Source organism: Lolium rigidum, chromosome 7 (genome assembly GCF_022539505.1).
Source record: "Lolium rigidum isolate FL_2022 chromosome 7, APGP_CSIRO_Lrig_0.1, whole genome shotgun sequence".
Lineage (NCBI taxonomy): Eukaryota > Viridiplantae > Streptophyta > Magnoliopsida > Poales > Poaceae > Lolium > Lolium rigidum.
The window spans coordinates 88,479,640-88,550,253 of record NC_061514.1 but is presented as its reverse complement, the minus strand read 5'-3'; the positions used below and the strand labels follow the sequence as shown (position 1 = coordinate 88,550,253).

The following is a 70,614-nucleotide window of genomic DNA, read 5'->3' as shown; positions in this document are numbered from 1 at the left end:
CGGCCTCATCGCTCGTCGCCACCACGCCTGTAACAAAATGTTTCTGTAACACGCGTAGCTACCAGCATACAACGCCTTGGAACCTGGTTAAGCTAGGAAGCTGAAAACAAAAAATGGAAGCAGTGCAGGCATACCTCTGAGCAGCGGCAGCGCAGCGTCGATCAGCTCCATCCTGACGCCGTTGAGGGCGTCGGCGGCGCGCGGGAGGTCGAGCATGTGGAGGACCACCGGCTGGTCGGGTCCTAGCATCAGGCCCCTCGCGATCATCCCGACGATGGCATACCCGATCTGCCCTGCGAGGCAACAATGCACGCACTTGTGTTAGCTCTTTTCCTTCTGATCAGTAAGAGATTATTGCCTGATTCAGTGTATGACAGTATGAGCTTCTGAACTTGGGGTGTTTACCTGCGGCTCCCGTGACAAGAACTTTGACGGCTTGCTTCGGATCGTCTCTCGACACCCACGGGCGCCATCTCACGAGGCGCTGGAGGAGAGAAATAGAAGACATCACTATCGACAAGAGTTTTTTTCGGTGAAATCTGTATGCGAGTGATTAAACGGTCTCTAACAATGTCTTCCTTGTGTTCGGCTTATGTGGGATCAATCAATTAGCAGAGTTCAAATAGCATCAAGTAGGCCATCGCATGATACCTTGCCTTTGCTAGGCTATGCGGAAAGACTCGGATGCCATGCTGCTTGCCGCAAGAAATCGAGCTCCCTGACTTAAAGTTTGGCATAATGGCTGGAAGCTGAATGTGTACTTCAACAGTTTTTTTATTCTCAAATAACCACAAAAAATAACTATTTATAAGTCATAAAAGTCTAATAAGGTTTCAGGATTTGTGCAAGTGAACCTCATATAGCATTAGAGGCTCTCATATATCAAGATTTCCTAGACAAACTCTACCAGAACTAGACATGGGTCATCGGGAGGGCACAACTATTTAAAATAGATTAAATAGTGTATTAGCCAACGGAAAGGGGTAGGCTATATATTTTATGGCAAAACTAAATGCAAACTCTACCAGAATTGGATTTAAATCCATTTGAATAAATCATTATATTATTGGTAACCAACAAGGTGTTAAATCATTTTTGACACTTTTGCGCCTGTGGCGCTGAGCTACTAGGACCATATGCATAGGTGCTAAGCACTTCGAAAAATATGGGTTTTAAATTATGAAGATGCAACATTATTGCATAGATATTCCACTCAGCAAGAAATATTTATATAGTTGATTAGTATGAAGTACAAAAAATTATTGCACTTCTCACAGAAGGTTGAAGTTGCATTCGTTAATTATGATGCAATTTTAGGGAAGCCCTTCAGTGTTTGATCCCAATTAACCTTAGCCTTACTGAAGTTAGCTGAACAACACCTAAAAACAGTTAGCTATACAAAATGTTGAAGTGAAATCCCAGGAAAAGCTGTAAAAATTGCCGAGCTGTGCAACCAGAAGGGACACATTCCTTCGCACAAAATTCACAATGGGCAGTATAATGAAGATAGGCTGTTTCGGTCTCACCATCTTATGAAGTCATTGCCACTCATTGCAGCGCACTAGTACTGTATAATATTGCTCAATTTGCAATTTTCAATTGCTGTACCAGTCAGAAGCTTATTTATTTTAATTTTGTATGCTTCACCTGCTCTAAATGGAGTGTCGATATTCACTGGATCACTTCCACCGAACCTCTCTAAATTTCTCTATGTTATTTGTATTACATTATTTACATGTATGAATAATGATGTATTCACTGCATAATACAATATCTATTGTGACTTGCCGATGTACTCTTGCATTGCAGGGAACTGGAGAACCAGCTCCTGTTTGTAATATATTTATGATGCAGTACTTCAATAACAATGATCCAACCAATCAATTCCCATATAGTAGGATAGTGTTGTTTAGGTATGATGACATCAGGGAAAGTGATAATCCTGAACTAGCATTCATAAGATTGAATGAATTCACCTAATTTCAATACATGCAAAACGAGAAGTAAAGGGAGCATATATACAACAGTCCGGCCGTTCGAATGCACCGCCAAAGATTTGTTTAAGCAGGAGCTTCTTTCTCCTCGTTGTCTTGTGGTGTATCATAACGCGGCTGCTGTCTAAATAATTGCAACAAACACAAAGTTCAGCAAACCAGGGTTGTTGGTCGGCCAAAATCAACCACAAAATACAATTAATGCTTATCTCATGAACATTGTGGTGATCATTTAGCACCGCCCATGATATTGTAATGCATTTTCTTGGCAGGGCATCGGGCCATTAGAGCCATCTCACTTGTATAAATGGAGGCTAATTAGAAGGAACCCCCAGCATCAGTAAGCAGTCAGGCTTTTAACTCTTAGCCTGAAGGCACTTTTCCATTCATACAGAGAGAGAAAAAAGCGAGTAAAAGATGGTGAAGCTGGCAACTGGAAGCTTCGGCGACTCGTTCAGCGCCACGTCCATCAGATCCTATGTCGCCGAGTTCATCGCCACCCTCCTCTTCGTGTTCGCCGGCGTCGGGTCCGCCATTTCCTACGGTGAGCTCCTCCTGCTGGCTGTTCTAAATATCTGTCAGGGAAATCTTATCTCCATTGATAACTGAAAATTCTTTTTGTATACGCAGGGAAACTGACGGACGGTGGCGCGCTGGACCCTGCTGGCCTGGTGGCGATCGCGATCGCCCATGCGTTCGCCCTCTTCGTTGGTGTGGCCATGGCCGCCAACATCTCCGGCGGCCACCTGAACCCCGCCGTCACGTTCGGCCTCGCGGTCGGCGGCCACATCACCATCCTCACCGGGCTCTTCTACTGGGTCGCCCAGCTGCTCGGCGCCTCCGTGGCATGCCTGCTCCTGCAGTTTGTCACTCACGGCGAGGTTGGCATAAGCTATCTTTTTAAGCTCGTGCAAGAACTCTTGCCATGTTACTCTGAACTCTGAAGCAGTACCACACTGTAAAATGTACTCCCTGCTTTTCCTTTCGCAGCCTATCCCGACACACGCCGTCGGCGGGATCAGCGAGATCGAGGGCGTCGTGATGGAGATCGTGATCACCTTCGCGCTCGTGTACACGGTGTACGCCACGGCGGCCGACCCCAAGAAGGGCTCCCTCGGCACCATAGCGCCCATCGCCATCGGCTTCATCGTCGGCGCCAACATCCTGGCCGCGGGCCCATTCAGCGGCGGCTCCATGAACCCGGCACGCTCCTTCGGTCCCGCCGCCGTAGCCGGCAACTTCTCCGGCCACTGGGTGTACTGGGTCGGGCCACTCATCGGAGGCGGCCTCGCCGGGCTTGTCTACGGCGACGTGTTCATCGCCTCCTACCAGCCGGTCGGCCACCAGGAGTACGTCTGAAGAGCGTCGATCGGTCCGAACCTTGCCTCGTCGCCGTTGAATTTCATCATCACCACGACTTCCTGTTTGAATTTCGTCTTTGCTTTCGGTTGTAATCCACCATGCATAGCAAACCAATTGTAATCGACAACACCGCTCGACCTTACATCTGGATCAATCAAGTGGAGAATGAATCCAACACTTTCATAGAGCATCTCCACTCGTCACCAGGAGTTCTTTTGTTTCGCCAAATGAAGCATTTTTTTCCAGTCTTCCGCCGGATTGGGCAGAAATTTAATCCGACGAAGCCAGGCCAAACCCCAAGGCGTTGGAGGTGATTGGGGACGCCGGATGAAGCGAAAAGGGGAGTGTGCCAGAGCGAGACACCATGTATTCCCCACCAAGATTTGCCGGCTCGTGCGACACAGCCCCTCTCCCCCCTCGCCGCCATGTTGCCACCGGCACCGCCCTATCCCATCCGCGCCGCCCATGCCCGCTACAAAGGCCAATCGCTGCCGCACCAACCTTCATCCTCCCTACTGATCATATTTTCTCGGTCGTTCGGCATCGCGGGCAGCTCCGTGGTCAACTACGTGCCCACCACGCCCGCTAGGTGCTCCGCGTTTTGTTTGCTCGACCCTGGACTTCAACGATGACGAGGATGAGAAGATGTCCACTGAGCTGATGGAAGAGGAAACCATCGTAGCCGCCGATGATGAATAGCACATGATGATCCTTGCCTGCCTGGCCGGCCTGTACGCGGGGAATGCTAAGCCGCGGCGCGGAGGTTCGGCGCCAGGACGTTGGAGATGCAAGCCAAGGCAGCGGATGAAGAGTTACTGCATGTTGTATGCCGACTACTTTGTCGAGGATCCGTTGCACCAGGAGTCGTTGTTTCAACGCCGTTTTAGGATGGCTGGAAGCTCTTCCTCATGATTGTTTATGCCATCCAAAACTTCGACACCTACTTCAGGTTGGAGTGTGATACTTGAGGCACTAGCTACACATGATCTTTGAATTCGGTGCTCCTTCTTTGGTATGTCACAATCTAACAATGACATCAGCATCCTGCAGTGCTCGCTCATCTTCGCCAAGCTTGCTGAGGGTTATGCTCGCCCGGTGGAATATGTGATCAATGGGAACCACTACAACAAGGGATACTACCTTGCAGATGGCATCTATCCAACTTGGTCAACACTTGTGAAGACTATCTCAAGCCCTCTTCTCGGCAAGATCAGATGTGGGAAGTGATGAATGTGTGTGTGATGTTGCACAATATGATCATTGAGAGTAAGCGGACGGATCCATGTCTTGAGAGAGAGGGGCGGAACCATATTTCAGACAGGTTCCTCTTCAAGATCATGATCAAGAGGTTCCAGCATCGTGGGCTGCCTTTTTTTCCTTGCTATATGTCAAGAGATCCTAGATTCACATGTGCATCAATAGCTGCAAAACAATCTGGTGGAGCACCAATGGAGGACAAAGGCAACACCTAATTTGATGTGTTCTAATTTGTGTTTCAAAGCTTGTTAAATTATGAGCTTTCTTTGTTGAACAATTTGCTTTGTATTGATTTATCTGTCGGACTATGTGATCAAAATGATTAGTGTTAATTATTTCGAAACTCGCTGAACTATGTGAAAATCACCGTCTTGTGGGGGGGAGGGGCGCCCCCTCCCCCCACGCCTAAAATTTCCTCGTACAACGCTATTTAGCATCATAAAACGGCTTGGGGTGTCACCAAGTGGAGATGCTTTTGTCCCATCAATGATCTCAGTTTACATACATGGGCAAGGGACGCGAGCGGAGAATAACTGCTGCTCATGCGGGAGCGGGCATGAGGGAACTGCCGCGACGTTTGTTATAGGATCAACCACAATTAGTTTTACAAGTAGAAAATTATCCCTAACAAAATAAATCCTAACACCCCCCACCCCCCAATCCTTGCTTGTCTTTACGACCGATCATCATTGGAATCATTTCCTGCAAGTGGGAAAATTCATGAGAAATGTACTATATGCCATGAAAAACTCCTTCTAAAAACCCCATGGAAAAATAAGGATAAAATGATATATGTCGTCCATGTTTGTACTGATTGCCTCATTAAAACCTTACACGAGAAACCGTTATGAAAAAATCACAAAGGGAAAGAGTGCAATACCTAAGATCTGATAATCTTCAATAGATTATAACCGAAGTTTCCTCGTATCAATTCCATATACATATTTATGAAATAAAGAACTTGGTAAACAAATCAACGAGGTTATCACATGACTTAGTTTGCAAAATCTTTATTTTCCCTTCCTTTTATAGCTCATGGGGATAAAATAGCTTAGGAGCAATATGATTTGTAATATTACTCTTAATATAACCTGTTTGCATATGCACAATACAAGCAACATTATCTTCATAGATAATGATGGGCTATCCTAGTGAACCAATCCCACTTAAAACTTAAACAAAGTTCATCATTCTGCCAAGTCATACACATTCATGTGATGCTTCGTACGAAGCAATTATCTTAGAATGATTCGTGGATGTAGCCACCAAGATTTTTTTTGTTAACTTTCAAGATAAGGACAACCTTCATGTAAGAAGACAAAACCAGTCTGCGATTTGGCATTGTGGGGATCTAATAAGTATCCAACATTGCAAATAGCCCACCAAGGTTCTCCCTTGGTTTTTCTGATAGAACAAAGCAAGATCTTTGATGCTCTGAAGATATCTTAGAATATTCTTTACACCAACCCAATGTCTTTTCATTGGTGATGCGTTGTATGTAGCCAATATATTAACTGCAAACGATATATCAAGTCCCGTGATGTTTGCTAGATACATCAGGTGCATCAATTCCACTAAGATATGGGAACACTGGTCCCAATATCTCCTCATCGTCATCCTTAGATCTAAAAGGGTCTTTGTATTTATCAACAGACCTAATAACCATAGGTGTTTGGGATGGATATGATTTATTCATATTGAATTTCTGCAATATCTTTTAGATATAAGTTGACTGATAAACCAATATTTTAGAAGAAATATATTTAATTTGCAAACCGAGACAAAACTTGGTTTTACCTAAATCTTTCATCTCAAATTCCACCTTCGGATGATTACTAACCTCATGTATCTCTTGTGTATTACCAATGATATTAAAATCATCCACATACACAAAAATTATACAAAATCCATCAGTAGATTTCTTAACGAACACACATGGAAAATCATTGTTGTTCAAGTATTCTTTGTGCAAAAGGAAATCACTTAGTCTGTTGTACCACATTCCACCTGACTGTTTCAAGCCGTATAATGACTCTTGTAGGTTCACGCAATACATTGTGTGATCATCCTTTGGTTCCGGAATCTTCATTCCCTTGGGGACTTTCATGTAGATATCCATATCGAGTGATCCACATAAATGTGCAGTCACCACATCCATCAGTTGGATATAAATTTCATTTGCACTGCCAGCGATACCAAGTATCGAACATGATTCTACTCATCACAAAATAATATGTTTCGCCGGAATCGATGCCAAGATTATGTGTAAACCCTTGTGCTACGAGCCTTGGTTTATGTCTCACCACCTCATTGTTTTCGTTGCTCTTTCGAACAAAAACCTATTAAGCACCAACGGGGTAAACATGCGAGGAGTAGGTATTACTGTGGTAAATAACCCTCTCATGGTGAGAGAGCACAATTCATCCTCAATTTTAACCATTTATTTTGACGAGTCTAAGCGTTTCATACACTCTGGCACGGTCTTACGTTCACGGTCCAATGCCATGTCGCTTGCGATCTTTGAGGAGAAAATATGTCAAAATATGTATACCTTTTGTTGAATGATTCAGACTAATCGGGATTTCCCTCAATGATCTAATTAAGGTGTTTCTATGTCCTAGCACCTATATATGTGTGGATGATGAACATCCTTCATGTATCTTTCTTTTGAACGTCAACCCGTGGTTGACCTACATTTATTGTTTGAGGGGTCCCCATTTCCCGCGTACGTTTCTGAGAATTCTTGCTCTTTTGTCAAGATTTCCCCCTCTTGGCCAATTGAGTGGTCTTAGTTATCTTAGCTCTTTTTCTAGGACATTCATAGCGGAACATGGGATTTAGTGACACATTTATAGTCAGTAAATGCATATAGCAAATTATTTGCAATATTTTGCTAATTTATGATCATTTGAACCTCTAGTTCAGATTCATCCGTACGTGGATCTAGAGATTGAATGTCTGCAACATTCCATTCTACTTCCTGGCATTTGTTCTTGTTCTTTTCTCCCCCAATGTTGGAAAATTGTCATCATTGAAGATACAATCATCATAACGGCATGTAAATGGATCATTTGCTAGGGACTCGGGGTACTTTATGATCAACGAGGAACTATACCCCACATTGATACCCATCGTTCTATGTGGACCCATCAATTTACGCTAAGGGGGTGATATCCGTATGTAAACAACACAAACTAATCTTCAAAGGCAGGAAATATTTAGTTGATTTTCACGTACTAACTGCAATGAGGAGGCCATATGGTATGCAGTTGGCCAAATTTGTATCAACTCCATGACATGTAACGCCGCATGTCCCCAAAACGGAGTTGGGAGATTACAATTATGTAGGAGTGGTCTTGCTATCAACTTGATTCTGTTGATAAGTGATTCCATAAGATCATTTTGTGTGTGTACAAGTTATGCTCAAATCTAGGAAGTAATCATTGAATGATCATGAACTAAATTGAGCAACATTATCCATTATGATGGATTTTATCATGTGTTCGGGATGGTTAACTCTCTGTTTTATGATTTGAGTGATCATCTTTGGAAAAGCATGGTTCCTTGTCGATATGAGACACACATTGTACCATCTCGTAGATGCATAAACGAGCACCATAAAATATCTGAATGGCCCCGATAACGGTTTAATTGGACCACATATATCTCCCAGAATTCATTCAAGAAAAAATAGTGGTTCACTCTCTATCTTCAGGTATGAAGGTCTAGTGATTAATTTTCTAGTAGCACATGCCCTGCATACAAAATCCGAGGATCTAAGAAAATTAGCAATCATTATGTTGCGTCCAGTTGAACGGTCAATAATTTTCCTCACCATCCCTACACCAGGATGACCAAGGCGATGGTGCCATGCATGTCTTGAATTTTTCAAGATTTAATACAATCCAAAAGATATAGCAGAGAGTTTCTCAAGGGTCCTCCTTTCGGAATCCCTTTTTTTTAGTTATGAGTAAGCTTTCAACCTCATCCTCTTCCTGCGTTTCGATGTGGTATTCATTACTCTGGATATACTTAAAACTCAGCAATGTACGAGTTGAATCCGTATACAATAATGCCTCATGGATCATAAGCTTTGTACCATTTGAGAGTATTGAAATGTGGCCTGACAATAACCGGCAATGACGGTGTGGCACCCACTAGTTGTAATGACACTCCCGTTACTCTTTTTTTAGAGTTTGGAAGTATTTAACCTCTCGTAGTATTCTGTTAGAGGCACCACTTTCCGCTAAAAAATTCCTCCTCCATTGAATTTTTTAGAAGATATCTCGTCTTCTTCTCGGTTACTTCATGCTCCGGTGATCGCCGGAGTCCGGCTTTTTTTTGCTATCTTTAGGCAGAGCGTGTGCTGATAACTTATGATGAATCAAGTGTAGAATGAATCCAACAAGTGTTTTCTTCCATCGATGTTCTAAGTTCATATACAGGGGCAAGGGACACAAGCGGAGAGTCACGTCTATTTGTGCGGGAGCGGGCGTGAAGGAACAGTGATGGTTGTTGTAGGATCAACTGCAAGTGGTTTTACAAGTAGAGGATTATTCCTAATTAAACAATAAAATAAATGGATTTGCTGGAAATCAGGCGTCTGATACTTAATAAGTTTAAGTTAAACGCTTGGAGATTCGTATTTTGTGCTTGTAGATTCGTGCCTGACTTTTAGGTTGTTTGTGGGCCTCGCAGAGTGGGCTCGCGGAGTGAGCTCGTGCTGACGGTTCCTATCACAAGGTGTCTTTCTCTCTCCCATGGAACCGTTTAAGCCGCACATTCTAGTTGCGCGTGTGTTGCAAACGACATATTTTCAGTTCCATGTGGGTTGCAACTGAGAATTTTTCGGTTACATGTGGGTTGCATTTAACTTTTTTTTCCAATTACATAAGCGTTGTGTTGCCTGCCAAAACCCACCGGCGAGCAGTGGTTAAGCAACACGAAGAGCCGGGAGGCTTCCAAGGCTGCAGTGGGCCCTGGTCCCTCGACGTCGTCCCGCAAATGCTCCGGCACACGTCCTAGCGGTTGCAAGGGCGTGCCACCTGACCTATACCTGGCCAGGAAGGTGTTGGATTGCTTCGATTAGTTTCCTGCATGGCAGACACGTAAACATTAAATACGAGCCCGATCGGCTCTCAGGTTGCCCTGTGGATCGGCTCACAAAGCCGATCGCCCCATGGTTAACGTTGGGTTAACGCTGACATGGGGCTCCTGCTTGATCAGTATAAAGCTAAACCAATCTACGACAGTTTAGGGCTTTCACCGTATGATCGGAACATCCTACGCGTAGTTGAGCCTAATAGACACGAAAGATAATGGAAAACTAACCCTAAAAGAGGCCTAAAAACCAACATTAAGTTAATTCCCGGAACATCCCTCTTAGGACTAACAAACCATACCTAACGCACTACCGGATCGTTCAACCCGTTTGCAAGGCCTAACCATACGGATATTAAACCAATCCTTGAAGAACCAAGGAGCAACTATAACGGATCGGATCTACTAAACAATGAACAAGCAAGACGCTGCCCTTACACCTGGACAGGTGTAAGGGCAGCTTAGATATCGAGGGACGGCACAGCTAAGCAGATATGCGTAATAAAAGCATCTATGCAAGCCCCAAAACATCTACGATAAGTAGTGCTACTCGCCATCAACAACGCTTCAGCACGAGCAGCACAAGGTAAACGAATAAACGTTGTGCTGCCTAGATCGCAAGATGCGATCTAGGCAGCATGATGCTTACCCGGGAGAAACCCTCGAAAGAAGGGGTGGCGATGCGTCTGATTTGTGTTTGTTGTGAACGTGATTGTCCTCCTTTTCCGATAACCCTAGATACATATTTATAGTCCAAGGGACTTTCTAATTTGGACGTGCACCTAACCGTGCACGGGTTAAACTCTATCTTTTAATCTAAACTAAAATACGATCTACTATATTTACAGATACATGGGCAATCCAGCCCAAACTCTTCGCGCAAGGCCGCTTCAAAGATGCTCCACGCGTGTATCTTTCAAGCCCATCTTCACTTACGACCCCTCTCCTGATTTGGCCAAAATCTGGTGATAACACATGCCCCCTGGTTTTGGTAATGATAATTTCAAAACCACTCTGTTTCTCTTCGAGGGGTCATGTCGTGGCAGAGCAGAACCGTCGCAGTATTCTTCATCATGACACCTTGCCTTCTCAACTTCTCTGCACGATTTGACAGTTTTGGCACCACATTCTCGGAAACTGTTCGAGCATTGAATCTCCAATATATCTCCTTTTATTTAACCGCATCGAACAGTTCACCTCTTTATCCCCTTGCTCCAAACCAGCCGTCAGCCAAAAACCCTCTCCCACCAGAACCATGTCTTCCTCTTCCTCCTCTTCCACTTCTCTCCAATCTTCTTCCTCAAGCGAGTTGATCCCAGAGCACAACCAGATGGAAGCGTACAATAGGCGCGCTCCCGAGCATTGGGATGAGCAGGAGTTTGACTTCGACTTCGTGCCAGAGGGCCGACCCGAGGACCTCGTCTGGTCAGATGGCGACATGCCCCTGACTGACGGGGAAGATGACCTCCGGTTCCTGATTGACGGAGAACTGGAGGCGGAGAGCGACAGCAACGACCCCCCCCCCTTCCGGGGCAAATTCACCTCCTCCACCAAAGAAGAAGAAGAGGACGATGAAGACGAAGACGTCTCCTCCGACACGAAGAAAGAACAGGAGGACGACACCTCCTTCGACGAACCGCCGCCAAAGCGCATCCGTGGCTAGGCTTGGTCAGATGAGGACGATGATGACGAAGAGGAAGAAGCCTCCGCTGAAGGTTACAGTAGCAGCGACGAGGAAATCGTCGGCAGCAGCAATGACGGCAGCTACCCCAGCGACGGCGAAGACGGCAACAGCCCTTAGAGTAGGGACTTACTAGTATAAAATTAGTAGTAGCAATCTGTCCCCTTTTGTTGAACAATCGGCTTCTCTTTGTAAGAAATCACCTTTTTTAATCAATGAAGATGAAGATGTTCTTCCAATTCAATTTCCAATCATCTGATTTCACCTCTTGCCATTTTCTGATTGTCAAAGGCGGTCAACGCCTTAATGAGACAATGGCAACGCACCAGTCCTTCTGGATAAACTGCGAGATAGGTTAATTCAGTTATCCCTCAAATAATAACCTGCAACCCTTGTCCCAATTCCGATCTTCAAACGGTAATCCTTAACCACTCCAAATCACCAGGGCAACCTTGCACAATCTTCCGAACCAAGGAAGTATCAGGATAGTTCAGAACTTTCCATATCAGGAGCCTGAAAATTTAGAAATATGGTCTCCTTCAGATTAGACCACCTTGCCGATGATGACAGCACTTGGCAGTTTTACTCATGATCCGTCCCTGCTTCCTCCCAGTTGGTATGACTGCCTCAGACCGGATCATGAAACCTGGTCACGGATCTTTAAGGCCAGTGCCTCCCGAGCCTCAGTCAAGGCGAGAACATCAGGGAAACAGGTGGCCACCAGGAACTTTGAAGGGCAACAACCCTGTGCCGGCACAAAAAGGGATACTGAAGATAATATCAGCGAGAACATGCAATCCAGCCGACGAAGCTCCAGCTTGGGCACCTCTGGGGACGCCACCACATAAAACTAGCCAGATGTGTCACCATCGGCTTCCAAGAAAAGGTCAGCCCTCAACTCCCATCAAAACAAGATAGGAAAGCTTACGCACAAGGAGTCGATGCACCACGAGGGCTCGGCAGGACCAGCAAATCCCTTCTTTGAACCAAGAAACTTCACATGCAATGGCTCTCTAATTCCTCCTGGCTCAATTCTTGTGCTTTGCTGCTCAGATCGGCTCACCATTCTTGACGAAATCCAGCCCCACATCCCAATGACGCTGCAGTTGAAGCCCTGGCCAATCGTGACGTTGCCTGTCTTCAGGTCAAGGATACAGAAGTGGGTTACGCCCGTACTGGTGTACTCTGTGCCTTAGACATTTTCCTTCAATGAGGCCTGATCAAGTGGCAGCTTAAACTCTGTAATTCTAAAGTCGATGACCGAGCATCGGCTGTGCTTAAAATTTTTGTATTTTCGATTTTTTATTAGCCGATCGATCTCATGAATCGGCTTCCCCTGGGTACATACTTCGTGGCCTTGAACCTTCTCTGTCTGTATGCCCCCCGAGCCGAATCCTTCAAGTGATTGAAGATATCGGCTTTTCAGCCAATTCAAGTTTGCCTCACCACTCACCATGCCAAATAGCACATTAGTGAACACGTGTGGTGAGAATAATTTTAGCCGATTGCTGGAATCGGCTTCCCTTGCAGTTGTCGATCCGACTATTTGCTGATAAATGTTGGTCGTGGCTTATCCCCAGAACCAATGTCAATCTCTTCTAATCCATCAGCTGTTGTAAACCCCCACCCCAGCTTTCCATCGCCTGCTAAATCAATGATGAACACAGGCAGAAGGCATGTTGAGACTATTTGTGGCCGATTGCTAGAATCGGCCTCCTTTTCCATTGCAATGTTTACTGAGGGTTTACAACTTCTTGATTCTCTGCTATAGCTACGTGGCCTGCTTGAAGTGAGATCCTTGTTTCTTATTTTTTGGGGCCGATCGCAGGGATCGGCCTTGCCACGTACGTCCATAGACTTGGATCTTGCTACTCTGTCAGGCCAGTGGATAAGACCAGCCTCACCCCATTTTTTGTAGCTTCGATGCGCTCACAGCCGTCCAGATTGATTCCAGAGAGCGGCTCTTGGTCATTTGCTTCCCAGATGTTCATGGCAGCCAAAGAAATGTCGATCGAGTCATCTGCATGAACAACCTCCACTTCATCTCCATCCCATTGTATGATGCACTGATGCATTGTGGACGGAATGCAACAGTTAGCATGGATCCAATCCCTTCCTAGCAGGACAGCGTAAGTGCTCTTGCTGTCGACGATGAAGAAGGACGTAGGGATGGTCTTTCGGCCGACAGTTAAGTCCACGTTCAGCACACCCTTGGCTTCTGACGGTTGGCCGTTGAAATCGCTTAGCGTGACGTTGGTCTTGATCAGATCTTCAGTGGAACGTCCCAAACGTCGTAACATGGAGTACGGCATTATGTTGACTGCTTGCTCCCGTGTCAACCAGCATCTTGCCGATAGGCTGTCCATTGATATAACCTTTCGGGTATAGGGCTTTCAGATGCTCGTAGCTCTTCTCTCGTGGCTTTTCAAAGATAACCGGTCGTGGCCCGCAATCAAAGCTGTGCCACCGATACTTCCTCATCTCTTGGAGCACAAAACTCGACGGGAGAACGAACACCATGTTTGTATCGGCCGATGTCCCTGCATCGGCTTTTGTTCTGCTTGGGTCGCCACACTTTCTTTGGTGGGCGAGCTTCGTCTCCAGTGTTTGCTGAATTTTCACGGCCAGATCGGGCCGTGCTTTCCTCAACGTGTACAGGTACTGCGCCTCGGCTTCCTCCAAGTTTCGTAGCCATTGCACTCTGCGCTTTTGGGAGTGGCTGAGTCCATCAGGACACCACCTTGGTCGGTGATATCTATCTTCTTCCTCTGACTCCTCGAAGTCTTCATCTTGGGATGACTCAGCTCGTTTGTTCTGAGGTGGGAGAGGTCCTAGACGCTTGAACACTGAAACTTCATTCGTTCCCTTCCTCTTCTGTTTACATTCTGGGCAGTTCTCGATTGTAGGCAACAATCGGCTCATTCCTGAGTCCCAGCAGTGTTTGAAGAAAGGACAGTTCCAATGCCTATCCATGTCCTCTTGCTCCCTTGACCTCCCTCTGGTGTGACGCTCATACCCTTCATATCGATGGTTGATACGTCCAATTTGCATCACTATTTTGTATCATAATTTGCTGTTATTCATTGATATATTTCATATTGGGACACAATACTTATGTTATTTCATCTATTTTGCATGTTTAATCATTATTGGAGGATCAAGCACCGGAGCCAGGATTCTGCTGGAAAAAGCACCGTCAGAACGCAATATTTCGGAAGATCAAATGTGGAAGGAAATTTCATGTAAATTCTTATTTTTCCAGATGACGGAGGGAGCCAGAAGGGGGAGAAGAGGGGAGCCAAGGTGGGCCCAGACCACAGGCCGGCGCGGCCCATGGCCTGGCCGCGCCACCCTGTGGTGTGGGGGCCCCACAGCCCCTCTCGCCTCCTTTTCTTCGCGTACTCCTTCGTCCCGAAAACCTAAGCCAGAGAGAGGACCTAACGAAGGGTTACAGCCGCCTCTGCGGGGCGGAGAACACCAGAGAGAAAAGAGCTCTCCGGCGGGCAGGAATCCGCCGGGGAAATTCCCTCCCGAAGGGGGAAATCGACGCCATCGCCATCATCATCGAGCTGGACATCATCTCCATCATCATCATCATCATCATCTCCACCATCTACGCCGCCATCACCACCGCTGCACCTCGTCACCGCTGTAACAATTTGGGTTGGATCTTGATTGTTTGATAGGGGAAACTCTCCCGGAATTATTCTCTACTTGTTATTGATGCTATTGAGTGAAACCATTGAACCAAGGTTTATGTTCAGATTGTTATTCATCATCATATCACCTCTGATTGTATTCCATATGATGTCTCGTGAGTAGTTCGTTTAGTTCTTGAGGACATGGGTGAAGTCTAAATGCTAGTAGTGAATTATGGTTGAGTAATATTCAATGTTATGATATTTAAGTTGTGGTGTTATTCTTCTAGTGGTGTCGTGTGAACGTCGACTACACGACACTTCACCATTTATGGGCCTAGGGGAGTGCATCTTGTATTCGGTTGCTAATTGCGGGGTTGCCGGAGTGACGAAACCTGAGCCCCCGTTAGTATATCGATGCAAGAGGGATCGCGAGGATCTCGAGTTTAAGGCTGTGGTTAGATTTATCTTAATTACTTTCTTGTAGTTGCGGATGCTTGCAAGGGGTATAATCACAAGTATGTATTAGTCCTAGGAAGGGCGGTGCATTAGCATAGGTTCACCCACACAACACTTATTAAAACAATGAAGATTATTTAGCTACATGAAGCGAAAGCACTAGACTAAAATCCCCGTGTGTCCTCAAGAACGTTTGGTCATTATAAGTAAACAAACCGGCTTGTCCTTTGTGCTAAAAAGGATTGGGCCACTCGCTGCAATTATTTCTCTCGCATTTTACTTACTCGTACTTTATTCATCTGTTACATCAAAACCCCTTGAATACTTGTCTGTGAGCATTTACAGTGAATCCTTCATCGAAACTACTTGCCAACACCTTCTGCTCCTCGTTGGGATCGACATTCTTACTTATCGAAGATACTACGATACACCCCCTATACTTGTGGGTCATCAAGACTATTTTCTGGCGCCGTTGCCGGGGAGTGAAGCGCTATTGGTAAGTGGAATTGGTAAGGAAAACCTTTCTTGTTTGTGCTGATTTTATTTCACTCGCTGCTATAAGTCATTATGGAGAGATCTTCTCTTCAATTTCTATTTGGGAAATCTACTACTACTGCAACGGTAGTGGATGAAGCGCAAGGTGAGGAAGTAGTACCATATAAAATACCTATGAAAATTATTGAACGTGTTATGGATAACCGCTATGAAGGGGATGGAGCTTGTCCATCCTGGTGATCATTTATTGTTTTTGCATGAATTATGCGGGTTATTCAAATGTGCGAGGTATTTCTATGAATGAAGTTAGAAAGAAACTATTCACTATATCGCTGTGCGGTAAGCGGCGCACTTGGTATAAATTGTCTGAAGAATGGTGATTCTATTGATTGGGAGGACATTGTGCCTTTATTTTATTCCAAATTTTATCCTCCAAGTCAAATTCACAAAGATCGGAACCGCATATATAATTTACGGCCTCATGATGGAGAGAGTATTGCCCAAGCTTGGGGAGATTGAAGTCTTTAATGCTCAAATGCCCCATTCATGAGCTTCCTGGTAATGTTATTATTGATAATTTCTATGCAAGACTTTCTTTTCAAGACAAGACCTTGCTTGGATACTTCTTGTTACGGATCATTTACACGCAATAAAGAAGATTTTAAAAGGGACCTTCTTGATCGGATCCAAGAAAATGTCGAAGGATGGGAGAACGACAAAGATAGAGAATCGGGTATAATTTATGATTATAAATGCATTGAAGCTTTTATGGATGCTGATAAATTTCGTAATATGAGTGCTACATATGGTCTTGATTCCCAAGTTGTTGCAAATCTTTATAAAGCTTTTGCCTCTCATTATGAATTGCCTAAGAAGAATTTTGATAAGTATCATGAACCGTATAAAGATAACGTAGATTCATCCGTAAACAAATGTGTAGTGATTGAAGCTGTTGATAATGTTATTCCTGAAGCTTATATTGAAAAAACTCCTTTCCCTGCTAAAATGAAGGAGTACTCTGTCATATCTAGTGCGGTTAATAAAAGTGAAAAGAAACCTAAAGAACCCGAAGAACAAATTAAAATTGAACTTCGTTGTTGCAATAGTTAAAGATCTTGTGACTGAAAATGTGGAGGATGGTCATATTATTTTCTGTGAAGATGCTTCTAATATTGTTTCACATCCTAATAAACCCAAACAAGTTAGTGTTCCTATGCTATATGTTAGAATTGGTGATCATTGCTATTATGGTTTATGTGATATTGGTGCAAGTGTTAGTGCTATTCCTTATGAGCTTTACACGGAGATTATGCACGAAATTGGTTCTTGTGAACTTGAAGATATTGATGTGATTATTCATCTGGCTAATAGAGAAACTATTTCTCCAATTGGTATTGTTCGAGATGTGGAAGTTCTATGTGGTAAGATTAAATATCCTGCTGACTTTTTGGTACTTGGTTCTGCTGCTAGTGATCATTGTCCTATCATTTTTGGTAGACCTTTTCTAAATACTTGTGGAGCTATTATAGATTGTAGGAAAGAGAAAATTTTGACTAGATTTCTTTGGTGAACCTTATGAATTTAACTTTTCTAAATTTACCAAAACTCCTTATAAAGCTGACTTGCCTAGTAATGATTTTAAAATGGAGCGAGTGTGCATCTATTGTTCTTGTTCCTAATAATCCTTTGCGGCAACATTTGGAGAATAGTGAAAGTGAAGCTTTTAGGAAAGAAAGAGATGAGCTTGAGGAAATTTTTCTTCGCCAACCTATTCTCAAGCATGATTTACCGGTGGAAGATTTGGGTACAACACCGCCACCAAAGGAAGATCCTGTTTTTGATTTAAAGCCTTTACACGATAATCTTAAATATGCTCATATTGATGATAAGAAAATATATCCTGTTATTTTTAGTTCTAAGCTTTCAGAGATTGAGGAAGAAAGGTTATTGGAAATATTGAAGAAACACCGAGGAGCTATTGGCTATACTCTTGATGATTTGAAAGGGATTTCTCCTTCTATTTGCCAACATGCTATTAATATGGAAGACGATGCAAAGCCTGTTGTTGAACATCATCGTCGTCTAATTCCAAAGATGAAAGAGGTGGTAAGGAATGAGGTATTAAAACTTCTTGAAGCTGGTATTATATATCCTATTGCTGATAGTAGATGGGTTAGTCATGTGCATTGTGTTCCTAAGAAAGGAGGAATGACTGTTGTGCCTAATGATAATGATGAGCTTATTCCTCAAAGAATAGTTGTAGGTATAGAATGTGCATTGATTTTCGAAAAGTTAATAAAGTTACTAAGAAAGATCATTACCCTTTACCCTTTATTGATCAAATGCTAGAAAGGTTATCTAAAAATACTCATTTTTGCTTTCTTGATGGTTATTACGGGTTTTCACAAATTGCTTGTTAAAGCTAAAGATCAAGAGAAAACCACGTTTACTTGTCCTTATGGAACTTATGCTTATAGGCGTATGCCTTTTGGTTTATGTAATGCTCCTGCTACTTTTCAAAGATGCATGTCTGCTATTTTTCATGGTTTTTGCGAAAGTATTGTAGAGGTGTTCATGGATGATTTTTCTGTCTATGGGAATTCTTTTGATAATTGCTTGCGAAACCTCGATAAAGTTTTGCAGAGATGTGAAGAAACTAACCTTGTTCTTAATTGGGAGAAATGCCACTTTATGGTTAATGAAGGAATTGTATTGGGACATAAAATTTCCGAGAGAGGTATTGAAGTTGATAGAGCCAAAGTTGAAGCAATTGAGAAGATGCCCTATCCGAGGGATGTTAAAGGTATTCGTAGTGCTCTTGGTCATGCTGGGTTCTATAGGAGATTTATTAAAGATTTCTCTAAAATTTCAAAGCCTCTTACTAATCTTCTTCAAAAAGATGTACCTTTTGTTTTTGATGATGATTGTAAGGAAGCTTTTGAAACTCTAAAGAAAGCCTTAACAAGCTGCTCCCGTAGTCGAGCCTCTGATTGGAATTTGCCTTTTGAAATTATGTGTGATGCTAGTGGTTTTGCTGTAGGCGCTGTTCTTGGACAGCGGGTAGATAAAAAATTAAATGTTATTCATTATGCAAGTAAGACTCTTGATGCTGCTCAAAGAAATTATGCTACAACTGAAAAGGAATTGTTAGCTGTGGTCTTTGCTTGTGACAAGTTTAGACCCTATATTGTTGATTCGAAAGTTACAATTCATACTGATCATGCTGCAATTATATACCTTATGACAAAGAAAGATGCTAAGCCAAGGCTTATTAGATGGGTACTACATTTGCAAGAATTTGATTTACATATTATAGATAGGAAAGGTGCTGATAATCCTGTTGCTGATAATTTGTCTAGATTGGAAAATATTGCTTATGATCATGTTCCTGTTAATGACAGTTTTCCAAATGAACAATTGGCTGTAATAAAGGTGAGCTCGCGAGAGAGCCCTTGGTATGCAGATTATGCTAACTTTATTGTTTCGAAGTATTTGCCTCCAACCTTTTCAGCTCGGCAAAGGAGGAAATTCTTTTATGACTTGAGGCATTATTTTTGGGATGACCCACACTTATATAAAGAAGGAGTGGATGGTATTATGCGAGGATGTGTTCCTGAATATGAACAACGAGGAGATATTGAGTAAATGTCATGGTAGTGTTTATGGAGGACATCACGCTGGAGATAGAACCGCGCAAAAGGTTCTACAATCAGATTTTTATTGGCCAACTCTCTTCAAAGATGCAAGGAAATTTATTTTATCTTGTGATGAATGTCAAAGAGTTGGTAATATCTCTAGACGCAATGAAATGCCTATGAATTATACTCTTGTTATTGAACCATTCGATTGTTGGGGATTCGACTTCATGGGTCCTTTCCCTTCTTCGGAAGGTAACACTCATATACTTGTCGTCGTTGATTATGTTACTAAATGGGTAGAAGCTATACCTACAAAAAGTGCTGATGGTGAGACCTCTATAAAAATGCTTGTAGATGTTATATTTCCTAGATTTGGAATACCTAGATATATTATGACTGATGGAGGTTCTCATTTTATTCATGGAGGTTTTAGAAAAACTCTTGCTAAGTATGGTATTAATCATAGAATTGCTTCCGCTTATCACCCTCAAACTAGTGGTCAAGTAGAATTATCAAATAGAGAGATTAAATCTATTTTGGGAAAGACTGTTAATAAATCTAGAAAGAATTGGGCTAGCAAATTGAAAGAAGCACTATGGGCTTACAGAACTGCTTATAAAAACCCCATGGGAATGTCACCTTATAAAATGGTTTATGGAAAAGCTTGTCATTTACCTTTAGAACTAGAGCACAAAGCTTATTGGGCTGTTAGAGAACTAAATAAAGATCCGAAACTGGCCGGTAATAAGAGGTTGTTGCAATTAAGTTCTCTAGATGAATGGAGAAGTGAAGCTTATGAAAATGCTAAACTCTTTAAAGAAAAAGTTAAGAAATGGCATGATAGAAGGATTATCAAAAGAGAGTTTAATATTGGGGATAAAGTCCTATTGTATCGGTCTCGTCTCAGATTCTTTGCAGGAAAATTACTCTCGAAGTGGGAAGGACCATATGTTGTTGAGGAGGTGTATCGTTCGGGAGCAATTAAAATTAGCTCTCTCCAAGGCAATGCCACACAAGTGGTGAATGGACAAAGACTCAAGCATTATATCTCGGGTGATTCTTATAATGTTGATGTTGATATTATTCAAGTGGAAACACCGGAGGCTTTCATCAAAGGACAAATTGACGATCCGCCGAACTGGACTTTGAATAGGTAACAGTACAGGTAATAAAAGTCCGCGTTTACCTTTCCGAACATTATTTCTGCTGTTTTTGGAAAATATGAAAAATTACGGAATCGAATCGGAGTGGAAAAGACGCGCGAGGGCCCGTCACCATAGGCCGGCGCGGGCCCCACCCTGGCCGCGCCGACCTATGGTGACAGCCCCTCGACGTCCCGTTTCCACTCGTTTTCGGCCTGGAACCTTCCTTTTGTCGTAAAAATATTTGCTATATAATCCCCCGGACCCCTGGAGGTCCGTATATCGTTTTCTCGTCGTGTTTTGTTTCGAGCTGTTTTCTGCGATTTGTTTTGATCTAGAAGCACCATGGTCTCCAACAACAAGGACAAGGGACCTTTGAAGGAAGATATTCAAGACCGGAACTGAAGGAAGAAGACGCAAGTGAGGATGAGGAAGAAGTGGAGGAAGCTCCGCGAGTACACCAGCGTGCCACCGTTGCAAGTATTGGCGTGATATCAAATCCATCCAATACCAAGAGGAGTGCACGAATCACTACAGGAGGAGCGGTTCCACGTCATTACTTGGCTCCAAGGACATCTTCTCCAAGCAATTACAACCCTTACCGCAATCTAATCTACGATCGTCAAACTGAAAGAACCCCCAAGGTAGTGTTGCCAAGTGGTTGGGATATAGATCGTTCTAACATTGCGGGAGAGATGAAATACGAAGGCTGAAGGATGGGGAAACAACTCTAGGAGTTGGGATTCACCACCGACATGATTATGAGCCGCGTTGAGCACAACTCGGAACTGATTCGCAACCTCACCTATGAGATTGAAGATTTAAAGGAGCTTGTTAAGAAGCTTGTCGAGAGGAATCCATCACCATCATCACCGAAGGAGTAATTCATCATCGGTATTGGCATCCCCTTGGTTTGTTCCAAGCTTGGGGGAGTGCCGCGGTATCACATCATCACCACCTTTATCTTTTACTATCAAGTAGTGTCATATCATGAGTAGGGAAGTTATCATATGGAATAGTATGCAATGTGGAAGTATCTCTCTTAGTTGGTTATCTATGTATCCGTTGGTGTGAGTTATCGTTATGGAATATTAATGAGAAGTCTTACCATTTACTTTTTGCACACCTTATTTTAGTTTGCAATCTCCATTATATGATTACTCTTGACATGAGTATTGATATCACTTTGGGAGCATCAAGTAAATCTATTTGGTTTTGGCAAACCTAGCATTGGTCAATAGCAACAACATCTTGATGTTTAAATAGAAGAGAGAAATACACTTAGATACATTACTCTATTATCTCTATGCTAATGAGTTTAGTATTCTGAAGTTAAAATTGCTTGTGCTTATGGGAAAGATGCATGATTGTTCTATCATATGTATATTTGTTTGTTTCCCTCAACCTTTATGCTTGCTATCAAACCTTGCTAGCCAAAGACCTGTATCGAGAGGAGATGCTTCTCATACATCCATAACCTTAGACCAAACCTATGCCATTTGTGTCCACCATACCTACCTACTACATGGTATTTTCTGCCATTCCAAGTAAATACTTCATGTGCTACCTTTAAATAATTCAAACTATTACTCCTTATTCGTGTCAATGTTTTATAGCTCATGATGAAGTATGTGGTGTTTTATCTTTCAATCTTGTTGGGCGGACTTTCACCAATGGACTAGTGGCACATCCGCTTATCCAATAATTTTGCAATAAGAGGCGGCAACGGGGTTCCCGGCCCCAATTAATAACTTTCATTAATAATTCTCTTCACATGTTTTGCTCCGATTTATCGGTAAGCAACTTAATTTTGCAATAGACACTCCTCCATGGTATGTGAATGTTGGAAGGCACCCGAGGATTCGGTTAGCCATGGATTGAGAAAGCCAAGGTTGGGGGAGTGTCATCCTTAATAAAACTAAAATACATGTGTAAACAAAAGAGAAGGGGGATGATCTACCTTGCTGGTAGAGATGTCGTCCCTCATGGGAGCCGCTCTTGGAAGGTTCGTTTGGCAAGGGAGTTAGAGTGCCCGCTACCATTCGTTGACAACAACAAGCACCGCTCAAAATCTTACTTTTATGCTCTTTATATGATTTCAAAACTTGAAAAGCTCTAGCACATGATTTAATCCCTGCTTCCCTCTGCGAAGGGCCTATCTTTTACTTTTATGTTGAGTCAGTAAACCTATTTCCCTCTACCTCAAGAAAGCAATTGAGTTGTTGTCAACCAATCATTTATGCTATGATTCAGTTAATCATGTCTTTTATACTTTCTTGTTTAGTACCAATTTTATCTGAATGAATATGACTTTGAAGTTATCAATGATTATGAGGAGATTGTCATGCTTGAATATGAAAGCCCAGCTATAAAATTCTTATATAAAAGCTTTGCTTAGGAGTACAATCCGTTAGTAGTTCTCTGACCAAGAACAAAGTTTGCCATCACCAACTATGATTTCTCATGCACCTTTACTTGTGATTTCTCTTTACTTATTTCAAGATGAGTTATATGAGGAAGTTGTTTACTAGAATGTCTTGTGTGAATGAATATGATGCTTCTTGTCCGTATTTTATTTATCGACTCTTCACTCCATAAACATGTGGTCTTGTTTATCGAGCTCGGTTTCGCTTGGGGACAAGCGAGGTCTAAGCTTGGGGGAGTTGATACGTCCAATTTGCATCACTATTTTGTATCATAATTTGTTGTTATTCATTGATATATCTCATATTGGGACACAATACTTATGTTATTTCATCTATTTTGCATGTTTAATCATTATTGGAGGATCAAGCACCGGAGCCAGGATTCTGCTGGAAAAAGCACCGTCAGAACGCAATATTTCGCAAGATCAACTGTGGAAGGAAATTTCATGTAAATTCCTATTTTTCCAGATGACGGAGGGAGCCAGAAGGGTGAGAAGAGGGGAGCCAAGGTGGGCCCAGACCACAGGCCGGCGCGGCCCATGGCCTGGCCGCGCCACCCTGTGGTGTGGGGGCCCCACAGCCCCTCTCGCCTCCTTTTCTTCGCGTACTCCTTCGTCCCGAAAACCTAAGCCGAGAGAGAGGACCTCACGAAGGGTTACGGCCGCCTCGCGGGGCGGAGAACACCGAGAGAGAAAAGAGCTCTCCGGCGGGCTGGAATCCGCCGGGGAAATTCCCTCCCGGAGGGGGAAATCGACGCCATCGCCATCGTCATCGAGCTGGACATCATCTCCATCATCATCATCATCATCATATCCACCATCTACGCCGCCATCACCACCGCTGCACCTCGTCACCGCTGTAACAATTTGGGTTGGATCTTGATTGTTTGATAGGGGAAACTCTCCCAGAATTATTCTCTACTTGTTATTGATGTTATTGAGTGAAACCATTGAACCAAGGTTTATGTTCAGATTGTTATTCATCATCATATCACCTCTGATTGTATTCCATATGATGTCTCGTGAGTAGTTCGTTTAGTTCTTGAGGACATGGGTGAAGTCTAAATGCTAGTAGTGAATTATGGTTGAGTAATAGTCAATGTTATGATATTTAAGTTGTGGTGTTATTCTTCTAGTGGTGTCGTGTGAACGTCGACTACACGACACTTCACCATTTATGGGCCTAGGGGAGTGCATCTTGTATTCGGTTGCTAATTGCGGGGTTGCCGGAGTGACGAAACCTGAGCCCCCGTTAGTATATCGATGCAAGAGGGATCGCGAGGATCCAGAGTTTAAGGCTGTGGTTAGATTTATCTTAATTACTTTCTTGTAGTTGCGGATGCTTGCAAGGGGTATAATCACAAGTATGTATTAGTCCTAGGAAGGGCGGTGCATTAGCATAGGTTCACCCACACAACACTTATTAAAACAATGAAGATTATTTAGCTACATGAAGCGAAAGCACTAGACTAAAATCCCCGTGTGTCCTCAAGAACGTTTGGTCATTATAAGTAAACAAACCGGCTTGTCCTTTGTGCTAAAAAGGATTGGGCCACTCGCTGCAATTATTTCTCTCGCATTTTACTTACTCGTACTTTATTCATCTATTACATCAAAACCCCTTGAATACTTGTTTGTGAGCATTTACAGTGAATCCTTCATCGAAACTGCTGCCAACACCTTCTGCTCCTCGTTGGGATCGACATTCTTACTTATCGAAGATACTACGATACACCCCCTATACTTGTGGGTCATCAATGGTATTTCCTGTTGTCTGCATCAGAACGACGATATCTATCATCATCTGCGTCGTAGCGTCGACGTCGGTCGTACTGCTGTTCATATTTGTTAAGGAGGTGCGCGGAAAGTGGTCGTTGATACCGCACGCTTATCACCTCTTCCTCGGTCAAATACCGTCTGTCATCATGCTGGGGCCGGTCGCCTGGATCGGCCTCCTCTTTATCTTTGCCACGGGAGCGACTGCTCTCGGGCTTATCCTTACCATGGCGATTTGCAAGCCCTGCCGTGTTGATATCAAAAGAGAAACCTGGCTCGCGTCTTATGCCATGGCTGAGACCCACCATGTTGACGTCCGGAAACGGCTGCGTGTCAACTCTCATGGAAAACTGACCGAAGAGTAATCGGCCTTGTTCTATCGCCATCTGAATCTGTCCGCGCAAGACTTTGCAGTCGTTGGTGGCATGGGTGAACGTGTGATGCCATTTGCAGTATGGCCTGCCGTTCATCTCTTGTGGCGTGGGGATTTTGTGGCCTTCGGGTAACTTCAGTTGTTTCTCCTTCAGCAGCAAATAAAAAATTTGCTCCGTTTTGCTCAAATCAAAGTCAAACCCTTTTGCAGGCCCTGGTTGTTTCACCCACTTGCAGGACACGGGCTTTGCCCCCCGAGTCCATTCAGCTACAGCGACCTCCTGATCTCCTGCAGAATCTTCATCTTCGTCCGTCTCGATCAGGGCGACGCGCTTGTACTTGTCCTGGTACAATTCTGGATGGCGATGTTCATACAATGTCAATTTCTGAACCATATGCGCCAGTGAATTGTACTCTGCTTGGAAGGTCACATCTTTGAGCGGCGCTGACAGGTCTGCTATCGCCAGCTCGCATGCTTCCTTCTCAGATAGACGAACCGAATAACATCGGTTCCTGACGGTCCTGAAGCGCTGAATGTATTCAGACACCGTCTCTCCTCGCCTCTGCCGAACCTGGGTCAGATCGGCAATGCCAGCTTCAGTAGCTTCTGAATGATATTGTACGTGAAACTGCTCTTACAGCTGCTTCCACGTCCGAACCGAGTCTGGTAGCAACGAGGTGTACCACCCAAAGGCTGGACCCGTGAGAGACTGCGAGAAGAACCTCACACATAGCTCGTCTGAAGCTGAGACCATGCCCAACTGTGCCAAATATCGGCTCACGTGCTCGATTGAGCTGGTTCCTTCTGATCCACTGAATTTTGTGAAGTCGGGTGATGCGCGTAGATGTACACGTCCGTTGGGAACCCCAAGAGGAAGGTATGATGCGCACAGTGGCAAGTTTTCCCTCAGAAAGAAACCAAGGTTTATCGAACCGAGGAGGAGCCAAGAAGCACGTTGAAGGTTGATGGTGGCGAAATGTGATGCGGCGCAACAACACGGATTCCGGCGCCAACGTGGAACCTGCACAACAAAACCAAAGTACTTTGCCCCAACGAAACAGTGAGGTTGTCAATCTCACCGGCTTGCTGTAACAAAGGATTAACCGTATTGTGTGGAAGATGATTGTTTGCAAGAAAACGAGTAAAACAAGTATTGCAGTAGATTGTATGCGATGTAAAGAATAGGACCGGGGTCCACGAGTTCACTAGAGGTGTCTCTCCCATAAGATAAAAGCATGTTGGGTGAACAAATTACAGTCGGGCAATTGACAAATAGAAAAGGGCATAATAATGCATGTACATGATATGATAAATATAGTGAGATTTAATCCGGGCATTACGACAAAGTACATAGTTCGCCATCCAACTCGCATCTATGCCTAAAAAGTCCACCTTCGGGTTATCATCCGAACCCCATTCGGTATTAAGTTGCAAAGCAACGGACAATTGCATTAAGTATGGTGCGTAATGTAATCGACAACTACATCCTTAGACATAGAATCAATGTTTTATCCCTAGTGGCAACGAGCACATCACAACCTTAGAACTTTACGTCACTCGTCCCGGGTGTCAATGAAGGCATGAACCCACTATCGAGCATAAATACTCCCTCTTGGAGTTAAGAGCAAAAACTTGGCCGAGCCTCTACTAATAACGGAGAGCATGCAAGATCATAAACAACACATAAACAATAGATTGATAATCACCATAACATAGTATTCTCTATCCATCGGATCCCGACAAACACAACATATAGTATTACGGATAGATGATCTTGATCATGTTAGGCAGCTCACAAGATCCAACAATGAAGCACAATTAGGAGAAGACGACCATCTAGCTACTGCTATGGACCCATAGTCCAGGGGTGAACTACTCACTCATCACTCCGGAGGCGATCATGGCGATGAAGAGTCCTCCGGGAGATGAATCCCTCTCCGGCAGGGTGCCGGAGGCGATCTCTGAATCCCCCGAGATGGGATTCGCGGCGGCGGCGTCTCGGAAGGTTTTCCGTATCGTGGCTCTCGGTGCTCGGGGGTTTCGCGACGGAGGCTATAAGTAGGCGAAAGGGCAGGTCAAGAGGCGGCACGAGGGGCCCGAGGGACAGGCGGCGCGGCCGGGGCCTGGGCCGCGCCGCCTCTGTCACCCGGCCACCTCGTGGCCCCACTTCGACTCCCCTTCGGTCTTCCGGAAGCTTCGTGCAAAAATAGGACCCCGGGCGGTGATTTCGTCCAATTCCGAGAATATTTCCTTACTAGGATTTCGAAACCAAAAACGAGCAGAAAACAAGAATCGGCTCTTCGGCATCTTGTTAATAGGTTAGTTCCGGAAAATGCGTAAATATGACATATAATGTGCATAAAACATGTAGGTATCATCAATAAAGTAGCATGGAACATAAGAAATTATCGATACGTTGGAGACGTATCGGCATCCCCAAGCTTAGTTACGCTCGTCCCGAGCAGGTAAAACGATAACAAAGATAATTTCTGAAGTGACATGCCATCATAATCTTGATCATACTATTTGTAAACATATGTAATGAATGCAGCGATCAAAACAATGGTAATGACATGAGTAAACAAGTGAATCATAAAGCAAAGACTTTTCATGAATAGTACTTCAAGACAAGCATCAATAAGTCTTGCATAAGAGTTAACTCATAAAGCAATAAATCAAAGTAAAGGTGTTGAAGCAACACAAAGGAAGATTAAGTTTCAGCGGTTGCTTTCAACTTATAACATGTATATCTCATGGATATTGTCAACATAAAGTAATATAACAAATGCAATATGCAAGTATGTAGGAATCAATGCACAGTTCACACAAGTGTTTGCTTCTTAAGGTGGAGGGAGATAGGTAAACTGACTCAACAATAAAAGTAAAAGAATGGTCCTTCAAAGAGGAAAGCATCGATTGTTGTATTTGTGCTAGAGCTTTTATTTTGAAAACATGAAACAATTTTGTCAACGGTAGTAATAAAGCATATGAGTTATGTAAATTATATCTTACAAGTTGCAAGCCTCGTGCATAGTATACTAATAGTGCCCGCACCTTGTCCTACTTAGCTTGGACTACCGGATCTTCGCAATGCCATGTTTCAACCAAGTGTCACAAAGGGGTACCTCCATGCCGCCCTGTACAAAGGTCTAAGGAGAAAGCTCGCATTTTGGATTTCTCGCTTTTGATTATTCTCAACTTAGACATCCATACCGGGACAACATGGACAACGAGATAATGGACTCCTCTTAAATGCATAAGCATGTAGCAATAATTATTATTCTCATATGAGATTGAGGATATATGTCCAAAACTGAAACTTCAACCATGATTCATGGCTTTAGTTAGCGGCCCAATGTTCTTCTCTAACAATATGCATGCTCCAATCATTAAGGTGATAGATCCTTCGTGACAAGACGGACATGCATAGCAACTCACGTGATATTCAACAAAGAATAGTTGATGGCGTTCCCCAGAAGCATGGTTATCGCACAACAAGCAACTTAATAAGAGATAAAGTGCATAAGTACATATTCAATACTACGATAGTTTTTAAGGCTATTTTGTCCCATGAGCTATATATTGCAAAGGTAAATAATGGAATTTTAAAGGTAGCACTCAAGCAATTTACTTTGGAATGGCGGAGAAATACCATGTAGTAGGTAGGTATGGTGGACACAAATGGCATAGTGGTTGGCTCAAGGATTTTGGATGCATGAGAAGTATTCCCTCTCGATACAAGGTTTAGGCTAGCAAGGTTATTTGAAGCAAACTCAAGGATGAACCGGTGCAGCAAAACTCACATAAAAGACATATTGTAAACATTATAAGACTCTACACCGTCTTCCTTGTTGTTCAAAACTCAATACTAGATATTATCTAGACCTTAGAGAGACCAATTATGCAAATCAAATTTTAGCAAGCTCTATGTATTTATTCATTAATGGGTGCAAAGCATATGATGCAAGAGCTTAAACATGAGCACAACAATTGCCAAATATCACATTATCCAAGACATTTTAGAATTACTACATGTAGCATTTTCCAATTCCAACCATATAACAATTTAACGAAGAAGAAACTTCGCCTTGAACATTATGAGTAAAGCCTAAGGACATATTTGTCCATATGCAACAGCGGAGCGTGTCTCTCTCCCACAAAGTGAATGCTAAGATCCATTTTATTCAAACAAAAACAAAAACAAAAACAAACCGACGCTCCAAGTAAAGAACACAAGATGTGACTGAATAAAAATATAGTTTCAGGGGAGGAACCTGATGATGTTGTCGACGAAGAAGGGGATGCCTTGGGCATCCCCAAGCTTAGATGCTTGAGTCTTCTTAGAATATGCAGGGGTGAACCACGGGGGCATCCCCAAGCTTAGAGCTTTCACTCCTCTTGATCATAGTATATCATACTCCTCTCTTGACCCTTGAAAACTTCCTTCACACCAAACTTCAAGCAAACTCATTAGAGGGTTAGTGCACAATTAATAATTCACACATTCAGAGGTGACACAAACATTCTTTACACTTCTGGACATTGCACAAAGCTACTGGACATTAATGGATCAAAGAAATTCATCCAATATAGCAAATATGGCAATGCGAAATAAAAGGCAGAATCTGTCAAAAACAGAACAGTTCGTAAAGACGAATTTTAAAATGGCACCAGACTTGCTCAAATGGAAAAACTCAAAACTAATGAAAGTTGCGTACATATCTGAGGATCACGCTCGTAAATTGGCAGATTTTTTCGAATTTTCTACAGATACTTGTGCCAGAATTCGTGACAGACAGCAATGCTGTTTCTGCGCAGCAATCCCAAATATAACATCAACTTTAACATAGAAACTTTACTTGGCACAAAAACATGATAAGGAGAGGTTGCTACAGTAGTAAACAACTTCAAGACTCAAATATAAAACAAAGTACTGTAGTAAAAACATGGGTTGTCTCCCATAAGCGCTTTTCTTTAACGCCTTTCAGCTAGGCGCAGAAAGTACAAATCAAGTATTATCAAGAGATGAAGCATCTTCAGCGGGGTTTGGAATTTTCTCAACCAAGCATAGTATATTGGATACATAAGTTTTAGCGTCTCCCTTTTCATTAGTCTTGGGCTTGCTATTCTCATCGAACAAATTTTCAGGAACAAGCCAAGCATAGTTATTTTCTAGTGCATCATTCATAGCTAGGAGTTTACATGGTATTGGTGCTTTGATCTCCCCACCATCATTAATATTGTTAGTGTACCTTATTCTATCCATGTCCATTTTTTCAAGGAGACCAACAAAATTAGTATGAAAACCTAGCATATTAAATTTAGCAAAAACCTTTCTAGCCTCTCTTGCTAGACCACCAAATTCTCTAAGAAGAGTTTCTAAAACAAAATCTTTCTTTTCCCCTTCTTCCATATCACCAAGTGTAAGAAACATGTGTTGGATTGTAGGATTGAGATTAACAAATTTAGTTTCCAACATGCGAACTAAAGCAGCAGCAGCAATTTCATAGGTAGGTGCAAGTTCTACCAAGTGTTTATCTTCAAAATTTTCAGTAATACTAACAAGATTGAAAAATTCTTCTATATTATTTCTCCCAACTATGGACCCACGTCCTACCGGTATGTATTTTGTGGTAAAATTAAAAGGAAACATGATGAATCAAGTAAAGTAAATGCAAGTAACTAATTTTTTTGTGTTTTTGATATAGAGAGCAAGACAATAAATAAAGTAAAACTAGCAACTAATTTTTGTGTGTTTTGTTTAGGTGCAGCAAACAAAGTAGTAAATAAAATAAAGCAAGACAAAAACAAAGTAAAGAGATTGAGAAGTGGAGACTCCCCTTGCAGCATGTCTTGATCTCCCCGGCAACGGCGCCAGAAAACAGGCTTGATGCGCGTAGATGTACACGTCCGTTGGGAACCCCAAGAGGAAGGTATGATGCGCACGATGGCAAGTTTTCCCTCGGAAAGAAACCAAGGTTTATCGAACCAGGAGGAGCCAAGAAGCACGTTGAAGGTTGATGGTGGCGAAATGTGATGCGGCGCAACAACGAGGATTCCGGCGCCAACGTGGAACCTGCACAACAAAACCAAAGTACTTTGCCCCAACGAAACAGTGAGGTTGTCAATCTCACCGGCTTGCTGTAACAAAGGATTAACCGTATTGTGTGGAAGATGATTGTTTGCAAGAAAAAAGTAAAACAAGTATTGCAGTAGATTGTATGCGATGTAAAGAATAGGACCGGGGTCCACAGTTCACTAGAGGTGTCTCTCCCATAAGATAAAAGCATGTTGGGTGAACAAATTACAGTCGGGCAATTGACAAATAGAAAAGGGCATAATAATGCATGTACATGATATGATAAATATAGTGAGATTTAATCCGGGCATTACGACAAAGTACATAGTTCGCCATCCAACTGCATCTATGCCTAAAAAGTCCACCTTCAGGTTATCATCCGAACCCCATTCAGTATTAAGTTGCAAAGCAACAGACAATTGCATTAAGTATGGTGCGTAATGTAATCGACAACTACATCCTTAGACATAGAATCAATGTTTTATCCCTAGTGGCAACAAGACATCACAACCTTAGAACTTTCCGTCACTTGTCCCAGGTGTCAATGAAGGCATGAACCCACTATCGAGCATAAATACTCCCTCTTGGAGTTAAGAGCAAAAACTTGGCCGAGCCTCTACTAATAACGGAGAGCATGCAAGATCATAAACAACACATAAACAATAGATTGATAATCACCATAACATAGTATTCTCTATCCATCGGATCCCGACAAACACAACATATAGTATTACGGATAGATGATCTTGATCATGTTAGGCAGCTCACAAGATCCAACAATGAAGCACAATTAGGAGAAGACGACCATCTAGCTACTGCTATGGACCCATAGTCCAGGGGTGAACTACTCACTCATCACTCCGGAGGCGATCATGGCGATCTCCTGAATCCCCCGAGATGGGATTCGCGGCGGCGGCGTCTCTGGAAGGTTTTCCGTATCATGGCTCTCGGTACTGGGGGTTTCGCGACGGAGGCTATAAGTAGGCGAAAGGGCAGGTCAAGAGGCGGCACGAGGGGCCCAGGGGATAGGCCGGCGCGGCCAGGGCCTGGGCCGCGCCGCCCTGTCACCTGGCCACCTCGTGGCCCCACTTCGACTCCCCTTCGGTCTTCTGGAAGCTTCGTGCAAAAATAGGACCCTGGGCGGTGATTTTGTCCGATTCCGAGAATATTTCCTTACTAGGATTTCTGAAACCAAAAACAGCAGAAAACAGCAACTGGCTCTTCGGCATCTTGTTAATAGGTTAGTTCCAGAAAATGCGTAAATATGACATATAATGTGCATAAAACATGTAGGTATCATCAATAAAGTAGCATGGAACATAAGAAATTATCGATACGTTGGAGACGTATCATCAGGGAGCCGATACTTAGGCGGTAGTGGGATTAGGTCATAGTCGTTGGGATACGGCTTGGAATAGCCGATCATTCTCTTCTTCGGCAGGATGCCGAACTGGTCTCTCATGATTGCGGTGATCTCATCCACCGTAGGAGCTGCAGAAGTTGAGCGTTCATGACTTGTACCGGTGGCATATTTAGCTAGCCACGCCTGTTTCTCAGCCTCTGCTCCAGAACTGCTTCCTGCTCCAGCAACTGCTCCTGTTCCGGCGATCCCTCCTGCCGTGCCAGTCCTTCCTGCTGTAACCTGGGTCATCCAGTTGTTGCAGTCCGGCACGTATGTGCACACGTATCCATGTGGAATCTCCTTGGGCGGCTCATACAGGAATTGGTAATCGCCAGGATCACCTCCAACCTTGTAGACAACGTACGCCGGTGAACCTTGTTGTTGTGGAGCTGCCATCGTGTACGGCAGTGGTGGCCTGGTATAGAGCGGTATCTCTCCTTGATGAGTTCCTAAAGCAGGTCCTGACGGAGAGTACTTGTGCTTCATGATTTCTTGCACCACATTGAGCGCGACACGCTCCAGAGTGTTCACCAGGCTCTCAGAATGCCGATGAAGAGAGTGAGCAACGGCATAGTTGACTTCCTGTCGCAGGGCTGCGAGTACGTTCGTCCGAAGGGAGAGATAGATCTAGTCCCTCTAGCGCGCATTCGGGTTGGAACCCTTTGAACTTGATCCCGTGCGAACGGGTTTTCTCAAAAGCGCCGATGAGATCGGCTTCCAAGATGGCCTTGAGATCATCGTATTTCTTCTTATGCTCAGGAGGCAGATCTTCATACTTGACCGGTTCTTCCGCCATCTCGGATGTTGACGTGGTTGTTGCAGAAGATTAGTCCCACTGGGCGTGCCAGAATGTGTTGCCTGCCAAAACCCACCGGCGAGCAGTGGTTAAGCAACACGAAGAGCCGGGAGGCTTCCAAGGCTGCAGTGGGCCCTGGTCCCTCGATGTCGTCCCGCAAATGCTCCAGCACACGTCCTAGCGGTTGCAAGGGCGTGCCACCTGACCTATACCTGGTCAGGAAGGTGTTGGATTGCTTCGATTAGTTTCCTGCATGGCAGACACGTAAACATTAAATACGAGCCCGATCGGCTCTCAGGTTGCCCTGTGGATCGGCTCACAAAGCCGATCGCCCCATGGTTAACGTTGGGTTAACGCTGACATGGGGCTCCTGCTTGATCAGTATAAAGCTAAACCAATCTACGACAGTTTAGGGCTTTCACCGTATGATCGGAACATCCTACGCGTAGTTGAGCCTAATAGACACGAAAGATAATGAAAAACTAACCTTAAAAGAGGCCTAAAAACCAACATTAAGTTAATTCCCGGAACATCCCTCTTAGGACTAACAAACCATACCTAACGCACTACCGGATCGTTCAACCCGTTTGCAAGGCCTAACCATACGGATATTAAACCAATCCTTGAAGAACCAAGGAGCAACTATAACGGATCGGATCTACTAAACAATGAACAAGCAAGACGCTGCCCTTACACCTGGACAGGTGTAAGGGCAGCTTAGATATCGAGGGACGGCACAGCTAAGCAGATATGCGTAAGAAAAGCATCTATGCAAGCCCCAAAACATCTACGATAAGTAGTGCTACTCGCCATCAACAACGCTTCAGCACGAGCAGCACAAGGTAAACGAATAAACGTGTGCTGCCTAGATCGCAAGATGCGATCTAGGCAGCATGATGCTTACCCGGGAGAAACCCTCGAAAGAAGGGGTGGCGATGCGCCTGATTTGTGTTTGTTGTGAACGTGATTGTCCTCCTTTTCCGATAACCCTAGATACATATTTATAGTCCAAGGGACTTTCTAATTTGGACGTGCACCTAACCGTGCACGGGTTAAACTCTATCTTTTAATCTAAACTAAAATACGATCTACTATATTTACAGATACATGAGCAATCTAGCCCAAACTCTTCGCGCAAGGCCGCTTCAAAGATGATCCACGCGTGTATCTTTCAAGCCCATCTTCACTTACGGCCCCTCTCCTGATTTGGCCAAAATTTGGTGATAACACGTTGTGAATGAGATTTTTCGAGTTACGCATATGTTGCAACTAAGAATTTCCACATGCATATGGGTTGTAACTGAGATTTTTCCAGTTACGCATGCGTCACAACTAAAAATTTCCACTTACATGTGGGTTGCAACTGATTTTTTTTTCAATTGCATGAGCGTTGCAACTGAGATTTTTCCAGTGCGCATATGTTGCAACTAAGAATTTCCACATACATGTGGGTTGCAACAGAGATTTTCCAGTTACATATGTGTCGCAACTAAGAATTTCCACTTACATGTGGGCTGCAACTGAATCTTTTCCAATTACACATAAATTTCTACTAAGATTTTTCTTATGTCTTAAATGGTTACACAGATTATTTTTCCTAGTGAAAAATACGAACGCAAAACTGGATGTCAAAACTAAAATAATACACGGCTTAATAAGCTACTGATGTCAGCGACTAAGTCTCAGGCGACTGATCTCTAGGCGCTCCCTAAAATAAATCCTAACAATACCTACGGTTCATCATCAAAAAACGAGACCAGCCAGGACTAGCCCATGGCGGCATTATATTAAGTTTTCAGGACACAGAAGTGCAACGGTGCTTACACGCCCGCGAGTGAGTAGAGTACCGGGACTCGAACTCGAGCGGGGAGCTTCACAGGTATCATCACCCTGGTAGCCATCCGAGCTAGGCCTCGGTTGCATTCATCATCGTTTCCAAAATCCTGCACGATGTACATGTTCTCTGTGACAAAAAAAATTGTGGAGGCCTGTCACGTAATTTGCTACGCCACACGTGTGCTTGCGCCTCAGACGGACGGTTGTCAAGTTGGAGCCGATCGATTGCAACGGGCGGCGCGGCAACCGCTGGGAACTACCCTGGCGCGGGGCGCCGGTTCGCTGCACGGTCGCGTCCCTCCCCCTCCTCATAAGCACCCTGGAACTACTCCTCTGCGTTTCATCCGTGCAAACTAGCCCGTGTTCACTTCACTGCGCTGAGAGAATCGATCGTGTGCAAGCAATGGCGTCCAACCTCCGTCTGCAGATGAAGCACTGCTTCTCGCCGCCGTCCCTCCGCTCCTACCTCGCCGAGTTCATCTCCACCTTCCTCTTCGTCTTCACCGCCGTCGGCTCCGCCGTCTCCGCCCGTACGTCGAACAACTTTCACTCCGTCGCACAGCCATGCATGTGAGTTCATCCTCTCGATTCTACGTACTCACATTCCACTAACCGCGCTCTTGTTTGGCAATGCCGAACGCCAGGGATGCTCACGCCCGACGTCACGTCCAACGCCGCGTCTCTGGTGGCCACCGCCGTGGCACAATCGTTCGGGCTCTTTGCGGCGATCTTCATCTCCGCCGACGTCTCCGGTGGCCACGTCAACCCAGCCGTCACGTTCGCATTCGCCATCGGCGGCCACATCGGTGTCCCTAGCGCCATCTTCTACTGGACGTGCCAACTGCTCGGCTCCACGCTCGCCTGCCTCGTCCTCCACTACTTCTCCGCCGGCCAGGCACGAACGCGACCACCCTATCACTTCATCAACCCTTTCAAATGCTAACATCACAATGCACGTGTGTGTGTTTGTGTGCAGGCCGTGCCGACGACGAGGATCGCGGTGGAGATGACCGGCTTCGGCGCGTCGCTGCTGGAGGGGGTGATGACGTTCATGCTCGTGTACACGGTGCACGTCGCCGGCGACCCTCGCGTCGCGCGCGGCAGGAAGGGTCTCGCGACGACGGCGCTGGGCGCGCTGGTGGTCGGGCTCGTGCTCGGCGCGTGCGTGCTGGCGGCGGGCTCGCTCACGGGCGCCTCCATGAACCCGGCGCGGTCGTTCGGGCCGGCGATCGTCAGCGGAGACTTCAAGAACCAGGCCGTCTACTGGGTCGGCCCCATGATCGGCGCTGCCGTCGCGGCGCTGGTGCATCAGAACCTGGTCTTCCCGTCCGCGCCCGAGCAGTCGCTGCCGCACGAGCCGCGCCATGGGAGCGTGGAAACGGTTGTTGTGTGATTTCGTCAGTCCAGTACTCCAGTGTTTGTTTACGCTTGTTGTAGTCAACCTTTTCTATTGCTGCGAGTTTGGAGTTAATTTGTTCAAGGACCAATGTGGCTTTGTAATTATCTTGTGTAATGTTTGTGCAATGAAACGAAATCGTGTTTGTAGATTAAGATCTACGTCCTGTTCTACAATAATAAATTCTGCAAGTCTTGTCGTATTACAGAAAGTTATTGCTAGCAAAATTCCTATCATGTGGGTTTGCAATTGTCATGTGTAATGTTTGCGCAATGAACTGAAATCATTCTGTAGATTATACTGTCTACGTCCTGTTCTGCAATAATTTTTAAGCAGAACTTAAAGTTCTATTGCTGATTAGTATATATTTTCTTAATGGCCTAATACATATTTAGGCCCAACAAACTACCAGCCGGTACAGAAAAACATCTTCGAGGCATCATTTTTTTCCATGTAAATTTAGTTATCGGTAAACGGTATTAATATCAACATCAATATGATATTAAATGATTGCACGAGCTAATCTCGACCCACCGGTAAAAAATACAACCAAATTCTGAAAAGAAATGAAAAAAGACATGAGCTTAAAATTCATGTTGTACCGATCATCCTCCTTCAGTTGGCAACATCAGATCATCGGAAAGGCTCTCTTCAAAAGAAGCGTTCAAGAAGGATACGATGCACAAGCGCCATTGTCGGTTGATCCAACCACCAAGGAAGAAAATTTTATTTCCACTCGAAGAGAAGTTTGAACAATCATAGGGCAATGCCAGCAACAAGGGAACAACTTGTCCCCCACTAGTATTGTGGATACCAAGTTCCATATGCATGGAGTATTATCTATTATTCAACGATGAAAGAAATCGGTGCCAAATAAATTGGCTAAAGAAAGAAAAGAAAACAACGTCATCTCCCTACAAGAAACCATGTGACCAGTATATCCACAAACATGTAACTTAAACAAACAAAAAGTACACAACTCATGCACCGATGATGAATAGTCCAATTGAAAATCGATTATGGTTTTTTTATCCCCAAAGTCAATCATGGTGCCACCACCTTCAGCAAAGACACAACAAATTTGAGATCTAGTTTTTTTTTACCAAGTAGCATGTAGCAACTTATGCTACCACACTTCTGTTCCTTGTCTCACCACCTGTGATAGTGACAAAGTGATGTTTTCTCATTGTTGACAATAGCTGGTCTGGTGTGACGACTTTTGAATGAGACCCCACGCGGAGCATCGACCGAGTAAGATCGAGCCTTATATGTGAATACCTTCAGCTTCGCTTGTGCACCTTGATTAGGAGACGACCAATGTCGGCACCACACACGAGGTGATACGGCATGGCTCCCTATCGAGAAACCAAAGTTGTCACACGAGAAGAACCTCCATGTTGCACCAGACACCACCACCGAGACGATTCGCCTCCATGGAAACTTGCATGTCAAGGCCCAATCAGGGGGGCTATTTCACGTACAACATCATTTCTAGATGCATTTGTCGCAGCACAAGGGACAACCTCTTCCGCGATGAACGCTCCTACCACCGCCTATGCGGTGGATCACAGCCGAGAACACATTTCAGTTGTGTATGCACCTGTTTTTTTTCATATCCCAATACGACCACAAGGGCTTTTCCCGAAGGCTTGTGATTGCATTGGCGAGAGGTGGAGGGAGGGAGTGGTGTCTTCCGACTTGGGGCGCCACCCGTGTCACCTGACTTGGAAAAAAGGGGTGTGAGTTTTTCCATCCAAAACAATATTTGCCTCTTAAAGACAATGAAACCACACAATTGTGTTAGAAAGCTCATAGGGGGTTTATTTTGACAGAAGCTTTGTCTATTGTGTTAAAAAGAAACATGACTACAAAATATTATTACAATAGGGTGAAATAAGAACAACCACAACAATCAAAATCACAAGGATGACCAAAAGTTGTGAGGGTAGAAATTTGCACTGAAACATAATTGAGAATGAAAGTATGTCTTGCTATTCTTTTTCTTCCAAATATGTAAAATGCTAATTCCACCAAAAGTGATACAATATTTTTTTTACTTTGGATTTACATGATCTTTAGAGGGCTTGAGTGGACCCTCTAGCTACACATTCTCCTAGTATACACCCCTAAGATTTTTTTTCTTTATTTCATAATAAAGCAATGAGGTTAATCGATAATTTTGATATTTCTCACGCGGCTAAAGATAACCCTTTTTAAGTCGATGCTCAGAATCATATGGTCTAATCTGCGAGGTGTGTTCAATTGTAAGAAGATAAGAATGTATTTATTGGAAGACTATAAACCATGGGAGATGTGTACTGGACATGGTGTTCACGTCCACCGATTGGGAAACTATGGTATCTCTCCACTCACTCGTGGCAAAAACTATTATTGGTTCTTATTCAAAAGGTTCGGGGCACTCACTAAGCCATTAACCATGAACACTGCCAATTGTTTCGCTCATGGGAGAGTGGATATTGCATGGTTGAATTCTAGGGTTCCTACTCTCATGCCTAAGTTCTGGGTGATTTCTAAGTTTGTCATGAAGACTTATGCTATCTACGCCTCACCTATCACACATTGTAACATTAGTAGGACCCAATCAGCGTTTATCAAGGGTTGCCACATCCATGAGGGGATGCTATCGTTGCAAGAGATTGTACATGAAACCAAGTCCAAGAAAATAACTTCTTTTGTAATAGTTGCAGTGTTTACTAGGGTGGCCCGCTTTCCCCATCCTCTTTGATCCTGTAGTCGAGGATTTGGCCACAATTTCGGAGTCGGGCAAAAAGGCGGGTCACATAGAGGGTGTGATTCCACACTTGATACCCGGGGGTATCTGATACGTCTCCAACGTATCTATAATTTCTGATGTTCCATGCTTGTTTTATGACAATACCTACATGTTTTGCTCACACTTTATAATGTTTTTATGCGTTTTCCGGAACTAACCTATTAACAAGATGCCACAGTGCCAGTTCCTGTTTTCTGTTGTTTTTGGTTCCAGAAAGGCTGTTCGGATAATATTCTCGGAATTCGACGAAACGAAGACCAAACATCATAATTCCCCGAGACGGACCAGGACACCGAAGGGGAGTCAGAGGGGAGGCCTGGGCCCCCCACACCATAGGGCCGCGCGGGCTCAGGCCTGGCCGCGCCGGCCTATGGGGAGGGCGCCCTGGTGCCCCTCCTGCGCCGCCTCTTCGCCTATAAGACCCCTTTCGACCTAAAAACGTGATACGAATTGACGAAACTCCAGAAAGACTCCAGGGGCGCCGCCGCCATCGCGAAACTCCAATTCGGGGGACAGAATCTCTGTTCCGGCACGCCGCCGGGACGGGGAAGTGCCCCGGAAGCCATCTCCATCGACGCCACCGCCTCCATCATGCTCCGTGAGTAGTTCCCCCATGGACTACGGGTTCTAGCTGTAGCTAGTTGGTATTCTATCCCCCATGTACTTCAATACAATGATCTCATGAGCTGCCTTACATGATTGAGATTCATCTGATGTAATCGGTGTTGTGTTTGTTGGGATCCGATGGATTGTTACATTATGATTAGGCTATCTATAAAGTTTGTGAAGTTATTGTTGCTGCAATCTTGTTGTGTTTAATGCTTGTCACTAGGGCCCGAGTGGCATGATCTTAGATTTAAGCTCTATAATTATTGCTTAGATTGTATCTACAAGTTGTTTGCACATGTCTATGTCCGGAACCCGAGGCCCCAAAGTGACAGAAATTGGGACAACCGGAGGGGAAGGCGTAGGTATGAGGATCACATGTTTTCACGGAGTGTTAATGCTTTGCTCCGGTGCTCTATTAAAAGGAGTGCCTTAATTTCCAGTAGATTCCCTAGAGGCCCGGCTGCCACCGAGTCGGTAGGACAAAAGATGTTGTACAAGTTTCTCATTGCGAGCACGTATGACTATATATGGAAAACATGCCTACATGATTAATAATCTTGATGTTCTGTCTTAATGCTATTTCAATCCTATCAATTGCCCAACTGTAATTTGTTCACCCAACACTTGTTATTGGAGAGTTACCACTAGTGTAGATAGCTGGGAACCCCGGTCCATTTCTCATCATCATATACTCGTTCTATATGACATTGGAAGTAGTATCAACTATTTTCTGGTGCCATTGCTCTCATATTACTATTAGTGCTGCTGTGTTACTGTTACTACTGCTCTCATATTACTGCTACTTTCACATCACCCCTGTTACTAGTGCTTTTCCAGGTGCAACTGAATTGACAACTCAGTTGTTAAGGCTTATAAGTATTCTTTACCTCCCCTTGTGTCGAATCAATAAATTTGGGTTTTACTTCCCTCGAAGACTGTTGCGATCCCCTATACTTGTGGGTTATCAGTATCACATCAATAGTATGCAGATGACACGATTATCTGATCCACCCTGAGGATTTGGCTACTGCCAACCTCAAATTCACCATGCTTTGCTTTGAGTGCATGTTGGTCCTTATGATAAATTTATATAAATGTGAGGTCATGGTTATGGAAAATAGTGAATTGGAAATTCAATGCTAATATGCTTAACTGCAAGCAAGGTTCCTTCCCTTTTACCTACAAAGGGCTTCCAATTTGCAATCAAGCCCTAACAACACTGGATTGGGGTCCTTTATATGTCCTCCGGGTGGATGTGTTGCTTCCACCCTACGGTTCCAAATTTCCTACCTACTCTGACTCGTAGGTCACACGATGGACCTCGCTACACTGGTACGAGTTCGAGGATGCCGGGGAGGCGACCCCAAAGGTGGACTGCACAACAAGCTTGAAGATGGGAGATTTGGCGGTGGTGATGGCCATCTCTTGGGGACACGAGGGAGGAGTCAGCGTCGGGAGCTCTTGGTGTTGGCGGCGCCTCAGCTTGGTCAATGCCTAGATGTCGGGATTCGTAGCATAGAAAACAAAAAATTTCCTACCGCAAGAACGAATAACAAGCCAAGATCTAATTTAGTAGATGGTAGCAACGAGGTGAAGATCAACATATCCTCGAAGATCGCTAAGAGTTAACGAGATAAATCTCGTGGTGGATGTATTCGATCACTTGCCGCTTTCAAAAGCGCGTAGAAGATCTTGATGGTGCCACAATCGGGCATCACCTCCGCACTCGGTCACACGTACGGTGTTGATGAAGATGTCCTTCTCCCTGTTCCAGCGGGCAGCGGATGTAGTAGATCCTCCTCGGAATCCTGCCAGCATGACGGCGTGGTGACGGTGGTGGTGGAGATCTCCGGCAGGGCTTCGCTGTAAGCGCTGCGGGAGAAGAAGGAGGAGGGAGTAGCTAGGGTTTGGGAGAGGGGGGTTGCTTGGGCGCCGGCCTGGGAGCCCTTTGTTGGTGCGGCCAAGATGTGTTCAACCCCCTCCCTATTGTTAAAGAATCAAGAAATGATTAAGTCCTATAGCAAACTTTTGGTAATCCTCAAATTGCTGATTCGAAAAGCAATGGTAATCCTCAAATTGCTGATTCGAAAATTATCTTGTCTCCGTAAAACTTGATGTTCAAATCCGTTTGAAAAGTAAGGAGCTGAAAAGTTTGTTTTAAGAAATAAGCAAGGTGTGAGATATATGTGATATCTAAGAACTTATTACAAGATAATAGAATATAATTTAGTGAGACTACATAAACTCATAAGTTTTATGGGAATGTACGAAGGTTGAAGACGCCAGGCGTCCCGATCCTCCAACTAGTTGGGCACTAACATTATTCGCGTATCCATGTAATCCATAGTAGCTTCATCATGAAGTTGTCAAGATTTGATGGGTAAAATTATGAGTGAAATTTTTCATCACATTAAAAAGTTACTAATAGTGAAATCTGGAACACTTGTCATGTGATGATCAACTTCAAAGTGCGAATCTCAAGGTTATTGGTATTTGACCAACAAGCCTAGAAGTTATTGATGTTGAAGTGTTTTCTGAAATATGAGGAAAGTCGAAAGAGAAACTACAAAAAGGATTTTGGCCGGAAAAAAAAAAAGAAAAGACTAGAAAGTCTAGCTCAGGTGTATATAGATGATATACATGTTATGAATGTATTCTTTGATTGGTCAAACAATGAAGTTCTTGGGTATTTGTACCATGTTGTTTGGTATTAGATGTCATACAACACAACGCAATACAAGAATACAATGGCCTAAGTGACTGATAAGAAATGTGGTAATAATGCACGTCTGGAACGAAATAAAGTGTTATTATGTTCGTCGTTGGCATTATACCTAGCCCTTGAGATTTATAATAAAGAACTTAATAGTTGTTATTTTTCTCTGGTCAAATGAAAACAATTAGTTGTTCAAATTATGACCTTACTCCATGTACGATGGATAATTTATTATAAATCTTAATGGTGAAACACACATGCATAACACTGACACTAAAATGCCATAAGACAAATGATTTGAATTCCACTTATAAGTGGAACCGCCATTTAGGTCATGTTAGAAAGGAACACATGAAGAAACTCCATGCTAATGGGTTTTTGGAGTCATTTGATTTTTGAATCATTTGGCACTTGCAAATATTTTCTAAAGAAAATGACTAAAATACCGTTCATAGGCCAAGAGTTGAACGGGCAACTAACTTAGTGGAAACATACATGATGATGTATGTGGTTTATTGGGCATAGTTGTGAGCGGAAGATTCTTCTACTTCATGAAAACTTCCAACAATGAATTGATTGTATATATAAGGATATATTTATTTGATGAGGAAGAAGTTTGAAACATTTGAATAGATTTAAATAAATTTCAGCATGAAGTGGAAATCATCGTAATAGAAATTGCGATTTTTTAGCGAACATATAAGAGAGTTACAAAATTATTCCACAACTCATGTTTCTCGGAACACCATAGTTATGATGGAGTATTCGATATACGTATCCAAACCTTGTTGGATTAATGATGATATAAAATAAAGTGATGCCATTATATTTTTGTAGATTATGCTTTAGAGACTACCGCTTTTACACTAAATAGAGCACCATCATAATCCGTTGAAATGACACCATATTAGTTATGGCATGGGTATAAACCCTAATAGTCCTTTCTTAAATTTTGGTATGCATAGCATAAGTAAATGAGTTTACAACCAAAATCGGATGAATGTTTTTGTTGGTTATCCCAGAGAACAAATTGAGAATTATTTCCACTATGAAGTCAAAGACAAAAGTGTTTGTCGATGTGTCTTGCTTATTTCTAAGAAATTGTTTCTAGCGAAGTATTTGAGTGGAAGGACAATGGAACTTGATAAGGTTGATGAACCTGAGCATGATGATCAGAGTAGCGCAGCATCGGAAATGGTTCTAGAAGCAGCCACGACGATTATGGCTCCCATGTCTACAAAGTGTTATAGTCATGGAGATCAAAGTACCTATTGAACCTTGTAGGTATGGTTTACTTTGTGATCAAATAAATGATTTATGGACAAATGATTGATTTTGAACAATGATAAACCAACTACATACAAAGAAGCTATGATGGGCCCTGACTCCATTAAAATCGCTAAGAGCCATGAAATCCAAGATAGTATCTATAATCAAGCTTGGAGCTTGGTAAAACTTTTGAAGGAATAAATACTTTTTGCAAGTAAATAGATCTATAAAATTAATAGACTTGGATATAATATCCTTAAACAAGCTCGACTTGTCAAAATCTTGTTTACGACAAAGTTTAAAGAGTTGACTGCTATAAGATTAGATCTTTCGCAGCGATGCTTGAAGTCTATACAGATTGTTGTAGTAATCGCTACATATTTCTTTTATGAGATATGTTAGTAGGATGGCAGAAATATATTCCTTATCAGAAGTATGTATTAAAGGTGTATACAAGATACAAATGAGAGTTTTGCTAGTCCGTAGAATGCTAGAAAGGTATACAAACTTCACTGGATGAAGTGAGTATCATGGAGTTGGGATCTTCACCGGATGAAATAATCAAAGTGTTATAATTTCATCAGAAACGATGAAGAAGCTTGCATTTGCAAGAAATTAAGTGGGAGCGCTGAGACATATTTATAATACTTTATGTAGATGACATATCGTTGATTATAAATAATGTAATCATGTACTTGATATGATTAGAAGGTTTCATTGAAAATCAACTTCAATGAAAGGATATGGACTAAAAACATATTTAGCGTCAAGATCTATGAAGATAGATTGAAACGCATAATAAGTTTAAGTCAAAGTACATAGAATGAATATTGAAGTAGTTCAATATGAAAACGTTAAGAAGGTGTTCTTTTCCATCTGGATGTTTAAACAAGACTTGAGTATATTTGACACTCAATGAGTAAAAACACATGAGTGATTTTAGATCACGAATAATATGTACAAAATCAGATGTCCTATGCTCTAAGGTGTTACGAGCATATATCAGAATGATTCATATGATGATTATTGGACAACAGTAAGAATATCCCTGAGTGCTTTGTCAGAGCCGAGGATATAAATATGTAGTTTTATATGGGGTAATGACAAATGAATCGCTGTAAAGTGTTACACCGATATTAGTTTGATCACATATAAAAATTAAATTTCAATCTCAATTAAGCTAATGTGTTCATTAAAAGGTAGCATAATGGGCTAGTCTATGCTAGATTTAGATAAGTTCTAAATATTGTGACGGAGTCTACAAATGAAGGCTGAGTATCTCATTGTTTTGACAATGATCAAAGGTGTTTGAGTTCAAGAGTTCTTTGAGAACTTGGTGTAGTTCCGCTAGTGTCAGAACTATGAAAGTATATTGTGTGACAATATTGGTAACGTATTTCAGACCGCGGAATGAAGGTTCCACCAGAAGACCAAACATATACGTTTAATGCCGACTCATTTGAAAAACTAAGTAATGCGTAGAGACGCAAATGAATTGTAAAATACATATGTTTCTGAGTATGTCAGATTTGTTGACTGAAACCTCTCCCATAAGCAAACATGATAAGCACCAGAAGGCCGAGGTGTTATATCTTTACAAATGTAAACTACACTATTGACTCTAGTGCAAGTGGGAGACTGCTGGAGATATGTCCAAGAGGCGATAATAAAAGTGTTTATTGTTATATCTTAGTGTTCATGATAAATGTTTACATCCCATGCTATAATTGTATTAACCGGAAACATTAATACTTGTGTGTTTTGTAAACATAAAGGTGTCCCTAGTAAGCCTCTTGTTAAACTAGCTTGTTGATTAATAGATGATCATGGTTTCCTGATCATGAACATTAGATGTTATTAATAACAAGGTCATATCATTAGGTGAATGGTGTGATGGACATACACCCATAGTAAGCGTAGCATATGATCAAGTTATTTAGTTCTTTGTACTTCAGGCTTTAATATGCATAGTAACTTAATCCTTCGACCATGAGATCTTGTTAATCACCTACACCGGATGGATGCTTTGATGACACCAAACACTACTGCGTAAATGGGTTGTTATAAAGGTGGCATTAAGTGTTCGGAAAGTATAGGGTTGAGGCACTTGTATCAATAGTGGGATTTGTCCATCCTAATGACGGATAGATATACTCTGGGCCCTCTCGGTGGAATGACATTCAATTAGCTTGCAAGCATGTGACTGGTTCACAAGGGATATCATAACACGGTACGAGTAAAGAGTACTTATCAGTAACGAGGTTGAACTCGGTATGGAGATACCGACGATCAAACTTCGGATAAGTAAAATATCGCGAGACAAAGGGAATTGTTATTTTATGTGAATGGTTTTTTCGATCACGAAGTCATCCTTGAATATGTGGGAGCTATTATAGATCTCCAGGTCCCCCTAGGGTTTGCCCAAAGATTCAAATAAGAGTCCAACTCAAAAACTTCCATATTGGTGAAACCTAGGGGAAGTGGGACTCCTCCCTTTCCTTCCCCTATGGCCGGCCATGGTGGTGGAGTCCACCATGGACTCCACCTTCCCCTTTGATCAGCCTAGGGTTGGTGGAGTCAATCTGGGACTCCACCTTCCATGGTGATTTCTTCCGGAAGGTTCTAGAATATTCTAGCGCCTTCCATAAATACACCGGATCATTTCCAAACTTGGAAAGTGACTTCCTATATATGAATCTTATTCTCCGGACCATTTCGGAACTCCTCGTGATGTCCTGGATCCCATCCGAGACTCCGAACAACATTCGAACTCCATTCCATATTCCATATCTACTTAAAACGACATCAAACCTTAAGTGTGTCACCCAACGGTTCGAGAACTATGCGGACATGATCGAGACTCCTCTCCGATCAATAACTAATAGCGGGACCTCGGAGATCCATAATAGCTCCCACATATTCAACGATGACTTCGTGATCGAAAGAACCATTCACATAAAATAACAATTCCCTTTGTCTCGTGATATTTTACTTATCCGAAGTTTGATCGTCGGTATCTCCATACCTAGTTCAACCTCGTTACTGATAAGTACTCTTTACTCGTACTGTGATATGATATCCCTTGTAAACCAGTCACATGCTTGCAAGATAATTGGATGTCATTCCACCGAGAGGGCCTAGAGTATATCTATCCGTCATTAGGATGGACAAATCCCACTATTGATACAAGTGCCTCAACCCTATACTTTCCGAACACTTAATGCCACCTTTATAACAACCCATTTACACAGTAGTATTTGGTGTCATCAAAGCATCCATCCGGTGTAGGTGATTAACAAGATCTCATGGTCGAAGGATTAAGTTACTATGCATATTAAAGCCTGAAGCACAAAGAACTAAATGACTTGATCATATGCTACGCTTACTATAGGTGTATGTCCATCACATCATTCACTTAATGATATGACATTGTTATTAATAACATCCAATGTTCATGATCAGGAAACCATGATCATCTATTAATTAACAAGCTAGTTTAAGAAGAGGCTTACTAGGGACACCTTTATGTTTACAAAACACACAAGTATTAATGTTTCCGGTTAATACAATTATAGCATCGGATGTAAACATTTATCATGAACACTAAGATATAACAATAAACACTTTTATTATTGCCTCTTGGGCATATCTCCAACACTAGATTGCGCGACAAAAGCTCCAGCACCAACGATGGAGACTCCTATGCGTGTTGTGACCCTCTTCAGGGCATCATTGTGGCCACCCTCTCCACATTAGGGATCCAGATGAAAATCCTAGACCCCTGTGGTATTTGTTGTGGGTATGCCAACTAGGCATACCATGGCGGGGTCCTAATTTCGGTAAGCGCGCCTGGGTGGACCAAAGATGGTGGTGAGGCCTATGGCCCAACCGGGCGGCCCAGTTGCTGGAGAACAAAGGTGAAGGAGTCCAACCCGGAGACAAGTTGTCGGATCTGGCCCATGGTTAATGCCAGTCGGATATGTGGCGTGCACGACAAGGAATAGTTAGCGTAGCATATGACTTAGTCGTATCCGGTTAGGACTCTACTCCGATAACCCTAGACCTAGAGCCTTTATAAGCCAAATCCTGGGAGCCTAGAGACACAACTCAACTCACTCTAATCTTGCACTTGTTGCCTGGTAATTCCAGACAAGCAGCAGTATGGCCTCGCCACCGTCATGAGGTTCCGAAGCGGGGTAACTCGTGTATCCCTGTCCCGGTTACTCCTCTCCCTATGACCCCCTATTTCTCTCCTCTCCGTGAGGATCCCCTCACCAGAGTATTGTCGATCACGCAACGACAGTCTTGGCAACATCGGCGCATGTTACGTTGTTACCTCCTTGGGGGCGTTGTCGTGGATTTCAGGTCTCCTTTAGTCTCACGACGTCTTTGGTGGAAAGTTGGTTGCTTCTTAGTTTTTCTTGTTTATCTTTGATCTTCTTTTAAGGGGAATTCCTCATCACTTTGTATCGGTTCAGGGCGTTTGTCTTTACTTGCGATCAAGAAAAAATATGGGAGGATATAATCCAAAAAAAAAAATCTACGATCTAAGGACCACATGCGCTAGACCAAGAGATTTTTCCTTTTGATATGACGCGCAACCCTATGTTCGACATTGTGGATGTTGGAAATATGCCCTATAGGCAATTATTATATTGTTACTATCATATTTAATTATTTCTCATAAGTGTTTATTCTGCGTGCTAGAATTTTATTAAGTGGAAATTTTAATACACATGTCATTTATAAACGTATCCTTAGAAAGACTCTACTAGACTAGTCTATTGGTTAATGATGGTTAAGGTCTCCTAACGAGACATGTGTTGTCAATTTAGCAACGGAGTCATGTCATTAGAAGAATGACATGATGGACAAGACCTAACTAAGCAAAGCAATCAGATCGAATTGATGTTTAAATTGCTATAGATTTTTAATGTCAAATAAACCAATCCTCAAACCATGAGATTATGCTACTCCCTAGTACCGAAAGAATACTTTGAGGGCATCAACCGTCACCTTTGTATGGGTGATCACTTGGGCATCTAGAAAAATACTTCTTGGGTAGTATGTATCAAGAGTGGGATTTCTTCGTCCATCTAAAGGATATATATACTCAGAGCCTGCTCACGTAATACACATTCTATATCGCTTGGAAGCACGTGACTAATGAGTTATCCACAAGGGAATGTTGTATTACGGTACGAGGAAAGAGTACTTGCTATGAACGAGATTGAATTAGGTATGGTAATACCGATGATCGAATCTCGAGCAAGTAAACTATTGCGAGTCAATGAGAATGGAATATGGGATTGTTTGAATCCTTGACATTGTGGTTCAACCGATAAAGATCTCCATGGAATGTGTGGGAATCATCATGCCCATCTAGGTCTCGCTATTGATTATTGATTGGAGAAGTGGTCTCGATCATGTCCACATATTTCCAAATCCGTAGGGTCACACACTTAACGCTCAACATGATATCATGAGGAGTTTCGAAATGGTCTAGAGATTTATGGCAGAGTCATTTTAGGGTTTCTCAAAAAGTATGGAATTTTTTCGATCTCATATCGGGAGAGTTCTAGGAGGTTCCAGATAGTTTACCAGTGGGCTACACTTTTCTCTAGGGGCCATATGGGATCATGAGGGCCTGACCCGATCTTAATTGGCACAGGCCTGGACTCGCTTGTGTTGACTTAATTAATTCAAATCCAAGCTCTTACCGAGCCTTCCGTCTAAAAAAGGCTATGAACATCAATTGGGAACATTTCTTTTGTGGCATAATTAACTATGGAATAGTCACTCCCGTTCACTAATATGATGTTAGCACAAAGGCGACCTCACCATATGCAACATACCCGCATTGGAGTATACAAACGTATACATGTTCACTAAACAAACGTCAAGTGTGGAACTGGATAATCGTGTAGACTTGTTCAGAAGTCTCCGACATAGCGATGACACTGATATGCTTTTTTTTTTCCTTTTTCTCGACCGTATGAGGTATGATATCGCCATGTTGATCATGAAGGAGTACACGCTATCCTCATCCGCATGCTGTGCGTCAAACAAAGACGATTCTTTTTCTTTTCCGCTTACTTTCTGCACTCGTCAAATTCGTGTCAATATTTTACATTCTCCTTGCCACGCAATATACTACGCGTATCAATATCACCAATTATACTCCCCGAGAAAAAAGTCGAGCAATTATTCGCCCTATAAAAATATCGTAATTATTCAACACAAACATACTGTTCCATCAAGTCCACGTCCTAATTTAAGCCAGCATCGATCGATCTCTATCCTAATTTTAAGACAAAGAGATCTGCCACTTCGTATCTTCCAACTTGATACGCCGATCGATTACGCACGCGCACGGCCGGTGCGCTATCGCGTTACGGTTTGGACCTGGGACGCCCCGTCCGACACGCATACACCCATGTTTCGGCCTGCTTAGCCATTCGTCTCTCTCCCAAATTACGAATTAGTATGCATATTAGTTTTGGTTAAAATTAAATTTTGTGAAGTTTCATTGGATATATAGAAAATTGTAGCAACTTCTATAATATTATCTCAATGTTATTAGAATTATCATGAAATATATTTTATATTATATGCATTTGGTAATATAAAAGTTAATATATTTTCATATACTACCTCCGTTCCTTTCTATAATGCCTGTAGTTTTTTCGTAATTGTTTCAAAATATAAGAGGAAAGCTGTGTTTTTTTGCAAATAACCCATTCCACCGATTTATTTCCGTCCAGAAAATCTGGAACGAATCTGTTCACATTGAGAAAATCTGGTATGCAATCACGTAGAGAAAATCTGGACGTGAGATTAGGAAGGAGTAGATCACGCACGCGTCTGTTAAGGAAATAGCAAACACATATCACGTGAGATTAGGAAGGAGTAGGCCGCGCGTAGGGAGCAGATCACGTCTCCGATCTGTTTCCAGTTTCCTTTTTTTTCTCTCAAATAGCGCTGGGGGGTTTTGTGTCAATAAATTTGCTTGCGCTAATTTCCGTGCCAAAAAACAATAGGCACTATAGAAAGGAACGGAGGGAGTATAGTTGAACCAACTTTGTAAAATTTTACTTTGACCAAATCCAATATGCATGCTAAATTGGAAATGAGGGAGCATGGTACAATCCAATATTCCTACGCTTCCTATAGTTGAACACATACGCTTTGGTGTTTGATAAAGGTGAATTTTTTTGGTGGAAGATAATGTTCTTATCGATAGCGAGGTGTTTGTGATGACTGTGTTATTCTCAAGACATTAATGATCAATTTTTTGAAATCTTTTAGAGATGCTCATAGAAATAGAATATACATATGTACATTTATAAAGATGAGTATATGTTGTTGTCAAAGTGTATTTGTGTTTTGTGAGATCAGCAAACTATCGAGCCCACTTTTGTGCAAAGCATGCTAGCACATTGGCAGTGACTAGCAGCTGGCTCGATTGTACTCCTAACTTTATGGTTGTCTTCTTTTTTTTGTCAATCTTTTGGCTGATAGTTTGGGTGTTGTTTTAGCTGAATAATAAAGCTCTCCATATTCCCCGCAAAAAAAAAGTGTATTTGTGTTGTGGAAAAGAAAAAAAGTCTACATTTAGCCCGATCATACGTACAACCATGTATGGTAAAAACACCAAATACGATAAGAGTAAAGCACGAGCACATTAATTTATGCAGGACAAAAGCCTTGGCCGGCACGCAGCAGTTGTAATCACAAACGGAACCACACCGAGCTCAAAAATATCCCCAGTCACTTACATGCAGGGCCACATATCTTCTGGGCCTACGTGTCAGCCTGCAAAACATGTTCTGCGCAACATTTGACAGCGTGAGACACACATCGGGGGTAATTAAAGTTGAAAAGACACCCTAACAGCAAGTTTTAAATCTCGCAGGCAAAGAATCCCGTCCCAAAAGGAAACCAAGCAGATAAATTAAGTGCACCGCGCAAATACCTAAACAAACAAACCGGTTGCTTCAAATACCGCCCGCTAACCACCCCGATCGCCCCTCCTCTCAAGCAACCCCAAACCTCAGGCCAGGCGACCGGCGGCGGCGCACCATGGTGGTCCACGTCGTGTACAGGCGGCGGGAGAACAGCTGGAGGGGCGCCGACTCGTCCGTCAGGTTCCTCGGCGCCGCCATGAGCAGCAACCTGCCCAGCAAGCACCAGGTCCGCCTCGCCACCTCCTCCACCGGCCGCTCCGGCGCGCGCACGGGTGGCATGACCCTGCGCGCCACCTCGCCGCCGCCTCCGACCATCTCCATCGCCTCCGCCGCCGGCTGGGACTCCCGCAAGCTGCGGCTTGAGGGCGGCGATGAGGAGCTCAAGGAGGTCGTCGTCGTGGGCGATAAGGCTGGGGATGCCAGCGAGAGGGCGGCGGACACGTACGGGGTGGTGTTCGACGCCCCGCCCACTGATGACGAGGTCCACGCCGCCGTCGCGAGCATCCAGCAGTAAGATTCCGCTCCATCTATCAACCTCTTTTCGAAAGAAAAGCTCAACACATCTATTTATTTTTTTTAGATCAACTCAACACATCTACTTTAGATTGGTTCGACTATTTGTGGTTTGTTTCTTTGATTTCTGATGATGACGATGGTCGCGGTATTGTTGGGTTATTATTAAGATCGTAACTGCTTACTGATAACTATAGGTCTAATCTTCCGATAAAGTAGAGTATTAGTGGTGGCCTTTTGCTGATCATGATCATCAGGTTAATGGATTGTGAAGATCGGAGCCCCTCCTCTGTAATTACTTGCTCATTATTTTAATCTTGTGATTAGTTTAGAGGGACAGTTTTCCCTGGTCTGTCACGCTGATCTCATGAGCAGAGCTCCAATCTTTGTTACGTTCCTTGTAGATTACTCTTGCTTGTATTCCTGAAATTGTTCTTTCAAGATGCAGTTGGATATTCAATTTACCCACTGCCGCGCGCTGTTTCTCTGCTATTACTTAGTTATTAAAGCCCTCCTACCCTGCGTAGAACGCAAACTGTCCTTTGTTATTACTACTATCAATAGAACAGTTTAATTTGATGCAATCCAGGTTCAGATGTCCTATCTGAGCAAATCAAACCAACTTTCTGTTGTTCTGCAGGGTATTTGAGAATCCTTCTGCTGCGGATTCTGATGCAGTCGAGCTACAGGCGATCGCACTGCCCATCGCAGGACTCCCTTCATCTGGGATGTTTGTCAATTATTTCTCTGCGGATTCTGATATATCCGAAAAGCAGATAGTCAACTCTCCATCCAACATTGGATTAGAGGATTGCATGGAACCTGCTGCACTTGCCCTTAACTCAACTGCTCTTGTGACAAGAGATCATCAAAATGTACTGGATGCCTTCCAGCTCTTACAGGAAGATTCTTCTGTTCAGGTGAATGTTGCTTGATTCGTAGAGTGGCATTTATGCACAAAAGTCTCAGATTTCTTATTACAACGTATATTTAGAAAAACAAATCACCAGTCTTCTTTGTTGTGACTTTCTTCCCCCTCCGTGCAGAAAATGGTAATGGCCTTGTCAACTGATAAGGCTGTGTGGGATGCTGTCATGAACAACGATGTAGTGCAAGAATTTAAGAAGTCCTTCCAGGATGGTATGCATCTCTGTATTCATTAGGCATGGATGAATAATATGCTAGGACAACCTTTTGGTTGTCGCGATGAATTTTTTTAAACTATGTTACCTTGTTTGTTTGTCATGTTATTATTTATTACGTTGGGTGGATCTGCACCTAATGCAACTTAACATGCCTTTCAGCTAAGGAAACCGATAACAAGGGGTGCTCTACTACTCCTCCTGGAATGATGAAGTGGGTCCTGGAGAACACTCAGGCGAAGATCAAAGAGTTCCTTGAGAAGATACTTCAGCTTGTGCACACACTCTTTCAAGCTGGGAGCAAAGACTATGATTTGTCCGATGACTTAGTGAGAATGTCCTTCATGCTCTCGGTCTTCGTCTTCATTGTGGTAACCATAGCTCGCATAAAGTGAGCACAACAATTCGTCGACTTCACACTTGGTGGTTATTTAGTAGTGTACAGGATCAGTTAATAGTAGTACTAGTGTTTTCGTGTGGGTTAGCTACGATTGTGATCAAGAATGCTGTTATTAAAACTTTCCAGGTCTAGAACATTAAAAGTTGCTACGGTGTTATGATTCTTGGTGGAAATTCTATATGCTTACTGTGTGGTTTATGATTTCACTGGTGTTGAGCATCCATGGTTCATATAAACTGCCTTGCAGTTATTATCACTCTGTAAAATTAATGCAATCCGAGGGATCAATGATGCAACATCTGACAAGCTCCTACAAATGCTTGATGCATAAGAATGGATCAGTGATGTACATTTTACACTGATATGAACATCAGAAGGGATCAGTGATGACCTGACAAGCTCATACTAATGTTTGATGTATATGAATGGATTAAGCTGTACATTTTACACTGATATGAAAAATCTATCAGATTTCGCCCAGTAATTGTTTGGGTGCCTAACAATTGCTATTGAAGCGGATGCTTCTGAATTGTGTGCCATTCATCAGCCTAGACAGAATCATGGAACCCCACTGGGAAGCTGAGGTGCTTTGGAACCTTTGCTGACCAGACTGGATGCTTCCGATCTTGTCCTTCATTCATCAGCCCAGAACCCATGGAATCCCATTGGGAAGGTGAGGTGCTTTGGAACCTGAAGTTTCGCCACAAGTGCACTTTTTTTGCCTATTTTTCTTGCATCCAGCACCACCAGGTTGCATCTGTCTTCAGATACTGCATACTGCAAAAGGAGGCAAGAGGCATCAAATGATGCAAATGTTTTTTTATATCTGTTCTGAGATAATTCATGATTCCTTAAGATATCACCTATGTTGAACCACTTGTAACTTACTAAATTCAGACTCCTAGGATTTCTTCTCAGAATTTTTTCATAAGCTGAGCAAACATATGTGCTGAATGTTGGTACTTGCATGAACGTTGGTCTTACCTCTACAATAATAACATAGCCATGATCCTCCCCACCACCGGTTGGGATGAAGACCGGCTCCCCGACGAACTTGCGCCCCTCGCAAGACCACCGCCTCGATGTCCCATCGGAGACGTCGACCTTCACCACGCTATCGAATGGAAAATATGGGAGGAATTTGCGCGAACCGGATGCCCCTCCTGCATAGATGAACCTGCTCCTCTTGTTGGCGTAGCTTGGGTTTATCGCCGGGAAGTCTGCCGGCTTGTTCCACTGATACGACATCCTCTTCACAGAACATCGCCGGCAGGCTCCTCTTTTGTCGAGCTCAATTGCCACCTGCATTGACCAAGATATTTTTACCGAAATTGTTCAGGGATTTTAGTACCAAAAAAGGGATGAACAAGTAGTTCAAAATGTGCCAAGTTTAACTGAAACTTGCTGAATTTGGACCAAAGTTTGAATTATGTTTGTTAAACCAAGCATCTATTCACCTGCACGAGGCGAGGCAGCAGCTCCTTCCCCTTGGCTGCGTTCATGAACGTAGGGTCCAGCTTCTTGTTCTTCCAACTGTAACCTGCGACGATTTCGTTGCAGCACAGATATGTCATTGGATAATCGTACGCGCAGCAGCAGCTTGAAAATCAACTGAAGCGTAACTAACTGAATGTTTCGTGTCATACCGAACATTCTGTGGAAATGGAACCACTCGTAGGAGCATGCCGACATGTGCAGCCGTATGTCGAGGCCGCCGCGACCGAGGTCCTCCTCGAAGGCGTTGCCGACGTGCATCGACCACATCTGCGCCGGCGCCTCGACGGGCACTGTCCAGTCGCGGCCGCTGGCCACGGCCTCCGTAGAGCGCGGCAGCAGGTAGACCGGCGTCGTCTCCTTGCTCGGGTCCAGCTGCAGCGCCCCTATCATCGGGTAGGTGCCCGTCATGGCCAGCGCCGACCCGGGGATGTCTAGCTTGATCCTGTTGCCGAGGACGACGTAGTGGGAGTCGGTGAATGCCCAGTCGTGGATCATTAGGTGCGCCGGCAGCACGAACTCCCGCTTCTGCACCAGCCCGAAGCCGGCGTCGAACTCTGCGGCGATCGTGATGAAGATGAAATCGGTGAGTGGGCGGCACTGATTTCAAAAGATGAACAAGGTGCGGGGCAGTGGGCAGACCGTAGAAAGTGAAGTTGGCTCGCGGGAGGAGCATGTCCTCGGCGTTGCAGGCGACCATGAGCAGCCGGTTGCGCTTCGGGTCAACCTTGTAGTGCGCCAGCAGCCTCTTGGGCGGCATGCTGAACACGCCTGCACGCAACGGGAGCGCACGACAGTCAAATCACTTCGCCTCAAATCATCTCGAACGCTCGGTGCGCCACCCAAGACTAGCTAGCTAGGCAACTGGCAACTGTAGATTACGCACCACTGAGAATCGGGCGCAGCAAGCGGGTGGCCACGTCGAGCCCGGCCTCCACCAGCCACGGCCGCCGCTGCCGCTGCCGTCCGGCCACCCGACCCTGTGCCGCCGCTGCCTCGTCCGCCAGCCCGAGCAGGTCGAAGGGGCCGATGGTCTCCAGCGTGTTGGGGTCGAGCTCGTAGGGCATGCCGCCCTCCCAGAGGCAGAGCAGCCGGCCGCCCCACCAGAGCACGCTGGTGTTGGCCACGTTCTTCATCACCTTCACGTTGCCCACCCTGTGCCCGCCCTGCAGCACCGAGAAGGGGCCCCGGTGCGTGAACCTCCACGACGCCCCGTCCCCTTTCTCCTCGCTCTTCGCCGCCGTCTCCACGTACCTGCATCATATAAGCGCGCTCTATACTCACACGGTGATCGCCGAAGAACCTAGCTAGTACGGCGCGCGAGAAGCAGCTGGTGATCAGTGTGCGTACCGTGCGGAGTAGTGGACGCCGTGGTCAGGGTGGAAGCGGAAGGAGCGGAGGTAGCCGTGGCCGTCGAGGGGGTGGACGATGGAGCCGTGGTCGTCGGAGAACATGCCGGGCCCGGCGAGGTAGTAGGTGCCGGCCGGGAAGTCCGCCGGGATGGCGCCCTCGACGACGCGGAGCTGCACGGGGTCGGGCGTCTCGGCGCGCTGCGACCGGAAGAGGAGGTTGTAGTCCCAGAAGGCATTGGAGAACGTGTCCGGCTCCGACGACGTCACCGCCGCAGCGGTGGTGCCGGCCGCACCGCGGACGACGACGCGGGCGCGGTGGCGCGGTGGGGGTGGGACGTGGACGAGGGGATGGTGGTGCACGGCGGCGTGCATGGTTGCCATCGTGCACACCGCCATGTCTCGGCGCGCGTTGGTCTCCCTCGGTCGCCGGCTCGTTATTACGGAATCACATATGTACCGGCCGTGGCTCGTTGGTATCGCTCACTGAGCTTTCAGAAAAGTGACGAGCTGTGTGCCTTTCGATCCCCGGAGCTTTGGAATTATTCGATCTTTGTCTGAGCTAATCCATGTATGATGATTGTAACAAGCTCAAGTTTGTGATGGGAAGAATCGATCTTCGATATTATAATCGCAACTTTTGAAGGCGGCACTTGTTGGATTAGGAAATTGGAGCGACCGTCAATGGTTCTCCAACGAGTTTTTGGAGGGTTTTGATCGGGGAATCCTTGTCATTTCGGGAGTGGAATCCAAGGGCCGGTTTGTTGGCAGTCACCAACGCGGATATCTGCTTATGTAGCCGGTGTGCCTCTGCTTATATTCTACAAATATAAGCTTCGTTCGAGCAGCACACGCTAAGGTTACTATAATCTTGAAAATGACAGCAGCTTAGATCACATCTAGAAGCAAAGCAACAGCTACTCGTTGATCAGTTCCACGGGACTGTCCAAGATCCCGCCCTGCCCACTGTTTTGTCTGCAATCGCTTGAGGTAACTGGGGGGGAAATACTACCAGGTAATACGAAGATTCGCTGCGCCATGCGATTTCTGAATAGATGCTGGAAGCCACGCTAAACTTGCAAAGAACGTGATGCACTCTTAACACTGCATACCTTATGACATTGCAGTGGCAGGTGCTAACCAATAAACTAGCCAAAGTGATTACAGCAACAGGGGAAATGTTAAACGCATTTTTACCACTTGCCTCAACCACCGGACAAAAAGAGCGAACATGACACATGTAAGCTTAAATAAGATATCTGGAAAACCATATCAAGCTCAAAATGACTCTTAGATTGGCAAGTATACAGGAACTCAAGTGCTCGGCAGACAACACCAAAGAGTCCACAGCAGATAAAAAAAACATCATTAACATATTCAGTCTCACAAAATGAAATAAAATATGCAACATAATAGGGAATAGATTCTGCAACAACGACCAGCACAGGAGATAGAGCTTTCCTGTTCTCCCTTCAAAATATCCTCATCCAAGAACAGAAATGAAGAATGTAGCAGCGGAACAGTCCCCACACATGCAGTACTTGAACACTAAAAAAAGGCACCGTTCTTTTAGATGTGAGTGGAGTTCACTATGCCCACGCCATGGTGGAGAACAGAGATATGCTCCCTGCAATATAAATGGTGTAACCCAGGGCTCAACCATCTCAGTCTCCCAGCTCCTCATGGCTAGCATAATTCGGCCTTGATGCAGCGGTGACAAATTGTAGCCCTTTTCCCCATCCACTTGGTTTCACAGTTCGAACCATCACTCTGCACCTGGGACGGCGACAGAAATTATAAGTACCTAGATCAAAAGAAGTTGAGCTGTTAGAAAGAATTCCAAGCAGAATGGATACAACATCTATTATTTCAGTAAACATAAAAAACAATAAGATGGATATTTAAATAGTAAACATCTACTTTTTGCACCAATGGTACACCATTCTGAGCTCAGATAGAAACAGGTAAATGCCAGAAAAATCCTTCTACCACCAAGTAACTCTATTTCCTGATTTTCTAACAAACAACTTATATTTTCCATGCCAACAGGTTTTGAATTTTCTTTCCTTCTATGACACCGACACCGCTGTGACTATTTTGTCGTTGTGTAGTGCATGAACAGATAAACATCATACCAGGAAATGGTTACGCTAATGGTATACAAGGACAACATTTGGAACTTGATGGCATAGAATGAACAAGAAGTTGTTTTTCTAGCAAAAAAACAAAAGGAAATGTTCGGTGGCAAATCAGGGATCATAGTGTTATTTGGTGGCATAGAAGGAATTTTCTCAAAAATCAGTGTCGGACATTGGGATGGACCTTTTTATGAGAAACACCATTCTAATGCTTACCATCAAAAGTCAGACACTACCAGGCAGCCCACTGGACACAGGGATAGAATAATGGACCAAGACATAACCAGAACTAAGCAACTATATACTTTTTTGACTGGGAAAACTATAGGGGATGCCCTGATTGTGAAATTTTGTTGAAGGGAAAATATGGTGGAAGCATGTACAAAGCCAGAGAGAAATAGGATATCGGGCTAAACTGGTTTTTAGCACTAAAAGCAGAGTCATCCTTCATTCTGTAAGAAAGAAAGGCAAGGTCTTTTTTGAAGGGAAAGGACAAGGACTATAACTGTTACAGAGAAATATATACTGGACACAAATAGCAGATATATTAGCCTGGTCATCAGCAAAACCACAGCTTACATGTAAACTGTTACATTCCAGTTTCCACAACCTTAAAACAGGTTCTGTACCGACAGGTTTTTTTTATAAATACTAACTCCGTCTTAAAATAAGTGTCCCAGTTTTATCTAGATACAGGTGTATCTAGACACATTTTAATTGTAGATACATCCGTATCTAGAAAAAGTTGACACTTACTTTTAGATGGAAGGAGTAGTAAGCATCAATAGTTTCAAAATACTATATGAAAAGGTTTCAAAGCTTGAGGTAAAGCTGAATATAAAAAAAGTAAAATTACGCAGTTGTCAAGACTATAGGTTAGAAGCAATGCTAGGGGCAGCCTGGGCTAGATTGAGACATTTTAATTGCAGAGTGTCGGAGTCAATAGATATGAATGTTGACTGTGATGTATGATAAAATAGTTTAACACGTGGGTTGCATCATTTTGATACTACAATGACAAGTTGAGCAGAATGGATAAGTGTTGGTGCTTGCATCCTTATTACGGAGTAATAGATTATTTTTAATAATCCTAAGTACACGATGAATCAATCATGTTCATTATTTTAAACTATTTCCAACAAGTGAGTAGGAGTTAGAATACAGTTTTGCATGAAATTTTGATACTACAATGACAGGGTCAACATAATGGAAACGTATTGGTGCTTGCATCCTTATTACTCCCTCCGTCTCACGAAACATGTCGGAGATTTGTATAAATTTGGATGTATCTAGAAACTATTTAGTGTATTGATACAACCGAATTTTGACAAATCTCCGACATGTTTCATGGGACGGAGGGAGTACTAGATTTTTTTATTAATCGTAAGTACACGACGAATCAATCATGCTCATTATTTTAAACTATTTCCAGCAAGTGAGTACGAGTGAGAATACATTTTTGCATGAACAAATAAACATCATGCCGGAAAATGAATGGTCACGCTAATGGTATACAAGGATAAAATTTGGAACTTGATGGCATATAATGAGCAGGGAGTTGTTTTTCTAGCAAAAAAAAACGAAAGGAAATGGTTGGTGGCAAATCAGGGATGAAAGTGTTATTTGGTGGCATAGAAGGAATTTTCTCAAAAGTCAGTGTCGGACATTGGGATGGACCTTTTTATGAGAAACGCCATTGTAATGGTTACCATCAAAAGTCAGACATTACCAAGCTGCCCACTGGGACACAGGGATAGAATAATGGACCAAGACATAACCAGCACTAAGCAACTATATACTTTTTTTAATGGGGGGACACCCTGATTGCGAAATTTTGTTGAAGGGGAAATATGGTGGAAGCATGTACAAAGGCAAGGGGCCAGAGAGAAATAGGATATCTAGCTAAACGGGTTTCTACACTAAAAGCCAATGAAAAAAACAGTGCGCTATAACAAATAGCACCAGCCATTAAAATCTGCTATTTCGGCGCTATAGCGTGCTATATCATGCTAATAGCGAGCAAATGTACATGGATTTATTTAGCGGCACCTTGCTCAAAACGCTATAGCGGCGTTACAGCACGCTATTTAAAACCATGCTAAAAGCAGAGTCATCCTTCATTCTGTAAGAAAGATGGGCAAGGTCTTTTTTGAAGGGAAAGGACCAGGACTACAACTGTTACAGAGAAATATATACTGTACACAAATAGCAGATATATTAGCCTGGTCATCAGCAAAACCACAGCTTATATGTAAACTGTTAAATTCCAGTTTCCACAACCTTAAAACTGGTTCTGTACCGACAGTTTTTTATATAAATACTAACTGTCTTAAAATAAGTGTCCCAATTTTGTCTAGATCCGGATGTATCTAGACACATTTTAGTTGGAGATACATCCGTATCTAGAAAAAGCTGACACTTATTTTTAGATGGAGGGAGTAGTTAGCATCAGTAGTTTCAAAATATATGAAAAGGTTTCAAAGCTTGAGGTAAAGCTGAAGATAAAAAAAAAGTAAAATTATGCAGTTGTCAAGACTATAGGTCAGAAACAATGCTAGGGGCAGCCTGGGCAGGACTGTGACATTTTATCTGCAGAGTGCCGGAGTCAATGGATATGAATGTTGAATGTGCTGTATGATAAAATAGTTTAACACGTGGATTGCATCATTTTGATACTATAATGACAAGTTGAGCATAATGGAAAAGTGTTGGTGCTTGCATCCTTATTACTAGATATTTTTTATTAATCCTAAGGACATGATGAATCAATCATGTTCATTATTTTAAACTATTTCCAGCAAGTGAGTAAGAGTTGGAATACAGTTTTGCATGAAATTTTGATACTACAATGACAGGGTCAACATAATGGAAACGTATTGGTGCTTGCATCCTTATTACTCCCTCCATCTCACGAAACATGTCGGAGATTTGTATAAATTTGGATGTATCTACAAACTATTTAGTGTATCGATACATCCGAATTTCGACAAATCTCTGGCATGTTTCTTGGGACGGAAGGAGTACTAAATTTTTTTTATTAATCCTAAGTACATGATGAGTCAATCATGTTCATTATTTTAAACTGTTTCCAGCAAGTGAGTAAGATTTAGAATACATTTTTGCATGAAATTTTGATGAGACAAAGTGAACATAATGGAAAAGTATCCTTATCGAAAAAATAATGGAGAAGTATTGGTGCTTGTATCCTTATTACTAGATTTTTTTTATTAATCCTAAGTACATGATGAATCAATCATGTTCCCTATTTTAAACTATTTCCAGCAAGTGAGTAAAAGTTAGAATAAATTTTTGCATGAAATTTTGATACTACAAAGACAAGGTGAACATAATGGAAAAGTATTTGTGTTGTACCCTTATTACCATATTTTTTTATTAATCTTAAGTACATGATGAATCAATCATGTTCATTATTTTAAACTATTTCCAACAAGTGAGTAAGAGTTAGAATATTTTTTGCATGAAATTTTGATACTACAAAGACAAGGTGAACATAATGGAAAGTATTGGTGCTTGTATCCTTATTACTAGATTTTTGTACTAATCCTATGTCCATGATGAATCAATCATGTTTATTACTTTAAACTATTTCTAGCAAGTGAGTAAGAGGTAGAATACAGTTTTGCATGAAATTTTGACAAGTCATTAAATTTTTGGAATGGTTCTTTCCACTAAATAATTTCAAAGAAATGTTGCAGATATCTCAGCAGTAGACTAGGATGATACATGCCAACAGTGTGGCATGGAGCAACAATCCTCTGTAATTAATCAGCACCAAGAAAAGAGAAGGCCTTCTGTAGAAGTCAAGGAGCCCTTCAGAGGGTTAACATTTAGGTTGGTCAGTGGGCCAAATTAATTATTTGCCAAAGACTAAAGTTGAATTGGTTAATGCAATTGCAGGTCAGTCCTTGCTTATTGACAGGACTACACACTCCGTTACTCTTTTTGGCTCTTAGTATGTCCCGGAGATGGTAAATCATGCCCATTTTTGCTGCCTATTTATTACCGATGCAGTGAGTAGTCCATTAGTTACTGAAAGATGTTTTTCAGTGATCTTAGTTCTACATACGGGTATACCATAAGCGTCGACTGTAGTCAAGGACTCCATACAATTCATCAAATTCTAAAGCGGTTAATCTAAGAAATGGGCAGAAAAATGGGATCTATTCTGGGACATACAATGCATTAGAGACGCATGATCATTACCCTTAAACCGGGTTATTCTATGCCAACTCTCCTCTTCCTTCATCTTGACCTTTTCTCCCATAAATGATTTGCTGTAACATCACATTACAGACGCATGATCATTACCCTTAAACCGGGTTACTCTATGCCAACTCTCCTCCTTCATCTTGACCTTTTCTCCCATAAATGATTAGCTGTAACATCATTCTTTTTTGCACGAACATATCACAGTTGATTACTCTTTTTTTATTTTTAAAGAGTGTTCTATGTCCAATATCTCAGTTGAAGTATGGAAGTAAGAATAAAAACAATAATTATGAATGGAAAAAAGGATAAAATTCTTTAGCTGGATAAGGGGCAGATGTAGCGAAGTCGATCAAGGCAGTGGATTGTGTCGTCAGATGCTACATGAGTAGCTTCGATCAGGTGGAGAGCGAGGGCAACACTGGATAACCTAGACAAGATTGGTACACGACACGATGTACCCAGGTTCCACCCCTCGTGGTGGAGGTAAAGACCTACTCGTGCTTGATTATATTGATGTCTATAGGTTGCCGGAGGCGTATATGAAGGTATGGAGGGCGAATGGAATCTCCCTCTACTCTATCCTAGCCAAGCCTTATATAGGTGACTTGACCTAGGGTTTTACATCATGCTAGCCTATTCCACGATGATCTTGAGCAAGTCAACTGGGCTTTCACGTCATTCTGGACCATAGCGAGTAGGTTCAGGGATGCGACTGAATTGGGCCACCCTGGTCTTATCCAACGGTGTGGCGGGAATTGGGGAGCTGCCCCTCGCTGCCATGTTGTGGCCTCCATCTTGGGCGAGTATAACCAACGAAGAGCAAAAAGAAAAGAAAGGCAGTATGAACATGAAGGCATAAAAAAGTAAGGGAATTGCTAGTTCTCAGCTAGCTGAGAACTAACATAGGGGTCAGTCAAGTCTTTAGCCATCCGATTGAATTAACAAGATTCACGCTCGTGTGGATGACGCCCGCGTCGGGCCGTCGGCGTTTCCTGTTGCGTACCATTATGAACAAGGAACCTGATGAGTTGGCCGAAGCCCATGACTAGTTCGTGCTGCCGTATGGGGATGGGCCATGCACGATGCAAGAATTTTTGAGTTTTCTATGGGGTGCTAGGTAACGTGACCTGCTACCCTCTCAATTTTTTTTGTACAGACATTAAAAAGCTAGAGTTTTGAGAGAGAGCAGCATCTGAGGCAACTGTTGAAAGAGCGGTGGTTGCAACTTTTTTTCCTATTTTTTATTATGTAATTCTAAATATGAATAACATGATCACAACAGAAGCAAGCAAGGTTGCAACTAAGTATTTTTCAGATGCAACTAGGGTTGCAACTGAGATTTTCTAGTCTCAACTGAGGTTGTAGCTGATTTTATTTTAGTTGCAAGTGAGGTTGTAACCGAACTCTTTTTTTCAGTTGCAAAAAGCATTGTAACTGAGCTTTTCTCCAATAGCAAGTGTGATTTTAACTGAATTTTTTCGGTTACAAGTGGGTTGCAATTGAGTTTTTTCCAGTTGCAAAATTCATTTTTGAACGATTATGTTTGTCGAGATTCGCCATGAATGGAAGTTGCAAGTCGGGTTGCAACTTATATTTTTCAGTTGCAAGTGTGGTTGCAACTGAGTTTTCTCTAGTTACAATTAGAGTTGCAAATAATATTTTTTAGTTGCAAGTGGGAAAGATAATTAACTTGTATATTTTATTTTATCAAATATGAGAGGAAAGATAATTAACTTGTATATTTTCAAAGCTAGATCAGGTTGTTCAAAATATGAGCTCTGTCTGCCCGTGCCAAAGAAAAGCACGTCGCTGCCACGGAACAGTCTTGGACGCTAGCTCCCGCCGATTTAAATCAAAAACAAATCGTTGCATGACATCAGTTAGCTGAGCATTAGAGAGACCCAAAAGGGAAGAGAAGGACCAGAAGGAGACGCCGATGGTGATAAGAAGGAGAAGTGACGGGAGCACGCGACTTCTCCAGTCACAAGTGTTCGCTTCACTCCCGCTACAACTGAGGGGGATGTTAGAATACATGTACGGCTGATAATAGACTAGGATTAGATCTTCTTGTAGTCCAAGGCTTCTCCTCTCATTGTACCTCTATATATACCCACAGAGTCATTGCAATACAGGACACAAGAATTAGGGTTCTATATTTTCAATATGAACATGAAGGCATACAAAAGTAAAGCATACCTTAGCCAGTGATCATGGTGCCAGTGCCCTCGTCTGTGAGAATCTCGAGCAACAGCGAGTGCGGGACACGTCCATCGATGATGCTTGCAGTGTGCACGCCCTGGGCGAGGGCTCGCACGCAGCACTCCACCTTTGGGATCATTCCACCAGCTACCTGCCCATCCGATACCATCTGCCGCACCCCAGCGATATCAATCTCCTTCACCAGGCTCCCAGGGTCATTGCGATCCGCTAGTATCCCTGACACATCTGTAAGCAGCAGCAACTTCTCAGCACCCACCGCAGCAGCAATCTCACCTGCCGCCGTATCGGCGTTGATATTGTAGGCCTGCCCGGTCTCATCGGCAGCAACGGTGGCGATGACCGGGATGTGACCAGAGGCGATGATGGGGTGGAGGACTGTGGCATCCACGCGCGCGACTTCCCCAACGAAGCCGAGTGCTGCGGCGTTGGGGGAAGGGCGCGCCGTGATGAGGCGCGCGTCCTTGCCGCAGAGGCCGACGGCAATGCCGCCGGCGACGTTTATGAGGGATACAAGATTCTTGTTGACCTTGCCGACGAGCACCATCTCTACGACCTCCATAGTGACCGCATCGGTGACGCGGAGGCCGTTGCGGAACTGCGGATCGACCCCGACGCGGAGCAGCCAGGAGTTGATCTCGGGGCCGCCGCCGTGGACGAGGATGGGCCGGAGGCCTACGCAGGAGAGGAGGACGAGATCCCGGATCACGGACGCCTGGAGCTCGGGGGACTTCATCGCGGCGCCGCCGTACTTGACCACCACCGTCTTGCCCTTGAAGCGCTGGATGAAGGGGAGCGCCTCCGAGAGGACGTCTACGCGGCTCAGCGCCTTCGCCGCCGGCGAATCGATCGTGGATGTGGCGGAGATGCGGAGGCGGCGGCGGGAGGAGGGAGAGGCAGTGATTGGCTTGACATGATTGGGGCTGGATGTGGAATTGGAGAGCGGCTTGGGTGCGAGTAGGGAGGATGAGAAGTGGAGCCTCGCAAGGAGCATGGCGGGCAGCGGCGGGCGGGGGCTGGTGCTCGCCGGATCCAGCCCGGCGTGTTGACTGCGTTGGACTTGGTGTTGACTGCAGTCTGCAGGTGACTGCGACGGGTAGGGCGTAAACTGTAACATTCCAATGAGCTATATGCATGGGACATACACGAAGTTGTCCTCGACGTGCAAACACACCCAAATACTTGCAAAATGGGGGCAGGTGGTACACGAAGTTGTAAGTCGGGTTCAAAAACACCCAGAACCAATCAGAACTTGCCATTTGGCTTGACACGCTGGCGAATGGACAGAAGCGTGGGTTAGGCTTTTTTGTGAATTTCCCCCTGGATTTTCTTGACTTAATAAAACTGCCCCTATTTTTCACGGCCGGGCGGGAAGGGAATATACGAAGAATATTCCTGCCGAACCCTATTTCCCAAATCGTTTTCTTCCTCGACTACGCGGCACGGCGACGGCGACGACGGCACGGCGGCCCGGTGACGGTGCGGGCGAGGCAGTTCCAGCAGCGGCGAGGGCGAATGGAGCAAGAAGCTGGGGCAGGCCGCCGGCGTGGCGGAGCAAGCTCGAGCAATGGCGCGGGCGAAGAGTGGCGAGCAACCGCAGAGGTGCTCTGGGATGGCAAGGTATGCTGCAGCAAGGTTTTGAATGAATTTTCTATGAATTTTTTGCAAATTAGAGGACACAAACACTGAAATTGCTCTGTTTGTACTGCATTTCAGGTAGCTGTGGAGAAATCGAAGGATGCTGGCAATATTGATGGGCTGTTATCACCAGATTTTAGACAAATCTAGAGGTGGGCCGGGCTTGGAAGATTACATGTGGAAGATTTCTGAAGCGGCCTGGCACGAAGGGTTTTGGGCTGAATTGCCCGTGTATCTTTATTTAGTAGTTTATTATCTTAGATAAGGGTTAGAGTTTATCTCGTGCACGGTTTAGTGCACGCCCACATTAGAAAGTCCGCTGGACTATAAATATGTACCTAGGGTTTATGGAATAAACAACAACTCACGTTCAACCCCAAAACAAACCAATCTCGGCGCATCGCCAACTCCTTCGTCTCGAGGGTTTCTATCGGAGTAGCGACATGTCGCCTAGATCGCATCTTGCGATCTAGGCAGCACAAGCCCCACGTTGTTCATGCGTTGCTCGTATCGAAGCGCTTTTGATGGCGAGCAACGTAGTTATCATTAGATGTGTTAGGGTTAGCATTGTTCTTCGTTTAAGCATGCTTACGTAGTGCAACCCTTGCATATCTAGCCGCCCTCACGCCTATCTCGGTGTGGGGGCGGCACCCCGCTTGATCATTATTTAGTAGATCCGATCCGTTACGATTGCTCCTTGTTCTACAAGGATTAGTTTAATATCTCGCAATAGTTAGGCCTTACAAAGGGGAGGATCCAGGTGGCACGTAGGGTGGCGTTCGCAAGTCCTAAACGGGATGTTCCGAGGATCAACTTCATGTTGGTTTTTAGGCCTTGTTTAGGATCGGCTTACGAGCACCGTGCGTGGCCGCGAGGCCCAACTCTGGAGTAGGATGATCCGATTATGCGGTGAAAACCCTAAATCGTCGTAGATCTCATTAGCTTCATCTTGATCGAGCAGGACCACCAAGTATTCGTGCACCCCGTACGGATCATGGGTGGATCGGCTCTTTGAGCCGATTCACAGGATAACCTGAGAGCCGATCGAGGCTCGTATTTAATGTTTACATGTATGCCCCCGGGGAAACTAAGCGAGGCATCCCCATCACCTTCCCGACCGTGTATAGGTCGGGTGGCACGCCCTTGCACTTCGCATCGCCGCGTGTGACCGAAGAGCATTGCGGGCCGTCGCTCGGAGGGGTCTCAGCCAGCCGCAGCTCTAGGCTCTTCCCGGCTCTACGGTGTTGACAAGGCCGCTGCCCGCCGGTGGGTTTTGGCAATCAACACATTCTCGGCACGCCGGTGGGACAATCGTCTACATCAACCACATCGCCATCTACATCCGAGATGGCGGACGGCACGCCGGTCACCTACGAGGATCCGCCCGACGACCTCAAGAAGCAATACAACGAGATCAAGGCCACCCTCGAAGCCGACCTCATCGGCTCTTTTCGGAGAACCCGTTCCCATGGCATCGGATGGAAGGGATTCTCACCGCAAGGTGCGCTCGATGGGATAGACCTCTCCACCCCGTCGGAGGAACGCACCGAGGGTCGCGGCGGGAGATCAACTACCCGGTGGCTCACTCGCTACACCGCCACTCGAGAACTTGGTCAACGTGTTGGTGCGTGTCGCTCCGCGCGTGATCCAGGAGATCATGAGCCACCGGCACTCGCCGTCGGGACCAGCTCTCGGGACTCATCAAGGAGAGTTGCCACTCCGGTCCGGTCCACCGCTGCCATATGCGTTGGCGGCACCTGCCGAAGTGCCGACTACACCGGCATTCCTCGTCTACGAGATTGGTGGCGACCCTAGTGACTACTAGTTCTTAATGGAGGCGCCTAAGGAGATCCCTCATGGATACGCGTGCATGTATGTGCCGGATTGTGGTGACTGGGCACTCACAAACCAGGCCACAACATCGGGGACTCCGGCGAAGACAGGAGGAACGTCGGCGACGGAGCGGACGTGGCTAACTAAATACGCCACACCGACGAAACTCCCGAGCCCGGCTCCTGCAGATGGCTCGGAGCTGGAAAAGCAAACATGGCGAGGCCAAGTACGCCACCCCGGCGAATCTTCGGAGTGCAACTCCTACGGCCAGCCACGACGGATCGGATCGGTACCATACCGAGAGACCGGTTCGGCATGATGCCGAAAAGAAGGGCAGCCGGCTATTCCAAGCCGTACCCCGACGATTACGAGATGATCCCGCTGCCACCTAAATATCGGCTCCCGACTTCTCCAAATTCGGTGGATCGGATGGCTCCAGCTCCATCGAGCACGTCAGCCGATATTTGGCTCAACTAGGACCGGCTTCAGTGTCGGATCAGCTACGCGTGAGGCTCTTTTCACAGTCCCTCACGGGATCGGCTTTTGGATGGTACACCTCTTTGCCGGCAAACTCCATCCAGTCTTGGAAGCAATTGGAAGAACAGTTCCATATGCAATACCATTCGTAGGCTTCCGAGTCCGGCATTGCCGATCTAGCACAACTACGTCGAAGCGCGGGAAACGGTGACGAGAATACATCCAGGCGCTTCAGGAATCTTAGGAACCGATGTTATTCGGTTCGTATAACCGAAAAGGAAGCGATCGAGTTGGCAGAGCGATGCCTTGCAACACAGCTCAAGGACATGGCCTCCCAAGCGGATTATCCTCGCCGGCGCATATGGTTCGAAACTATCGGCATATGAACAGCGCCACCCCGACCTGTACCAAGACAAGTTCAAGCGTGCGTAGTTATGGTCGATACGAGAGGAAGATGAAGTGCACTGCGGGAGACCAAGAAATAGCGGTGGTTGAGTGGACTCGGGGAGGAACCCCGTGGCCTGCAAATGGGTAAAGCCACCGGGGCCGCCCGAGGGATTTGATTTTGACGTGACCAAGACTCGGACAAATCTTCGACCTCCTGCTCAAGGAGAAACAGTTGACGGTTCCTGAAGGTCTCAAGTTCCCCACGGCGAAAGAGCTAAACGGAAAGCCGTACCGCAAATTCCACAACTCGCTTTCCCATGCCACCAACGACTGCCGGGTGTGGCGTCAGCACATCCAAGCGGCGATAGAGAAGGGCGGCTAATTTTCAACCAAGTACGCCATGAAGGTCGACACCCAACCCTTCCCCGCCGTTAACATGGTAGAAATCACCTACCCCGAAGGTTGCCAGCCGGGTCCCTCGTTCAGCATCAACATGGTAGGACACGGAAACCACTCGGCAAAGACGGAGATGAGGGCAGCTGCTCTCATAGCAAGGATACTGAGAGGAGGCCGCTCCACGCGATCGGCTCCG

The 70,614-nt window shown here is 44.1% G+C and overlaps 6 protein-coding genes across 7 annotated transcripts in view; 3 read left to right on the top strand and 3 right to left on the bottom strand.

Annotated features, from left to right (window-relative positions):
• Nucleotides 1–7,119, bottom strand: part of LOC124674218 (malate dehydrogenase-like) — an 8,296-nt gene extending 1,177 nt beyond the window's left edge. Inside the window, exons 1-4 of one of the 2 annotated variants that reach the window (XM_047210255.1) lie at nt 7,107–7,119; nt 406–435; nt 135–293; nt 1–27 (exon numbers count right to left, since the gene is read on the bottom strand). The exon at nt 1–27 is cut by the window's left edge and continues 149 nt beyond it. In XM_047210255.1, coding sequence (XP_047066211.1) covers nt 1–27; nt 135–293; nt 406–435; nt 7,107–7,119 — 229 coding nt within the window. Of the gene's footprint in view, nt 28–134; nt 294–405; nt 496–7,106 lie in introns of those variants that run through there. The other variant, XM_047210256.1, reaches the window with a different exon arrangement.
• Nucleotides 2,350–3,353, top strand: LOC124678794 (probable aquaporin TIP2-1). Its single transcript, XM_047214647.1, has 3 exons — nt 2,350–2,538; nt 2,625–2,875; nt 2,985–3,353. Exons 1-3 carry the CDS (start codon nt 2,412–2,414, stop codon nt 3,351–3,353), a joined length of 747 nt encoding a protein of 248 aa, XP_047070603.1. The 5' UTR covers nt 2,350–2,411.
• Nucleotides 7,120–35,856: 28,737 nt separating the features above from the next.
• On the top strand, nt 35,857–36,846 carry LOC124670288 (probable aquaporin TIP5-1). The gene is made up of 3 exons (XM_047206790.1): nt 35,857–35,983; nt 36,098–36,348; nt 36,430–36,846. Exons 1-3 carry the CDS (start codon nt 35,857–35,859, stop codon nt 36,844–36,846), a joined length of 795 nt encoding a protein of 264 aa, XP_047062746.1.
• A 15,444-nt stretch (nt 36,847–52,290) lies between these two features.
• Nucleotides 52,291–54,460, top strand: LOC124675656. Its single transcript, XM_047211718.1, has 4 exons — nt 52,291–52,714; nt 53,358–53,637; nt 53,764–53,857; nt 54,022–54,460. Exons 1-4 carry the CDS (start codon nt 52,320–52,322, stop codon nt 54,252–54,254), a joined length of 1,002 nt encoding a protein of 333 aa, XP_047067674.1. The 5' UTR covers nt 52,291–52,319; the 3' UTR covers nt 54,255–54,460.
• A 432-nt stretch (nt 54,461–54,892) lies between these two features.
• On the bottom strand, nt 54,893–57,501 carry LOC124671636 (carotenoid cleavage dioxygenase 7, chloroplastic-like). The gene is made up of 7 exons (XM_047207984.1): nt 57,104–57,501; nt 56,640–57,007; nt 56,396–56,524; nt 55,906–56,310; nt 55,717–55,799; nt 55,244–55,561; nt 54,893–55,036 (listed from the first exon to the last, which is right to left on the bottom strand). Exons 1-7 carry the CDS (start codon nt 57,499–57,501, stop codon nt 54,893–54,895), a joined length of 1,845 nt encoding a protein of 614 aa, XP_047063940.1.
• A 953-nt stretch (nt 57,502–58,454) lies between these two features.
• On the bottom strand, nt 58,455–66,698 carry LOC124674281 (acetylglutamate kinase-like). The gene is made up of 2 exons (XM_047210320.1): nt 65,667–66,698; nt 58,455–58,906 (listed from the first exon to the last, which is right to left on the bottom strand). The coding sequence occupies exon 1, from the start codon at nt 66,679–66,681 to the stop codon at nt 65,668–65,670; it is 1,014 nt and encodes a 337-aa protein (XP_047066276.1). The 5' UTR covers nt 66,682–66,698; the 3' UTR covers nt 58,455–58,906; nt 65,667.
• Between the last annotated feature and the right edge of the window lie 3,916 nt (nt 66,699–70,614).

What these genes read in the sequence shown, in the direction of transcription:
- LOC124674281 (XM_047210320.1), bottom strand. Translation starts at nt 66,681, where the DNA reads ATGCTCCTTGCGAGGCTCCACTTCTCATCCTCCCTACTCGCACCCAAG.
- LOC124671636 (XM_047207984.1), bottom strand. Translation starts at nt 57,501, where the DNA reads ATGGCGGTGTGCACGATGGCAACCATGCACGCCGCCGTGCACCACCAT. An exon ending in GCTGCGCCCGATTCTCAGTG is followed by an intron (nt 56,525 to 56,639) that starts GTGCGTAATCTA and finishes CGTTGCGTGCAG; the next exon opens with GCGTGTTCAGCATGCCGCCC. An exon ending in AGCCAACTTCACTTTCTACG is followed by an intron (nt 56,311 to 56,395) that starts GTCTGCCCACTG and finishes CGATCGCCGCAG; the next exon opens with AGTTCGACGCCGGCTTCGGG.
- LOC124675656 (XM_047211718.1), top strand. Translation starts at nt 52,320, where the DNA reads ATGGTGGTCCACGTCGTGTACAGGCGGCGGGAGAACAGCTGGAGGGGC. An exon ending in GCCGTCGCGAGCATCCAGCA is followed by an intron (nt 52,715 to 53,357) that starts GTAAGATTCCGC and finishes GTTGTTCTGCAG; the next exon opens with GGTATTTGAGAATCCTTCTG. An exon ending in TAAGAAGTCCTTCCAGGATG is followed by an intron (nt 53,858 to 54,021) that starts GTATGCATCTCT and finishes CATGCCTTTCAG; the next exon opens with CTAAGGAAACCGATAACAAG.
- LOC124670288 (XM_047206790.1), top strand. Translation starts at nt 35,857, where the DNA reads ATGGCGTCCAACCTCCGTCTGCAGATGAAGCACTGCTTCTCGCCGCCG. An exon ending in CGGCTCCGCCGTCTCCGCCC is followed by an intron (nt 35,984 to 36,097) that starts GTACGTCGAACA and finishes GCCGAACGCCAG; the next exon opens with GGATGCTCACGCCCGACGTC. An exon ending in ACTACTTCTCCGCCGGCCAG is followed by an intron (nt 36,349 to 36,429) that starts GCACGAACGCGA and finishes GTTTGTGTGCAG; the next exon opens with GCCGTGCCGACGACGAGGAT.
- LOC124678794 (XM_047214647.1), top strand. Translation starts at nt 2,412, where the DNA reads ATGGTGAAGCTGGCAACTGGAAGCTTCGGCGACTCGTTCAGCGCCACG. An exon ending in CGGGTCCGCCATTTCCTACG is followed by an intron (nt 2,539 to 2,624) that starts GTGAGCTCCTCC and finishes TTGTATACGCAG; the next exon opens with GGAAACTGACGGACGGTGGC. An exon ending in AGTTTGTCACTCACGGCGAG is followed by an intron (nt 2,876 to 2,984) that starts GTTGGCATAAGC and finishes TTCCTTTCGCAG; the next exon opens with CCTATCCCGACACACGCCGT.